The following is a 72089-nucleotide window of genomic DNA, read 5'->3' on the forward strand; positions in this document are numbered from 1 at the left end:
TATATAATTTCCCGTCACTTAAAATTACATACTCATAAATGCTTGGCAATCCTTTGCTTACATAAACAGAATGATTAAACCAGTTCCAACACATTTTGCTGTACTTTGGATAGAGGATTAATGGATTTTTTTTTCTTAGACATTCTTTCAAAAGAATTAACCTGGTTAGGAAGAAGAAAGCTTATAACATGGCAACCCTAAATACCTGAAATGTTTCAAATATTAATATATAACCCCAGTAGCCTAGTACAGTGCCTGGTATATCATAGGTATTCAAGAAATAGTTCTTGAATAATTGAGAGGATGAAAAGCAGCCTTCTTCAATTTTACTGTATGTGAATATGCTAATTAGTTAGACAATATACAAGTAATAAACATATTTTAAATGTTTAAATAAACATATTTCCCTTTGGCTTTATTTTGAAAAGAAAAAATATCTTCCTCAAAATTTCAAATTCTGCCCCAAGTGACTAGATTTAGGCAAAAGCTAGAACAAATGACCAATAACCATAGAGAGAAATTCTCCTTTAAATTTAACAAAGGGCAGCCAGTTGGCTCAGTTGGTTAGAGTGCAGTGCTCATAACACCAAGGTCGCCAGTTGGATTCCCACATGGACCAGGGACCTGCACCCTCCACAACTAGATTGAAAACGACTTGACTTGGAGCTGAGATGCGCCCTCTACAACTAGATTGAAAACGACGACTTAACATGGAGCTGATGGGTCCTGGAAAAACACACTGTTCCCGAATAAAAAAAAAAATTTAACAAAAGATTTTGTGTTGATGAAGAATGTTATTACTGGGACTACATGAATTTCTCTGAAGAGTATGTGAGACTTTAATTAATGGATTACGTTGGCTGGATAGAGTGTTTAAAGGGGTCTAAGACTAAATGTATCAAAGTATGGTAAACAATGGTAATTTTCTAAAACTATTTTTGATGGTGTAGCTATTCCTAAATCTTTTGATTCAACTATGTCCTCAGAAAGTGAAAAGAAACAAAAACCAACAACTGATGAAGCTTAGGTAAAAAAGCAACCCCTAAATTTCATTCTCAGGCAGAGACTTAATCACATAAAATTGAGGGATGAACAATCAGGTTGTACACATAAGTGATTTTGATTTAAGAATTATGGTGGCATCTCAATTCAACAAACCAGCTAAAGACATTTGTGAGCCAACTTGAAAAATTTGGTTATGAACCAGATGTAAGACAATACCAAATAATTATTGTTCATTTTTTTTAGATGTGACAATGGCATCATGTCCATTTTTTTAACATGTACAGTCATGGGCCACTTAACAACAGAGATACATTCTGAAAAATGTGCGGTTAGATGATTTTGTGGATGTGCGAACATCACAGAGTGCATTTACACAAACATAGATGGAATAGCCTGCTACAAACCTAGGCTGTATAGTTTAGCCTATTGCTCTTAGGTTACAAACCTATAAAGCATCTTACTGTACAAAAAACATGAGATTAAATCAAGCACAAGAGAAAATGATGCAATCAAGAGATGCAGTACACATGAGATGTATGACGCTGCTGCCAGCATAACACGGCATACTGTTTTACAGTAAACTTGTTTTTTTTAATAAGTAGAAAATGCCAGGAATGTTCATCACAAGATGTACAAAAACTTTTTGGTAAAAAAGTCTGTACATACATTAATTCAATAAATATTTATTGAGGGCTTTCATGTATCAATATAAATTTCCAGTAAGTGACACTTATAGAATCCAGGTTTTATGGATAATTTGTCAGACTTAAATAACTACACAATTTCTTAAGTGATTATTACCATTTGTACCTTATGTGGACGAGATCCAGTACATTTTTAGTCCATTTTCAATTATTTTTTACCAGTCAAAATAAAACAAGTTCAAATTTTATTTTAAAATAAAATTTATTGAATACCATAGTGAATTCAATACATTAAAATTTGTTTTTTTGTCAGTATTGGCACATGTAAAGAGTTTCAAAGCACTGCTAAATTAACACTTCAAAAAATTTTAAATCATGTCCCATAAAAAAAATAAAGCCTAATAGTGTTATAAAGTATTAATTTACACTTACATATCAAAGTATTAAAAAAAGAATTCCACACTCAAACCAATCATCTAAGAAGTAAAAATTCAATCATGTAGTTTTAAAAAGGATCTCATTTAAACAAAATATAACAGAATGTATGAATAGGCAAAAACTACCAAATTTACATTGACATGTTTTACTGAAAAATCCTGCAGGTTAACCAGATAAACTTTGGAGATACATATATTTAAATCCATATTCCAAAGGAAGAGAAGTGGTTTACAATATTTTTTATGCCTAATCAAAGAAACCAAAGATGGCATTCTCCACTTTTTTCTTTCAGTTGCCCCTTAATTGGCAATAACATGGGACTGTTTCAAAATTCTAGTTTAAGAAATAACTGCTCCCCCAATAACATTTTCATAGATACAAAGGCTGTCCTTAAGCACAGAAACATTAAACAAGGAAGTTCATATACCTGGTCTTCACTATAACGTGCCCTGTATTCTCTCAAGCACTTTGTTAACTCTGAAAATTCAGTAATCCAAATCATTAATACTACACAATTTCTTTCAAATTCCAAAAGGTTGAGTAATTTGATTCAGATCTCTTAAAGTTACATAGTATCTTCCTCCCAGGAGCATAAAGTGATTTATATTCAGTATTTTGATTTCGTTTGCATTACTCTCCCAACCTGTTTAGAATTATCCTCTGAGGTAATAGATAACTGAAAATATGTTTTTAAACTGTAGAATTGGTTATTTGGCATCACCTTCAATAAACTGAATTCTTTTCCTTGTTAATGGAAAAATAAAGACTTTCAGACTAGTACACTAGTACGTTCCACCAGCCTGAAATGCAATTACTGTGTTTTCAAAATCTCATTGGTTGAGATCAGGATGAAATTTTAGACACCAGACTTAAATAAATTAGTTCAAATATTTTTTGGTCAAATGTAAAAATGTTTGCTTACACCTAAGGCAAAAATTGAAAGAGCAAAAGAAAACTAGAAAGTTCATTTGTATTTACTATAAATGTACCATTTCACCAAAATCTTTATGGATATTTAACTAATATCTATGAATACCAACAGCAGATGGGTTAAGTTTTTCTCCTTTGAAAAGAGAAATAAACTTCAGATTCTATTAATAAGGTACTGTTAATCTAAAGAAACATACAAGCTAGAAGAATATAAAATGTATTAGGATAGCAAGGTCTTTCTTTCCCCACAAATCTATTTATCTTTGCTAAACTAAACTGAAGGGAAAAAAATCACCTATATTACAATTTGAGATATTTAGTTTGATAAGCTACAAAAATGTTCATAGAGAATTTCTAAGTAATAATTTTTTTCAATAAGTAGTAATAAAATATCTTATTGTTTTAAAGACATGTTTAGATAAAAAACAACTTCTCTTCACCTCAAAGTTATTGGTGGTAGGAGGCAAGAGAGGAAGAAATGATGTTGCCTTTTAAAGCCAAATTTCCATCTCTTTCCATCTTTGGTTCATTTTGATTACCAAAATAAAGTATTTCTGTACTTTATTGTAATTTTTCCTAAATATTTTCAGCTGGGTTCGTAGAAGGATTGCTTAAGTAAAATGAAAAGTTGGCATTAAGGATGGAAAAACTTAAAGAATTTCACTTTTTATTTCTTATTTCTATTTAGTCAATAAAATTCTAATGGCAAACTAGAACAAGGTTTTACCTCCTTGATAACAATGGTTGGATAAAGAATTTGTATCAAAGTACAAAAATTTCAGATTTCTGCATGTAAAATTTTCTTAAACATTCATCTTATAACATGGTTGAGACTTTTGAGTATCAGAAAGCTGGGATGAGAATGCAGATAATTTTACTAAAAAAGCTGTATTTTGGCAAACATTTTATTGATATTACAAATAAAAATATAGTTGAAGCTTTAAAATGGCACTTAATCTGTTCTTCTTCAGAGCCTTCCAAATAAATTATATTCTTTGGAAAAAATTCAAACTTGATATTATGGGGGCAAAATTAAGATTAACCCTTACTTGTCAGATACTTGTCATTTACCAAAAGACCCAGAAGTGTATTAAGTGGAAAAAGGGCTGTCAAGGAGCTTCGTTTTCTTTAACTTAATCAGCAAGTTAGCAATTAATCAAAAGCATCTTATTCCCTCAACCGCTAAATTTAGTTCAAACATTAAAGCTCTGATCCATTTTAAAAGGCATCAATTTTACCTTTTAATCAGTGGAACTGGCTTTAGAATAAAAGATCACGATTTGTTCACATATCTCATACATTATTTACAGAAAAATGCAAATTTCTGCTGCCTTTGTAATTCATGTGTCAGTTGGAAATTTCTTAAGAGAAAATAAAATTGAAATATAATTTGATTATATTTCCAGCAGAATGTTCGAGGTTACATCTGTGATTTAGCAAAGAACGAGAAAGATTTTTTCAAGCTGGAAGGTACAAGAGTGACTAATTGGTCTAACCTACTCATTCTGCAGATTAGAAAACTGAGATACAAGTGTCTTGAGCTAAGACAATTTACTCAAAATCTTGTAATGTAATTACATTGAGACTAACACCCAGTCTCCTGTCTTTTGTCTCCAATTCTTTCCTCTGAAGCACACTTTATATATTTGTAAACCACCAAAATATTAAAAGGTTAAGAGGTTTCCTTTGGGGAAAGGAGTAGGAATCAGGAAAAAAACATGTTGGGGCAGGGAGGAATTGTTAGGGATATTACACTCAAACAATGAGCCATATGTTAATATATAATTTGATAAAAAAATAATTTATACAAAATATCAAGCCTTAGCATCAACCAAACTTCAGAGATCAGAAATACCACAGTGAAATTGAATATTAATGTAGAAATTTAAGCTACATCTTCAAGGAAACATCAGACCACAGAAAACTGTGGATTTCAGTTATTGTGTCCTTTCAATGATTAGTTCTATATATTATGTTTCTCTATACCTGGAAAAATATTCTAATATAATACATATGCAATTTGAAGCAATTTAGGTTCTCAAGTTTAAAAAAGGACTGGGAATTTTTTTAAACGTATGCTATAAAAATATGCATCTATACATTCCCAAATTATATTTTTCTAAGCTTTGCAGTGATAAAGTCCAAAATTTCATTGTTGAACTGCTTTCTTGCATGGTCTTAAATAGTTATTTCTATAGAGCATAAAATCTGCATAATTCTTTACAGTAAAATCTGTTCAGAAACTCACTTAGGATAGAAATACTTTTATCTATCATTAGAGTTGAAACAGATTTCAGTAAGAAAAGTACAGGGGTGGATCAAGACATTTTTTAGAAAAATATACTGTATATAACACATATTGAAAACTACACATATCATATCCTTTTATTTAATATGAAGGCACAACTTTAACATAGGTTAAAAGCAAGTGTATTTTGATTATTTATGATGTAACTGTCAGTACCAGCTCTTAAAAATATGTATTTGCAAGCATATCATTGAAGATTCTTTCAGATTGTCGATTCAAAAGTCAATTTAAAAAGTTGAACTCTATTTGTCGAAAATCAATTGACACGTTATGGCAAGTCCACATAATATTACTGTTGGACAACCTGTTCACCAGCAGTCACAGGGTTTTCTTCATTTGTTGCATAGTCCGGCTGGTCCATCATCTAGGCATAAATAAAGATGTTAGGAAATGCACATTTTCAACTTGCTCTCAACATTCACTAATTTGGCAAAAGGATCCCCAATTTTTCAAAATGACACAGAGTGCTCTATGGAACTGAGCACTCCTTTTGGTTCGACATCCATGCTCCTAAAGACATGGTAAAGGTGACACTGAACCATTCAGGAAGCCTAATCATTGGATTCAAGGTCAATTTGATAAATGCTTTCTCTGGATCTTCCACTACTTCCATTTCTCTATATGAATACTGTCCTTCATGGCAGTGGGAACTCCACTACAAAAAGGAAGATACTCCTGATGCTTATTCCAGGAAACCATTCTAGGCAGTGTCCACTCCTAGAAGTAGAAAAACTAAAAATGGCCCTACAACTCACTGTGAGAATACCTGCTGGTTTGGGGACAGTATAATCTGGTTGACACCTTGAACAGACCTTAAGGTAATTTGAAAATGATACATGAAATTTTGGAAATATTGCATGACAAAAATTTCTACTAAAACCAAATAATTTGAAGGTATTTAAAGGTCAAATGATATCTAAAAACAAAATCACAAACACATTTGCTATAGACTATTTTAGAAGAATTAATTACCAGTTAAACTTTTCTCAAATGATCACTTTAGCTCTGCCCAAATTCCCATAAAAATCTTTCCATATTTGGGAAGGAAGGAAGAAGAAAGTGCTTAAACGTTCTGTGTTTTTACCCTGTTCAGATAAAATTCCTTACGAATAGAAAAAAGTACTTGATGTCTTTGTGAATACTGTCAAACATTTTAAGATCAGTGATTAAATTTCAGTATTGTGATACACTTTTTTTCCTCCTCCGTTATGAAGACTTAGAAGAAAAGACCAGCAAGACAAATGTTCCTATCTTTGTAAACTGATTCTAAAAGCTTTAGTGTTTCTTGGAAGAGGAAGGAGAGAGAGGAATCGTTTCCAAACGGGGTCTCGGGACTTGCCAGACAAGAATACAACATAAACTGAGGCTTTCAGTTGACAACTGTCTCAAGTAATGGAGACAGCTTATACAACCCAAACCTCCTGATACTCTATGAATCATCTCAAGTTCCCAAACAATCAGTTTTGAGGCCCTTTATTTGCCAAAGCTATCCCCTATATGAAGGTAGTTACAAGTTCGTAGCATTTCAAGGACAGAAAAAAAGCCAAGTCAAGATAGATAACATATTAAGCATTTTACCACATGAAACTTAAGGTGAAATTGTTGAAAGTTGATTTTAGGTACAATTTAAATGAAGGAGGGAAAGGACAAGCATGTAAGGTATATTTAGTCCCCTTTCTTCCAACAATTTAGAAGCCCTGGGTATAAGAGGTTGGAACTGTGGGGAGAGAAAACCGAAGCAGCCTCAGCAGAATGGATGGTGGGGAAATCCTCTTTCTTCCCCAAAACTTGTTTACCCTGGCAACTGTAGCCTAATGAAATAATATCCTACATACCCTAAATATAACATGTCTCTTCTTTCCTAACGTTGAGGTACCTCACTGGCAATGTAATCTAATTCCTGAATATAGAAATGTATTAGTGTTTTAAAAGAACACTTTCAAAATCATCTTATTGAGGGCATCTCTACTCTGTGTGTACTTTTTTTTTTTTACTGACTTTTCAATAAAAACAATATAGAAACATCATTTACTGAAAGCTGTGCTTATTTATAATTGAACCAATCTCCAGAAACATTCTAATAAAACCCTTATTAATGTGGTGTAACTAGAGAGTTGTCGATACTAAAGCAGAGTTGTTCTAAGTATCTCTACTCTGACTTGTCAGTGACAGCTTGTGACTTCTAAAAATAATTAGAAGTAGTAGTGACATTTAACAGAGACAAAACCACTGTGTACTGGATATCAACAATTGAAAACTTACTTCTCACCCAGAGTAAAACTGCCCATTGGAGGTGGCTGCATAAATCTAACTCCACTGATTTTGGATTAGAAACAAACAAATAAAAATCCCCTAAAATGATTTCTTTTAATTGTTCTATATGCCAAAGTAATTATGCTAGTGCCTGATTTTTCTCCTTTGAGAAAATACACTTTTATTTACTCTATACTAATTAGAACTAATTTTCAGTAAAATCAAATATATGGAACCAAACACTACTCTTGAAGCATTCTAGAAAAAAAAATTCATAGAAAATATAGTGTTGAGTAGCTTTGAGCTATAACAAAGAATATACAATTAAGATTTCCAAATTAGTGTTATTTTAGTGAAATCTCATAGAAACACTACTTCTTTTGAACACAGAAATTCATGGAAAGAGCTGAAAGCAAAATACTAGTAAAATCCAGTAAAATACTAAATACTATACTATATGTGAAGTCTCTTAAGTGTCAGCAACAAATGAGGTATAATTTGCTCTTTGAAAACAACATAGAAAGGCTGTTGGGACTACCCATGACATTTAGAAGTCTCCATGGAAAGTCCTGCTTTCTACCACTACTATTCTACACTGCACTCTGTCGGGCATCAGAATGAACCAAATGATTAACAGCATAAACGAACATTCCATCACCTTAAATTCTGACTTTTCTTTTATATTACTTGCTTTATACTTGATTATTTTAAAACAGTCGCAAAAACTTTTGGTACCTGCAAAAAATGATTATATATAAAGATTACAGACATAGAGGTCTAGTTTAATGTTTTAAAAGTGCCTTACTTTTCAATACCTTGTAACAATTTTGTTAATTTTATGAGGGCTGCTAAAACACAATCAGGAAGCTTATACACACACAAAAGTGACTAAAGGTCAGTGGATTAAGGACTGAACATTATAGCTACTTTGCATGAAGAATTTTAATAACACTGAGAATTTACATTGTATAAAACACTGTTATCAGCACGTAGGAGCTAGTATCTTAATGAGGGAGGCATACATATGAGACAACGAGGCAGATGTTAATAAGTATTTAAAGTACAAAGTCTACAAAAAATATGGGGAAAGGTGAACCTAATTTCAATTAGAGAACTCTTGAATATCTGCTTCGAGAAGGCGGATTTTGAGTTGAGAGTGACATAAGGGATATTCTGGAAACAGAGACTGGCAACGCTATAAAGATAATGGAGGGAGAGGGAGAGGAGGGAAAAGATTATTATACTGTTAATTTAAGAGATGAACCAGTAACTGCCCGAAGGTTGTCTGCAGGGCTGATCCTCAGGCTTATCCTTATCTAGTGCATACTCTGGGTCCATACCTAGTCTCCCTCCATTTTATCAGGTTTGTTGAGGTTCCCTGTTCTACTTTCCAAGCATCTGCCTAGCCTTATCTGACGTCACATCCACCTGCCTCACCAAGTCTTAGGCTAACTCACCACTATGGATTACACATTTCTTACCTGCCTGTAGATCCAACCTCATTTTTAGGACGAGGAAATTTAAGAGATTAACTGATTTGTCAAAACCGATGCCAAAGCCAATAATATACTCTCTATATATAACCTATAATATAATACAAGTGACAACATTCAAGCTAAATTAATTTTGACTTTAAAGGTTGGACAAAAGCAATGAGAGATTTTTCTTTTTCACATTAACGGGAATAATTTTATGAAGGTATTACATTCTGTAACTTTCAAAAAGGCCTGTTTTCTGGAAAAACAGATCCTCTCTTAGCAGCAGTTTATAAGGTTCTGCAACTAGCTTGCCTAAAATTTCAGCAAATATCCATTCTTCATATTTTACAATCTAGTGCCCAGTAGGAAAATGATTGCATTTGACAGAATTTTTTCTCTGAGGCTTGTGATGGCTGTCAATCCTTGCACAAATAAGTTAAAGGAACTAGTTTTAACAAAGACCCAAAGTTTTAATTACAAAACCAGGAAAATGGAAATCTAGTTAATGAATTGAAAAATAACAGCCAAACCAACAAATAAACCAAAACATAAAATCCCAATTCCTACAAATAATAATAGCAAATACATTTATAGTGCTTTTGTTGTGCCAGGCACTAATCTAAGCATTTTACATACATAACAACCCTCTTAAGTAGGATAATTATTATCATATTGGAAGAAACTGAGACACTAAGAAACTAAGTAACTTGTCTAAGGTCACACGGCTAATAATTAACAAAATTGGAGTTCAATTAACAAACTTGGAGTTCAAACGTAGTCTAGCAGCAGATTCCATGCTTCTTATTATTATGTGTTGTTTTATATTCTGAATGTCTTTACCTTATAAAAGTGAGAAGTGTATAACCAAAGTTCTATCTTTTCAGACATTTTTAAATGGATTTTCCTACCAACAGTTGCCTTATTTAGCTACTATGTCATGGGACAGAAAGCCCTGAAGTCGTCACTTCTGGGGCCATTCAAGACTGCTTTGTGTCCAGCTGCAATGGTCTTTCCCTTTATAGTTAGCTGCTGTGGAGTAGATCATAATTTTGTTTAAGATAACAATTTTTAAGAATGAAACTTGGATGGTCCAGGGCACAGCATTTGTTCATAGGGAATAAAAATGCATCCCATGGTTGAATTCCTTCTTTACCTATCATCCCCTTTCTCCTCAATAAACATGGAGAGAGAAAAGAGGAAAGGTGCTACGATAAACCCAAGAAAAAAATGAGCTGTACGATATTTTCAGAGACACAATGTTATTACATCTACATATATAAGATCTCTAATATTCAACTATTTTTAGTATGAGTTGGCATAAAAAAGATCTGGAAATGCTACACAAACTGTTCAAAGTAGCTGCCCCTTCCAGGTAGAGGTGGGGATAGAGAAAAGTCAGAAAAGGGCCTTCTATGTTTAGACACTTTTGTATTGCTTGTTTAAAAAAATGCAAACATGCATTACTTTGTAATTAAAATACCAAAGGAAAAATAAAGAAAAAGCAGGGTTAGGGTTTATGTAAAAATTTTAGTTCATTAACTGCCAATAACATTAGCCTGTAAGTTGTTATAATACAAAAATGACCAGAAATAGTCTACTGAACATCTTTTCACATCAATTTTGCCCAAATTTTTAATTATTTTTTGGATAATTCTCTGGAGAGAAAGTACTGTGTCAATGGAAATGGTAAAATAAAGTATGGTACATACATATGAGAGAATGTTATACAGCCATTAAAATGATTTTTTACAAGGAATTTAAAATGAAATAACACAAACATGCTGTGGAGAAACAAGATAGAGAACTATTTAGAGTGTAGTACCATTTACTCATCTATCCATTTACCTCAAAAAGCATACAAGGAAACTAACTCACTTAAACCTTAAGAGTGGCTCTCTCCAGGTGGTGGGATTATGGGTGGACTTAATTTTCTTATATTTTTCTACATTTTCAAAACTTTGTGTAACAAACACATATTTTTATAATAAAATACTTTAAAAGTTATATTAAAAAGGAAGGAAAATTTCATAAATAAAAATAAAATGCTGGTGATGAAAATAACAAGAAATACTGTATTTAATTCTGTAAGATAGCACATGTGCTCTCACAAACAGTCCCAAATTTAAATTCTAACCTAAGTCAAGACAATGCCAACCCTGAACAAAATTTCCCCGTTGCTCATCTTCTCGTCCTTACATCATAATGTTAATCAGGTAAGTGCCCCAACAGTAGAAATCTGCTCACAGTTCTTCTGAGTCTTCTCTTCTCCCTCTACGTTCTCACTCACTCTCCGAATATGCTGACACTCCCAAATTTCTATCTCTAGTTAGGTCTGTTTCCTGCATATCAGGAGACATGTATTTTTATCTCTCTCTTCCTGGTGGTCCTATAGGTACTTTGAAAAGCCTAAAATTGAGTTCATATCTGATATTCAACATGTCCAACACTGAATTCATCATCTTCCTCCTCAAACCTGCTGCCCTTCTTTATCTCAGTGAACAGGGTCACCATCCACCCACTCAATAACCCAAGCCAGAAACCTTGGACTCCACGTTCTTCTTTTCTCCCTACACGGAATCTATTACATCTCATTAATAAAGTCTCTAAATTTCTCTTAACTTTGTCCACTTGTCTCAGTCTCACTATCTTCCTAATTCTGGCTACTATAAATTCTCATTGTAATAGCTGCTTCTAGTTCTGTTCCCTCCTTCAATCTATTTTCTAAATTTCTTAAAACCTTTAAAGGGTACCCAATGCTCTTAGTATAGAATCCAAACTCTTTCACATAGCTTGCAAGGCCCTACAGGCTTTTATCTGTGCTTCCTTCTCCAGTTTTCATTTCCCACAACTCCCTTACTCTTATTCAGCATGATAGCCATCCTTCACTTCTTTCAGTTCCTAGAATATGCCATACTGTCTTCCAGCTGAGCCTTTGAAGACATCGTTCCCTCAATATAGAACACATGGCTCAGTTAAAGTCTCAACATAAATTCAATGTTCTTTAAAAAGCCTTCCCCAAATCACCTCTGACTCTGTCATGAAACCATAAGCACTGGGTGTCCCAACTCTAGGAACCCTACCCTTGTACATTTCATGTCACTCTACCCTAATACGTTTATCACACATTATTGTTAGTGACTCTATCTGCCTCCCTCATTACACTCTAACTTTCAAGAGGCTATGAGAGGAGGCCTATTTCTAACTTGTTCATCTTTTATCACCAGCACCAAAAATAGTACCTGGGTCATAGAATTGTTCAATAAACCTTTGCTAAATGAAGAAATAAGAAACTTTTTTTTTTAAATGATGATGAAAAGCATTTTTTGGGATATGGCTTTCAAAGGTTAGTAGTAGAGTGTGTGTTGTAGGACATACTTTATTTTTTAAAATCTATAAAAATAAAAAAACTCTATGTGGGTGTCCTCTTAATGGAAAAGTTATAAACTATCTTACTATTTTAGTCAAGGACCTTGTGATCATAAACTAGTTATATGTGTATAAATATATGTTGAGACAATGGCATTGTGAAGTAGGCAAGGCAGGTATTGTTATTTTAACCAAGTCTCAGAGAAATGACAAGATTTACACAAAAGAATTCTATACCAGTGCTTTTTTGAATTACAGTAGTCTAACGATGTGTTAATCACCTCTTGTTTAATAAAGTTGATACTACAGACCAAGCACAAGATGGATATGAACTTTGAACTGTTTACCTAACAGAATTGCAGGCTTCCACCCAAAGTATCTCTATTTCGTTCAAGTCACCACTGACACGCATGCATGAGAGTGGATGGAGGGCAGTTTGTTGTAATAGGGCAAAGCAGAGCTAACTGTCACATGAAGGAATCAATGCCATGACCCTGAACTCAAAGGCTAGGGTTTCCCAACCCTCTTTAATTTCAATACAAACAAACTTTACTGGAATACCAAGAATATTCATGAAAAGAAGAAAGGGGTTTAACTTCAATGAAGAAACAACTCAAACAATAGATTCTGGTATCAAGATTTTCTCTGTCCTGGAATTTTACAGAAAGGTCAATCTTGATCTATTTAAATCTGAAGTGAGTGCCCTATTTCATATAGAGGCTCATTTAGATGCTGAAGAGAGTACACTTTTTACCTTCAAAACCTTAGAACTCTTACTATAAATAGCTAATGTCAGTCTCAAAATTCAGTATTTAACATAGAGTGTTATCTTTCATGAAGCCTTCTTTTGTGTGGATTTTGAAAACTCATGTTGAAATGCTGTTTGGGTTTTCCTTGATGCTCTCCTCCTACTCCTTCTTGGTTGTTTTATCTTGAGTCACCAGGATTTTGGCATCAGATTGAGTGGGGACGAGAACTGATGATGTAGTAGGAGGAAAGGAAGGGGGCAGCAGTGGAAAAAACTCAGGATATCCTGAGAGATCCAAGATAACTTCTTGGCATATAAAAGCTTTGATATGTATATGCAGTTCCTAGCCAAAGTTAGTCAGTGAATTATGTCATAACTTGGTAACCAAAATATACGTAACATACCTGATAGCCGCTACCTTTCCAGAACTTTTTCATTTCCTTACGTCTCCAAGCAACAACTGAGGCAGTAATAAGTGTGCAAGGTACTAAATAGAGGAGAGCAGGTTGCCCCTTTTTCATCAGCACCAGAACAACAAACGTAAGTATCATGCCAACAGCATAGGCTGCAAGAAAAATACCGAGGATCAGTCATTTGTATGTGCTGCCAAAGGTGGATTTTAATTCCCTCACTGAACTACTAGTTTTCAAGTATGGAGGACATTTTAACCCTGTTGAGGTCTTTTCATAATTTCATTATTTTCCTAGACAGTAATTAGGAAAGACACTCTACAGAGATTTGAAAATTTAGAAACTGGTTAGTATTTCAAGTATAATTACTATAATCATCAATCATAGATAAAGATAAAGATTCAGTGAAGTCTCGATATTCTGTCACTATTAAGGATTTTGAGTTGTTCCACATTTTAGATAACTAAAATCTGTACCTATAGGTACTAACGGTTGCTTTGAAACATCTTCCTCGTATTAATTATAGTTCCTGGACTTCTTCAACAAGAGCATACCAAATATCATTTGATCTTTTCTTAATGATTCAGGGTCTCATTATGAACGCAGAACCTCAGAATTTTGGAGCTCAAAGGGCCTTTACATACAATTTAATCTACCTCCTCATTTTACAGATGAGGCAATGGAGGACCAGGGAAGTTAAGTAAATCATCCAAAGTTGCACAGCAGAATTGACAGTCCTATTATATGCCTTTTTCATTGAATGTTCTTTTATTGTAGTACACTAACTGGTGCTAGACTCTAATATGTTAACGCCCTTAGAGAGTACCACACTTAATGGCCTCAGACTGCTTTTTCTTATTTCTTTATAGTTTTTTTCTTTTCTTCATCTTTTCACTGGATGGAAGAAACTTAACTGCTCTTTCTTGTTGTCAGGTTGCATTGCTAGCAACAGTCTTCTCTACTACTAATGTATGCTTTTAATTTACTGGATTTAATTCTACTGTAGAATTGAAAACCTTGCTAGAACAGAATCTAATTGGCTCTGGTGCAGGCCATTTACCTAAGCATAAAGAACTTTGGAGTATGGACTTTGAGACATTTATTTGATATATTCAGAAATATTAAAAGTATTTTTTTGGCTTCCTTCCTGTTCTTATCTGTTTTCAATAATAGAAACAGAGGGATAAGTAACAACTATCTCTGCTGTTCTAGGCAAGATATTTGCCATAAATTCATTTATACCGTATACATAGTTATCCATACAGTACTTTCTAAAAATCTAGTATTATGCAATTCATTGACTACTTACGTGTCAAGTGCTCTAATAAGCATTTTATATATGGAAACTAATGTATTTCTTTCACATATAATTTTCTTTTTAAACCTCAAAAACTTGGTGATATAGGTAGTATAATTATCCCTTTAGGATGAAAAAAATTTATCAGTTAATGATGAAGAATTAGAATTCAGGACTCCTTATTTTTAGACTTCTACCTTTTCCTATAGATAATACAATTCAACATAATAAAAAAACAAAAAATTTACCAATTGTGGAGGAGATATAATATATAGAAGAAGAACCAGTCTGCTCATCAAATCTTCTACAGTATGCAATCAACAAGCCTTAAAAAACAAAGAAACGTTCCATGTTATTTTCTTAAAACAACTACAACACAAATTCAATTGTTAACTATGGCAACAGTGTACAATGTATTGTATTTAACCTTCATTTTTGCATCATGAGAACATTAAATACCTCAAATTCTAGATAAAATTTTATATGCTAATTATTTGTATTTAATGCCATTAAACATTTCCCCAAGACATTAAACAGTCTTTATAAACATGATTTTTTATTAGCTGCTTACTATCCCGTATCATGGAGAAAATTTTTGTATTTCTGTTATAATACTTCCTCTCTCATTTATAATTTTATTGATTTGGGTCTGCTTTTTTCTTAGTCTAGCTAACAGTCTGTCAACTGTGTTTATCTTTTTAAAGAACCAACTCTTAGTTTCATTAATCTTCTCTATTGCCTTTCTCTTCTCTATTTGATTTATTTCTGCTCTAATCTTTACTATTTCCTTCCTTCTGCTAACTTTGGGTTTAGTTTGTTCTTTTTTTTCTGGTTCTATATGCATAAAGTTAGGTTGTTTATTTGTGACCTTTCTATTTTCTTGATGTACGTATGTGCTTATTGCAATCAACTTCCCTTTTAGAACTGCTTTTGCTATATCCCACAAGTTTTGGAATGTTGTGGTTCTCTTTTGTTTGTCTCAAGATACTTTTTCATTGCCCTTTAAAATTTTTGTTTGATCCACTGGTTGTTTAATCTCCACATGTTCAGAATTTTCTAGTTTTCCCCTTGTTATTTATTACTAGTTTCATACCACTGTGGTCAGAAAATATTCTTGGCATGATTTCATTCTTCATAAGTTTGCTAAAAAATAATCTGTGTGCACTTCAGAAATTTGTTTTGTGGTCTAACACATATCCTAGAAAATAATATGTATTCCGCTGTCGTTGAATGGAACGTTCTGTATATGTTTGTGAGAGTCATTTGGTATATAGCGTTAAGAAAAATTTTTAAATGCAGCATTTAAAAAAAAAGTATTGGAAGAACATCAAGGAAGACAACTTCAAATTGTGATCATGGTCTCTCTTCCCAGTAGAATAAAATGATTTGGAGTTTTAATACAAAGAGTTCAAAGAAAAATGAAATATAAGCTCTCATTTGTAAACATGAAATGTACAGAAATAACCATTTTACTACCTATTTCTTTTCTCTCTCTCTTTTTTTTAAATTTTACTGGGAAACAGTGTATTTTTTCTAGGATCCATCAGCTCAAAGTCAAGTCGTCGTCCTTCAATCTAGTTGTGGAGAGCGCAGCTCAGCTCCAAGTCCAGTGGCTGTTTTCAATCAAGTTGCAGAGGGTGCAGCCCACCATCCCATGTGGGAGTTGAACTGGCAACTGGGAACCTTGTTGTTAAGAGCACGCGCTCTAACCAACTGAGCCTTCTGGGCAACCACCGGCAGCTTAGCTCAAATTGTTGTCTTCAATCTAGTTGTGGAGGGTGCAGCTCAAGGTCCATGTGGGAATCAAACCGACAACCTTGTTGTTAAGAGCATGCCCTATAACCAACTGAGCTAACCGGCTGCCCCATACCTCTTTCTTTTAAGAAATTTGTTGACCCTCTCTGAAGAAGTTTCAGATTGTGTTTACTACTTTCCCCGAAAATAAGACCTAGCCAGACAATCAGTTCTAATGCATCTTTTGGAGCAAAAATTAATATAAGACCTGGTCTTATATTATATTATATGAGATTGAGTCTTATAGTAAAATAAGACCGGGTCTTACATTAATTTGTGCTCCAAAAGACGCATTAGAGCTGATTGTCCGGCTAGGTCTTATTTTTTGGGGAAACACAGTAGCTTTACTATGTAAATGAAAGATTTTTTTCAGAAGAGCCAGTACTCTTTACCCATTCATGGGCAGTTAGTACACAGGGAGACTGTAAGAAAAGTGAGGAAGAACAAACTCTCAACTGACTGAGAATATTAATTACTTCTAGGCTATTTTATTATTGGGCTGGGAATAAGTTTATTCTGCAGATAGCCCAGTAAGGAAAGTAATGCAGAACTGCAATCACTGTCTGGGAAGACAAGCTAAGAGAGGTGACGGAGTCCACCACATGCTGTATTTTTTAGTAGTAAAGTGCCCTACAAGCTGGTGTTCCAGTAACTTTTTCCTCTTGATCATGACCTTGCCTAGTATTCCTAAATAACTTTTCCTAAAACATAATTATTATTATTTTAAAATAGAATAGAAAGTATAATACGTTTGATATTATTAAGTTCAACTTTTAATATATATTATACTTTTTTGAGAAAGAAAGTCAAAATGATCCCAGTTGCTTCCCTAAGACACTTTTTGAGCCATGGAAGATATATTTTGGTTGTTACCAATTAGGCTTTATTTTCCACCCCTTATAATGCTTTTATTCTTTCTATGTCACTGATCCCAACGCTAGTGATAAGCAGAAATACTTAATACAGAGTAGGTAACTTTTAACAGATACTATGCATTTAAGAATTTTAAACCATCAGTATATTTTTACTAAAATTGATACAAACAATTGCTTACCTGGTACAATAATGTCTCCAAAACCCAATATTGAAACTGGCATGACGCACACACTCATTACTGAGAAATAGGCCAGCTTTGGTACCCTGATGACTACTGGTAACTGTAATTATTAAAAAAAAAAAAAAAAAAAAAAAGAAAGAAAGAAAGAAGAAAAAAAGGCCACCAATAAACCTCTCAGGAATCTTTATATCTTTTAGAAAGGGAAGAATTAACATTAGAATAATTGTTGTAACATTTTAAAATTGACATTTAGAAGAACTTGAGAACATAAACCAGACACATGTACACTCTGAATGTACAGTAAGCTTGAAAGAAATTGATACGTAGTTTTGGAAAAATGAAACCCAACACACATATAAGGTTAAAAGTATTAAGCCAGTATCCCCATATCTAAGCTTTTTTTTTTTCCTTTTTACCAAAAATAGGACTCAGGCCTTGAAACAGATTTGTTTTTTTGGCAATCTGGAATTTTTCCCCAAAGAAGAGTCTTTTCTCAGAGGGTATGATTTAAAGTCTAATGAACATATCTGAAATACAATCCTTACTTTCTCATGGGGAGCTGAGGGTTGAGCAGTGGCTTCCACCAAGTTTCCATCATTCTAGGATGAAACCCAAGTCAATAGGTATTTAATAATTTAGAATAACTAAGAAAAGGGCTATATTTTGTGAGAAATAAAGTTTTACAATACCTTGGCATGCACTACATGACCAATGAATTACACAGGAAGGCAAAATTATTAACAGGACACACATACATACACTGGTAGCCATTTCTGTTTAATTGCCATCGCTACCTTTTCATTATTTCCAAAAGGTCCAGCTGCAAGTTCAACCATGATACTCTCGCCGTTCTAAAATTGAGAAGGAAGATGAAAGAAACTGTCCAATCATTTAAAGAGAACAATCTGCCACTATTCAAAAATGATTTTTGATCCCATGGCTTATGGCCTACTGTAAATTGTGAAAAAGTGAGTTGTAGACTTCTTTTTTCCTACAACAGTCTCTGTAGATAGCAAAAATTGGAGTCATCTAAAACAAATTCACCTAACATACTCTTCCACTTTCTCAGAGCTCAACAATTATTAAAAAACTGACATATACCACAAACAGCTTATTCAAGTGAAGTTTTGAGCACTGATTTGCTTTGACAACTAATACCTAGCATTTCTAATAGGCTATAAATTTTAAGTGCTTTTAGTTATATTTTGTCATATACTATGTGTCCTTATTCTTTATTAGCAATAACAATTAATAGAGACACAAGAAATACTAAAATTTTTAATATTTCGATTTGTAATAAATACCAGTAACTGTATTTGAACAAATATACATTTAACCTCTGGCTACTCACTATGATAACAAAATAACGAAGTCAAACTTGAAGAGGCCCAACCATAAAGACCTTGAGAAGCTTCTGTAGCCTGACTCCTGTCCAATTTCTGCCCTGTCTGCTCTTTATGTGCTAATCAAAACATTAACCTTAGCTGAATTTCCTCCGTTGTGTCTAGCTAAGGTCTTTTTATGTGGGCTGTCTGAGGAGTTCACTAAAAAGTTCTTTCCTGACTGCCACGTGTGTTGTAGAGGGGGGAAACACACGTGGCAGTCACACGGGGGAAACATTTTGAGGTAGCAAGCTAAGATGGTATGAGCTCCCATCGTGTGCTTCACACTATGATAAATATCACCAAAACAGGTTGTGGGAAGATAAATAAATGTTGAATTTTAGAAAAATTTGACTTACTAACTATAATATTTTCCATGTGGGTGGGGTGCACAGGAGAAACCACTGGAGTGTATTTAAGAGGACTTCACTGATACTTGAGCCGAGTCGAAAGGATAAAATCCCTAGCGACAGAAATCTTTTCCTCATGTTAAGTTTCGGGGTACAGAAGGATTAAGTTACAGGAGTTTAGGAAAATAAACTAATATTAAATACAGTTCCTTATAGTAAACTCCCATCATGTGATTCAATTTCCAGATAAAGAGTTCATTTTGGTTTGCTTTCTAATTGTTATTTAAAACATTCACCCAAAGACCATCACTGACATCCTCTCATACATTTAAAGATATCTGAGGAACTATTTGCAAGATGTTATGTTTAGCAAGGTGGTGGATGAAAAAAAGTGAAGACAGGTTCTTACTGCCTGTACTCATGGCCACGCCCTGCTAACTCATTAAAAGTTTACAAATACAAGGGTCAAGAACATGTTTAGAATATTCAATATTTAATTCCTGAAGTTTTCAGTCAAAACCACAAAAATCAGAAATTACATATCTGATTCTCATTTTGAGTTATCTACTAAAGTAAGGTCGATAGCCTTAATAAAAATAAACAAACCAGACTGAGAAGGTGTTAAAGTAAATCTGTAACAGTGAACAGCAAAGAACACTTCAATCTTTTCCACTGGATCGGATTACTAGTAATCACATTCCTAGTCAGTGGGAACTAAGATGGAAAAAAGGATAAAAAATTCCCTAAGCACAGAAGGAAGAAAGAGGGCTCAAAGTCACCTTTATCATGACACTATACCTTTAAAATCCTAAAACTTTTTATGTGTAGGGAATAGTTTGCTGGCATACGCATTTGGTATTTAAAAAGCGATACTATCGTTAAAATAGAATGGAAGAAATATTTTAAAAAAGAATTTGACTATAGTTTATAGCTATAGCCACTGTAAAATATATGAGTCATATGCTACAACTATATGTTGACCAATGCCAATGGCTTTGTAGAGAGAATGCTTTACTTTCATTATGAGATCTCTGATAGAGTGACTTACAGAGACATTTTACTGAACAAAATAAATTGACACAAGCTAGGACAACTTTAGATAGAAATTTTAAAAATTTCTAAATCAACAATTTTTCTTATAATATATAATACCACTTCTATGTTTTCATAGATGACTACCACATGTAAAGCCCATGAGTTGAACGGCTCATCATCAAGGTGTGGAAAGGTGCTAGTAAAACAGTTTGGGAAGCCGTGATTTGGGGCAGTTAACTACATTTGTTGCCTAGTTGCAATTTTAGCTTCCCAATGGGGCATATACTCGTCTTCTGCCATCATAGCAAACATCAGAAGTGTAGAATTTTACAGTGAATTTTACAGATGGTAGAAGTTAAAGAATGGATAAAGAATAGGAAAAAAAGTGATTATCATATCCAATACTAACTATATGAGAGTGACAAAGGATAAAGAGATGATATAAATTTACAAAGCAAGATTCAAAATAAAATGTGGAAAGTGGGAGAACTGAGCAATAATTAATAATATATTCATGAGACAGGAATAGGGACATGGTGGAAAAACTGGGCAAATAATGAAAAAAACTACCACTCACTCAACACCTCTCCCTTATTCTGGGAACAGCTGCGAAGAGATGACCTAAGAGCTTCAAGTTGCTATGATTCTACTAACCTCATGGAAAGAACGAGTCTGAGGCAATGAACAAATGGACAGAAGCAAAAAAGGAGAGAGCATGTGGCTCTGTGTCTAGTTTCTCCTAAGGCCAGCCCCATCCTAGTCTCTACACACAGCCTGGATAATGGGACCTTTTTGGCATGTGGCTCTGTGTCTAGTTTCTCCTAAGGCCAGCCCCATCCTAGTCTCTACACACAGCCTGGATAATGGGACCTTTTTGGCATGTGGCTCTGTGTCTAGTTTCTCCTAAGGCCAGCCCCATCCTAGTCTCTACACACAGCCTGGATAATGGGACCTTTTTGGTATAGAAAGGGTAGGTTGGGTTCTGTCAATTTCAAATAAAAGATTTTTACTGATGGAAGAGGTAGGATGGAATGCTAGCAATACTCCTTCACATAATGGATTAGGAAACTGAAGCACTAAGAGCTAAATGACTTGTCCAGGGTTACAAGTTTACAAGAGCTACACTTTAGGTCTTCAGATTTTCTAGAGTGGTACTCTTGCTTAGTCTCAAATGAGGGCTACAGAAATGAAAGTAGCAATAACATATTTTCATTATCTTTGCTGTCTACATTGTCTATAGTTAACATTATTATTTTATAATAAGGAGAAAAGTTACTTTAAAAAGGGTAAGTAGCAAATTTATAGACATTTTCATGTTCACATCAATCAGGAGACTTTTTTTTTATTTAGCAGAATAAAGACTTGAAAAGACTCTATTAAAAGAGCAATTTCAAAAAAAAAAAAAGAGCAATTTCAATGACAATTTTTCTTTAGAGAACTAGATTGCACTCCATGTTAAACATCTGCAAAATCAATAATCTAAGAGCAGATTTAAGATTCTTATCTTTCAGCATGTTTTTTTGGGTTTAAAAAATATCATACCTTTGTGATGAATGGTGTTATGAAAACAAAAAATACATCATAGAGGAGGAGAAGACCTAGAAGTATCACACATGACTGTTGAAGAAAGAAACAAATTTAAAGGTCAAACTGTCCATATTTATACTAAGAGATTATTTTTCAAATTACAAATAAATTGTGAACATACATTTGAACACTATTTTTTTAAAAAAGCATTTAATGGTTATTCTATTTGTAGTTTTATTCTACAAAACACATTAAAATTTTTATCTTCTATCCCAGTCTTCAAAATAAACGAATGAATCAAAGAAATGTTATTCCCTGATATTTAATCCTGTAAGGATTTATGAATTTGGCATATTATATGAATAATTAAAAATATTTTAGCTAGCAAATCAACGTTTACTTGGGTCTGGGTATTAGGACTGATTGCAAAAGGGCATGATAGAACTTTTAAAGAGATGAAAAATGTTCTCTGATTTGACTGAGATGATGGTTACAAAGTTACACATTTGTAAAATTTCAATAAAATGTACACTTCAAATGGTTGCCTTTTATTATATATAAATTATATCTTAATAAAGTTGTTTTAATAAGAAAAAAATTATTTTAGCTAGCAAAGTAGTATACTTTACCTTGAAGTTGGGTAACTTCAGTGTTTTAATTAAATTCAGACAGAAAGCAATCCCCAAGATATCTTGTAAAATCCAAGCCCACCTAAAATCAAAAGAAGTAACTCTGCTGTTTTATCCAGTTATTTTTAGATGGAACTTTTCAAAAGAGATCACTAAAGTAATATAGCTCAGTTACTATGATTTGACTATTCAATAATTAAGCAGCAATTATAAAACAAAAAACCCTCTCATATTCTCCATATTTTAGTAATTCACTTACCTAGATTAATGAATACTACTCTACTAAAAAAAAGTTGAAAGGCTAAATCAGAAGAATGTATATCTGACATAAATGTGTATTTATCTTTAACCTTTGGATTTATACATGTCTCCTTCTAGACAAGTAGCTCATAACAAAGGATGTTGGTGTTAATATACGTCCAGATATTACTAGCTAGAACATAAAAGAAATAAGAGCTATGCAACATACTCTATCAGAAACTGATTATGAATAATTATCAATTGATTTATCATACTGAAGCTGCCTAAAAGTGTATGACCTTTGCTCCTAGATTTTAGGCCATTAAATCCTTTGGGCTTCAATAATTTTATTAATAAACCATTAAATAACCTTAACTATATATTTTTTTCTGGCTATCCTTCATGCAAATGGTAGAGATTTATTATATCTCCGTCTTTATAATATGAAAGGTAGCATACTCTAAGTAATCTTTTGCATTTTGCTTTTTTCACTTAAAAATATATTCTGGAAACCACGCATATCAATTCATAGAGATCTTCTTCATTCTTTATAGTTGAACTCCATTGTGTGGCTATACCATAATTAAGTACATTTTGAAGTCTCTTTCAGCTTAAATGTTTAAATTACGATTCATATTGCCTTCTCTATATGACATCAAATCCATTAGCACAAGATTGGCTTAAAAACTTTTTTCAAGACTATGGTGTTCTGAGATAAAAGCAAAAATATTTCCATAACAATCATAATAAATAATTACAGAAAGATATAATTGATCCTTAATCTAAAAGCAAATAAACCAAGTAACCATACCTATCTTCATTTCGAAACACAGCCCAAACAACAGATATTGCAATGCACAGTCCAGAGAGAAAAATAAGTCTCACTTCAATGCTTTTGCCAAAACACACAATCCTAAAAAACAGATTTAAATAGCTTAGTTTTATCCTGCAGATGAAATAAAATGTTCATTTAATATGAGAAATGACAAATAAATGTTAACCAGTCGCAAGAAAGCTATTGAAATACCAATTTAAAAGTCTTGATTTTAGATAAGACAAATGATATATAACAAAATAAAATTAAATGTTTATCAGTTCAATAGAGGTTTCTGTGATGATGGAAATGTTTCATATCTGTGCTGTCCATTACAGTAGCCACTAGCCATATGTGGCTATTCAGCACTTGAAATGTGGCTAATGAGACTAAGGAACTGAATTTTTATTTTATTAAATTTTAATTAATTTAAATTTAAATAGCCACATGTGTATTGAAATGCACAGGCTTAAATAAGACTTTACTTTTTCTTGTATTGTTTTAAATTAAACACCAACGTTATAGGCTTCCTTATTAGAGATACATACGTGCATTGTCCATATGGTATCTTACGAAGTAGTGCAGCAAGACAGTTGTACATACTCATTGCTGAGGCTATGCAGAAAATTGCTATCATAACATAAACTAGAAAAAAACAAGACAGTAAATTATATGAGGACAGGAAAAAATGTGACAGGAAAATATCTATACAAGCAATATTAATTCTTTAGCTTCCTCATTGGCTAATGATACTTTCAAAGCAGTGACCATACTATACTCTGAATTGGTTACTTAAACCGAAAATATTTAGATCTTGAGTATAAGAGTGTGTATATTATGTGTCGTTTGTTTTATTTAGTTCCATTATACATTGGTAGGATTGCTTAAGGCACTGAAGCTAGCTCTACATTTTCTATAATTCAATGATGCAACTGGAAATGTTTGTTAAAGATTTCTATGAAGTGAGCTCCAGACATTTATGTATATTTAATTTTAATGTAAGAAATGGAAGAATTAAAAAACTGTAAACAATTTTTAAATGTAGCTTAGGCGTGAGAACTGATACCTTAGACATTAACCATACTATCTATATTTTCCTATGATGGAATTTAGCTATAATAACTTGATCAGTGGTAAAACCAAATCCACTTAAACAAACCTCTTTGTTATGATACAATACTAAAGTAGTTAAAATTGACAAGTGTTTTTTCTATAGTAGCTATACTTATTTGAGAATTCTTTAAAATTAAAAACATTTTATCTTTTGTTAAAATGAAGGGAGAAATCACTGTATTTTAAATATAAAAATAATCCATTTTCTGAACTTTATCAAAATTTCACATTGGAAATACAATTTTAACCTGAATTTTTCAAATTCTACTAAATTTCAGAAAACTATAACTTTTCCATAGGTGAGAAAAAGAGAACAATCTAGAGACAGTGTATCAGGGATAGCCACTTTCTAAATGGTGATTCTGGACAAATTACTTTTTTAGTCCCTTGAGTCTTATCCTTAAAATATAAAATGTAGTAGTAATACCATGTCCGGGTTATTATGAGGATTAGGTAAGTTAATATACGTAAATGCTTAGAACAGGATCTGGCACATAACAAGCTTTATGCAACTGTTCTTGTTATTTTTTTAAATATTGGTTATATATGGTAAAAGTAAGACAGTCAAAGATTGCCAAGTCAAGTTTGGCAAGTCGTCCACCAAAAGTCTCCAATGTAAGTTTTAAAACACTGGTGGAAATAATGCTTTTGAGGCACTAACAGAATTTTAGGTGTCTCAATCAGTGTCATACTATATGAAAATGATTAGGCATGAAAAATAATTTGGTTAATATGACTGTCTTTATTTAATTCCTTGAGCATGACAATCATAAAATGGTACGGGGACTCTCAGCAACTTAGTAGAGTCCCATTATTTAATTTATTAAGAAAAGGCAGCAATTTTAGCCATAAGAAACCACTTGGAGGTAAATTAAATCTTGCAATATCACACAATACATTCTCGGAATCACAATTAAATCCTGTCCTGGGATAACCATGAGGATTAATGATTTTTCTCCTCTGTTAAAGATTACATTTATAAACAGGGTCCAATTATTAAATAGCAATCAGTTTAAGGAAATTTCTCATCAAAAATTAAAACATACTTTAGGGTAGGATACAGGAATCTCTTTTTGCTATCAAAAATCACTAATATACTGACTTAGGATCAGACCAAACAATTGAAGTCTATTAAAATAGAAAAATTAGCTGCTCAATGACAATATAATACAAATATCATTCGAACACCCACTCTCAGCAACAGATGGAAACCTGATATTCAAAGAATGATTTTTTTCTAATTGGAAATATGTGTCACAGGTCATATTTTTAAATTGGAGGACAGCAGAAACTGAATAAGCAGAAACAACTTTAGGGCGTAGTTTTCTAGTCCAGAAAATTATAATAATGTTCTCCTAATAAGCATTGCTGCCTTTGGTGATTTTACATAGGGTTTTGCTAGTTCTCATCAGACACACTCCCTTTTTCCCTGATCTTATCACCTCGGTCTTTGTGCTATATATTAGCCAGGGATGGCAAATTTCCATCCAATAGGACCATGAAGACTATCCAGGGGTTGAACAAGTCATTACAGTTCCTACCCTTACTTTTTACAGGAAAAAAGTATTAATTACTCTCTAGACCACAGGCAAGTACCTGTGTGTCTTTAGATATGGTATGATCCTGTTTACATAAGTAAAACAAAATTCAAGCAATACAACCTCTTGATTTGCAAACTGACAAAGGAATAGAGTACACTTTGGGAGTAAGCACAGGTAACAAATCAGTAATTTGAATAGCTACCAAAAAGTCCTTAGTCTGCTCCTTAGATACTACGCTATCATGCTTTATCTGCAGAGAGGGAAACTTAGAGACCATAGCAATTCTTTCAAATCATCCAACAAGAAGTGTTCCTATGTCAAGACACAGTATATTTTTAATCTGAATATTTTTCATCTCAAAGTAATGGAGACCTAACACTTTTGACAATTTAAGAAGTTAACATCACTTTTTTAATTATTCACTTAACTTTTCCAGGTAGAATGCTTCAAAGGAAAAGGTAAATCTGGCACAGTAAATGAAAAGATTGTATGCTAAAAGTAGTAAATATGACTTCTTACCCAACCATTTGTAGAAGAAATAAAGTAAGACCATCATAACACAGCAGATGACCACAAATATTACAACTGTTAGAGGACTAAAAGTTAAATAGTCTTCCTTCTTTTTCCTCATTTCTCTATCTTCGGGGTTTGCCATTGCCTTCATGTTTTCCCTGCATAAACAGACACAGTAACTTAAAAAAAAAATCTCTGACAAGTACAGTTATTTTTAAAAATCTATCTTTAACACCAACTTAAATTTGTTATTGATCATAAAGTAATATACTTTAAAAAAAAAACCCACACACCAAAAAGAAATATTTAATCCAGAAAGTAAAAACTCCCTACAATTCTCCCCTCCAGAGATAATCTGTTATTAACTACTAACTTTTGAAACAGAATTTTTCTCTGGAGGCAAAATTGTTGAAACATGACATTTATTATATAAATAAATTGTGTGTGGATGTTTATATCATTTAATTTACAAACTATAGCAATGTAATAAATTTCAGAAAATTACCAATTTTCCTTATACTTATTAGCAATTTATACATAGTAAAGCACTTCTAAAATTAGCTTCTTTTAAAACTATCCATCTACTTACTATTTACTACATGCCTATTCAGTGCTCATCAATGTATTATGAAAGATTCAAAAGAAGTTCAAGACATAGCTTTGTCCTACCTTGATTTAAGATAGCTAAATATTGTTCCTAATCCCTGCAACAACCCTTGCTAAGTCACACAGCTAATAACAGAGAGACAGAAGTTGAAGAGGAAAGAGCCAGTGTCTTTTGTTGAGCAGTCTCTGTTCTATCACCTACTATCTTCTCCCAGTTATCTCCTCCTACCATCTTCTCCTACCTGTTCCAGCACCAATCCCATCAACTCTGGTTATTAAACTGTTATGTTCTCATCGGGTCTGGGCTCAATAAAAACTTCAATAGTTTATTTCTATCAAATCGCAAATTTGCCAAACTGCTTATTTACCAATATGCCACTTTTATATTAGAAAATTGTTGATTGGGATAGCCACCACATTAAGCATCTGTGATTTTAGGGAGGCTGCCCGGAATAAAAGAAGGGAGAGACACAACAGGACTTCCCTGAAATTGTAGAGCTGGATGGCAGGGTTATTAACGTAAGTTTCAATAAAACTGATACCTAAGTAGGAAAGCATGCCAACTTCTGGTATCTATCATTACAAATAGACACATTTAAAGACACTTTTATGTAATGTAAGCCATAATAATGTAAGCCATAATAATGTAAGATTTATATATTTTTATTCAGTGTACTAAAAAGCACAAGGCAATTTCTTGAACGGAAAATGCACACTAGATTTATATCACATTAAAATACTACAATTTAACTTAAAAAAATTGTACTCTTAAATCTCTCAAGAGACACACGTAATGGGAGGGAAGTTAAGCTTTCTTCCATGTCATCTTGAGTTTGTGAAGCATGATGACCAGTGATCTCATTATAAGATTTTAAGTCTCTACTGAAAAGTCTTTATACGGAACCAAGGTATCTTTCCCTTCTGTGCAAGGTGCACCTTTCATTTGGCAGGGTAATTCTGGGTAATTCTCATTGGAGATGAAATGAAAAAAAAAGCAAGAAAAACCACAGAGATTTTCTCTGTGGAGATTAAGAAACATGCTACTAAAGAATGACTGAGTCAAAGAAGAAATAAAAGGAGATAACAAAATATACTTAGAAACAAATGAGAATGAAAATACGACATATCAAAATTTGGGGGATGCAGCCAAAGCTGTAATAAGAACAACATTTATATCAGTACAGGCCTATCTCAAGAAAGGAGAAAAATCTCAAACAACGTAATGTTCCACCTTAAAAAACTAGAATAAGAAGAACGAATGGAAACCAAAGTCAGTAGAAAAAGGAAATAATAAAAATTAGAGCAGAATTAAATGAAATAGAGAACAAAAAGATATTAGAAAACACTACTGCAACGAAGAGCTGGTTCTTTGAAAAAATTAATAAAATTGACGAACCCCTAACTAGACTCACAAAGGAAAAAAGAGAAAAAATACAAATAAACAAAATCAGAAATGAAAGAGGGGAAGTTATGAAAGATACCACAGAAATACAAAGGATCATACAACAATACTATGAAGGACTATATGCCACCAAATTCAATAACCTAGAAGAAATGGGAAGTTCTTAGAAATATATAACCTTCCTAGACTGAATCAGGAAGAACTGAAAAATCTAAATAGACCAATCAAACAGCAAGGAAATTGAAACAATCATCAAAAATCTCCCAAAGAGTCAAAGTCCAGTACCAGATGGCTTCACTAGTAGTGAAAGCTACCAAACGTTCAAAAACGATTTAATATCAACCCTTCCCAAACTCTTCCAAAAAATTTAAGAAGAGATAATACTTCCTAACTCATTTTATGAGATCAACTTTATCCTGATACCAAAACCTGGTAAGGAAAACACAAAAAAGAAAACTACAGACAAATATCTGTAATGAAAACAGATGCAAAAATTCTAAACAAAATACTAGCAAATAGAATACAACAATACATTAAAAAGATTATACATCACAGCCAAGTAGAGTTCATTCCAGAAGCACATGGATGGTGTGACATACGTGAATCAATCAATGTAATATACCACATAATAACAAAATAAAGGATAAAAATCATATGATCATATCAATAGATGCAGAAAAAAGCATTTGACAAGATACAACATGCATTTATGATTAAAACACTAAATAAAATGGGTATAGAAGGAAAGTACCTCAACATAATACAGGCCTTATATAACAAACCCTCAGCAAATACCATACTTAATGGTGAAAAACTAAAGCCTTTTGCTCTGTGTTCAGAACAAGACAGGGTTGTCCTCTATCACCACTGTTATTCAACATAGTATTGAAGTCCTAGCCAAAGCAGTCAGGCAAGAGAAAGAAATAAAAGGCATCTGAATTGGGAATGAAGAAGTTAAATTGTCACTTTTTACAGATAACATGATTCTTTATATAGAAAACCCCAAAGACTCCACCAAAAAAAACTATTATAAACAAATACAGTCAAGTTGCAGGATACAAAATATAAAAATCCATTGTGTTCCTATATGCTGACAATGACATTTCAGAAAAAGAAATGAAAAATCAATTCCTTTTGCAATTGCAACAACAAAAATAAAACACCGAGGAATAAACTTAACAAAGGATGTGAAGGACCTATACACTGAAAACTGTAAGACGTTTTTAAAAGAAATTGAAGAAGACACAAAGAAATGGAAACATATTCTGTGTTCACGGATTGGAAGAACCAACATAATTAAAATAGCCATGTTACCCTAAGCAACATACAGATTTAATGCAATCCCCATCAAAATCCCAATGACATTTTTTAAAAAAAGAAACAGAACAAAAAATATCATCAGATTTGTATGGAATCACAAAAGACCCCAAAGTCAAAGCAATCCTGAGAAAAAAAGAACGAGGCCTTCAAATTATACGACAAGGTGACAATAATCAAAACAGCATGGTATTGGCAGAAAAACAGACACAAGGACCAATGTAACAGAACTCAGAACCCAGAAATAAACCCACATATATACGGGCAAATAATTTTCAACAAAGCACCCAAAAGCACACAGCAGAGGAAAGAAAGCTTCTTCAATAAATGGTGCTGGGAAAACTGGAAAGCCAAGCGCAAAAAAATGAACATAGACTGCTATATCTGTCACCACATACCACTATTAACTCAAAATAGATCAAAGACCTAAACATAAGACCAGAAACAATAAACTGCATAGAAGAAAGCATAGGACCTTGGGTTCAAAGAGGATTTTATGAATTTGACCTCAAAGGCAAGAGAAGTAAAAGCAAAATTAAATGAATGGGACTATATCAAATGAAAAAGCTTCTGCACAGCAAAAGACACCATTAACAAAACAAAGAGGCAACCAACTAAATGGACAAAGATACATGCAAACAACACTTCCAATAAGGGGCTAATATCCAAAATACATCGAGAACTCAACAACAACAAAAAATCCAAAATGGGCAGAGGACCTAAACAGACACTTCTTCCAAGAGGACATACAAATGGCCAACAGATATATGAAAAGATGCTCAACTTCATTAGCCATTAGGAAAACGTAAATCAAAACCACAAAGAGATACCACCTCACACCTATTAGAATAGATATTATCAACAAGACAAGTAATAACAAGTGTTGGAGAGGTTATGGAGAAAAAGGAACCCTCGTACACTGTTGCTGGGAATGTAAATTGGTACAGCCACTTTGGAAACCAGTATGAAGTTCCTCAAAAATTAAGAATAATATTACCATATGACCCAGCTATCCCTCTTCTGAGTGTTTACCCAAAAAATATGAAAATGTTTATCTGTAAAGATATATATACCCCTATGGTCACTGTAGCATTATTCACAGTAGCCAAGACACAGAAACAACTGAAGTATCCTTCAATAGATGATTGGATAAAAAAGATGTGGTGCATATTTACAATGAAATATTACTTGGCCATAAAAAAAGATGAAATACTGCCATTTGTGACAACATAGATGGATCCTGAGATTATCATGCTAAGTGAAATAAGTCAGAAAAAGTCAAGAACCATATGATTTCACTCATATGTGGAATATAAAACTGAAAGCAACAAATGAACATGACAAACAAAGCAAAAACTCATAGACAGACAACAGTTTAGTGGTGACCAAAGGATGGGGGGAGGGGACAGGTAGAAGAGGATAAAAGGGCTCAAATATATGGTAATGGAAGGAGATTTGACTTTGGGTGGTGACACACAACGCAATATGTAGATGATGCATTAAAGAACTACACATTTGAAACCTATATAATTTTATTAACCAATGTCACCCCAATAAACTTAATTTAAAAAATAAATAAAAATAAATTACAAATAAGATTAGCTTCATTTCATTGCAGATAAGCCCTTTCTAATGAAACCTACAAATCAATTCACAAGGTGAATATATTGTCCTTTATGAATGAAATAATAAGCTCTGAGCACATATTTTTGTTCAAAGCTCTAATTATAACCTGATCCTTCTATATTATATTGCCTGTTTTAATCTAGAGCCAAAGGTACATAACTGTAAGATTTGGTTTAGGTTGTTATTAAATAGGGAAATTCAAATTTTATGCACATTTGGAATTTCTGTATTTAAATTAAAATATGGACATGCTTAATAGTCTTAGAATTCCTAAAGCATTGAAAAGAATGATGGCTCAAATCAGGAGCTGAAAAACTCCCCATCTTCTCTTGCTTATTTTCTTCCAATGGAAATAAATAGGCATGTTAGGATACTAAGTATCTTCACCTTTCCTGGAAGAGATAATTAAGCATCTTAATTTAAAGGAGTCTTCAATGGAATTTCAATGTTTCCCTGCCAGCAGAAGAGTTCAGAGGAACCTATGACTCCCTTCTCCTCAGTGAAAACTTAAATGACTTTTATGAGGACAAACTCCAATATGATCTTAACAACACTATATTCTGGGGTCAGGTAGAATTTTAAATGTCACATGATTAAAATGATTGTCAAACAATAATTTGTAACCATTTATGACAAAAACATTGAAGTTTAATTAAACTCACAATTCAATTAGTCCACTCCAGTACCCTCCTAATGCCACAGTGAACACAGCAATTACAAAAATAACCACCATCGTGTAGTCAAAGTTAGGCCATGATGGAGAATACATTTTCACAGTAATATTATCTCCAAGAGTCTGAGAGGCAAAAAAGGAGAGTTAAAATTGGGATTAGTTTTCTTTCCATTACAGCATATGGCAGCAATACTCCAATTTTACCCTGGAATACCATACATTAGACCGTCAAGAATATACTAGACGGTCTATACTAATACTAAAATCATACCACTTTAACAATATGATATATTCTCTTGTCAAACTTATGAGGCTATACTTTGGTTTATTAAATCTTGAAAGTGCAGTGCTCCACAGAATCACAGATTTTTAAAGAGGTCAAAACAAATATCCTTTCTAAAGTCAGGGCTCAGAAATACCTTGTGCTAAATGAGAGGTGAGTATTTCCTAAGTAAAGACTTGATAGGCCTTTATAGCTTCTTTTTTTTTTCTTACACTGAGGAAAAAAAAAGCATTAGTTTACTTAAAGTCATAAGACATTGTATGTACTATTATTTAGATGGAGCCTGACAGGATGTCAGTATTACAACTGAACACCTGAAAAGATCTCTACCTGTGAATTTATTAGTCCGTCTTTTTTTTACCTACTCTGCCATCTTGACCAGAATTCTCCTTTACTTCTTGATAGCAAGTGGAGTATATATAATAATTTAAATTAGGTGCCGGCCCGGTGGCTCAGGTGGTTGGAGCGTTGTGCTCCTGTGGGCTGCCACGGGCTACTGTGAGCTGCCAGGAGCAGCTGTGTGAGTGGCCGGCGGCCAGCGTGAGTGGCCAGCAGCCAGCGTGAGCGGACGGCAGCCGGTGAGAGCTTCCATGAGTTGCTGTGAGCGGCTGACCAGAGCACAAGGCTCATAATACCAATATGGGCCAGGGAGCTGTGTCCTACACAACTAGACAGAAACAATGACTTGAACCAGAGTGGGGGGGGAGGCAGAAGAAGGGGAAAAATAAATTAATTATTAAATATAATTGGTTAAAAGTAAAGAGTTGTACTATTTGCAAACTTTGTCTAATATGTAACTACGAATTTACCTGCTTCATATCTTTAAAGTCTTTGTAGTTCATAAATGCAATCAGTATTTTCACATCATGAAATTCAGATTTGTTCCCTAAGGGAGGAAACTAAAAGGAAAAGCATTATGAAAACATATGAACTACTATATATTTACAGAATAAAATACAAATTATTCCATTAAATGTAAATATTACATCTTTTTTAAAGTTATAAAACAAAGTTTCCTGTGTTCTTTCTTAATATTTTTTATACTTAAAATGGTCTAGATTATTATATATAAATTATATTTCAATGAAGTTGATTAAAATAAAATCAATTAAGACTAACATACACATGCCATATTCGTATCAAGTGTTGATATTTAGCATCATCTACTATCTCCACATTATATATGGTAATCAGGCATGTACTAGTATGTCAACTACTCATGCCAATGAAGGAGAAAAAAAGTACTTGTACAATTGTCATTGAAACAGTTTTAAGTTAGCAGAAGCCTACAGATAGTGTTGCTATTATAATTAACATATCATGCAAATGTAATTCATCTACTTCAGTATCTCTAATCCCTTACCTTTTGATTCTGCGTTATATATTCAGCTTTTCATCAGTCAAATATAGCAGGTACTCAAATAACATCATTTCATTGTAACGATAAGATACCATGTCCTTTCTTAACATTACAGTAAGAGTTCTCAAACAGATATATCATATATAACACACACACACACACACACACACACACACATATAAATATACATATTTGTTCCTAACAAAGTCATATTTACTTTAGGAATAGAAAATAAACTACAAAATTTTCCAATTAAATGCCTAACATAACCAGAATGTATATTTAAAAAGAGTCCTACCATTAGAGTCAAAACTTAGCCCCTAAACCACACACAAAGAAGACAGTTCAACCTGTGAAATTTGATACCATGAGCTCAAAAGAAGTTTTTATAATTTTATAACTTACTAGGACACTGTTATTGGCAACCAACAATGCTTCAGCACCTCCAATTTGTGCAATTCTGGCTTTTTGAAGAAAATGGCAGGTTCCCCACTGTACTACAACTGCTTTGTTCTTTATTCCGTCAGGAGGAATATCAGAAATGTTGCACAGTGGTGTGGAAGTCAGATTCATCAAACTAATGGAAGTCTGAAAAGAAGAAATGTCTTTAACATGATAAATACTGCATTTCTCCCTAAATGCATTCAGTGACAAAGTATCTATTGGTTTAAGGCAAGGTTCTTTAAAATTAGAAATATTTTATGACAATCAGGCTTTGAGGTATTTTAAAATTCCCTAACTTGTTTTTCCCACAGAAAAAAATATTAAAGTAAAGCAATAAAATTTAGTGTCAAAACATATAATCACTCATTTTCACCTTTCAATATTTTTATGTTTACAAATAAATAGTAACTGTGATTTACTTACTGCATTTTCTAAGGTACTTGGAAGAGCTGTCCAATGAGGGTTATATAACATACAGTAGTCCTTAGATGGTGAAGGTGTGCCATTTCCAGATGCATGCAGGATTGCTTCCTGAGCAGCTGTCTAGGACACAAACAATAATTTTCACACTGGCGATAATTTGGCTTGCCAACAACTAAGGATTTTAATAAAGCTATTTACATACAGGTTTGACCACATTTCCTAAAGAGGGAAAGTTCTTCCAGTGAATTTCATTTTTCTTTTTTGAGGAAATGCTTAAAGTATATACATTTGCCCAGAACACATTCTTTGAGGATGATAAGTCACTTTGTTATGCAGATACAATTATGGCCCTTGTTATAAGGACCGTATCCCAGGGAGGATATGATGTGATAACTTCAGTACTCCCTTCAGAGCCTGAAACTCTCCTTCCCAATCTCTTAGGTGTTATTATTTCATTGTTTATGTTCTATATAAGAAAATCCACTTGAAATCCCCCAATCTGTCATACCTTCCACACTCTAAGTGTAACAATGGTTAAAAAGAAAGGTACATTATTATTTCTAAGTGCTATCTTTAGAAAAGAACAGAGAGTAATCCTGTAGATAAGTAAGAGGATTGATTAGGTTTAAACATTTTTGAAATGCATACTCTAAGTGAAATGGATACTTCTTACTGCATGCAATAAAATGGCACATGCTCAGTTGGTTAGAGCGTGAGCTCTGAACAGGGTTACTGGTTCAATTCCCACATGGGCCAGTGAGCTGTGCCCTCTGCAACTAGAGTGAAGACAACAAGCTGCCACTGAGCTTCCAGAGGGGCGGATGGATGGCTCAGTTGGTTAAGCGGGAGCTCTCAACAACAAGGGTGCCGGTTCCATTCCCACATGGGATGGTGGGCTACGCCCCCTGCAACTGAAGATTGAAAATGGAACTGGACTTGTTGCTGAGCTGTGCCCTCCACAACTAGATAGAAGGACAACGACTTGGAGCTGATGGGCCCTGGACCAACACAATATTCCCCAATTAAAAAAAAAAGGCACATAATGTCACAATGTCCCCCTATTAATGATGCCAAGTTTGATTAGTTGATTAACTTAGTAACTGCAAAATTTCTCCAGTGTCAAGTTATATTTTTCCCCCTTTGTGATTAGTAAGTAATCTGTAGTATTCAATGAACACTTCCACAACCTCTCACCTAGTTTTTTAAGACTCCCTGATGGTCCATGCCTGAATTTCATTTTACATATTATATTGGGGGCTGCAAATGGTGAACTTTTTTTTAATACTGTCATTCCTTCTACATTTGTTAGCTAGTATTCTTTAAAAAAGAGTTCTATACTCTTTCCTCTCCCACCTTTTGTTTAGTATCACTAGAGACTCATTGATTTTTAAAAATTCACTGTAGTGTGACTGCAATTATTCACTTGATGTTCAAATTGTCCCAAATTTAGCCAGTAGAACCTCTTCCAGCTGGCTCTTTGTATCCTTTTGACAAGACTCCATTAATCTTGGAGGACATCCTTGTTTTATTGGCACAAGATGTCCTAGGCTGACTTTATCCTTTACCTGCCACAGATCTGGAATCAGCCATTCTACTAAGCCCCTTTTGGAAAGGCATGATATTTTTTAGATCGGGATTTGAGTTCTCATTGTGCACAATGCTACTGAAGTGCTATAACCTTTACAATAGACAACTGGCAATGTCAATCAAAAACTTTTAATACATAGAATCTTCTCATTCATATCCTACAGATGCTATTACACAAATGCACAAAGGTAAATGTATAAGGATATTCACTGCAGTATTGTTATAGCAAAAAAAATAAAAAATCAACAACTTCCACCAATAAGGAGCCCATTACATTCTGGTATGCATAGTGCACAGCTATTAAAAAGAAAGAACTAGGCAAGATGGAGGCGGAGAGATTTTTAAAAATAATAAAATATCTGGATTTAAAAAAGAAAGAACTAGCTAGATCTACCTGTAGAAACAGATGTCCATAGTGAGAACAGCAAGCTCCGGGAAGGTTTTTATAGTGTAATCCTATTTTTATAAATAAAATGACTCCTACAGCTCCTTATATGTACCAGTACATTTGTGTACCTGCATATTTATGTAAGTTTGAAAGAGAATGTGGAGAGAGACACAAGAGGCTATTAAAAAAGAGAGAGAGAGGTAGACAAAGGCAGAGGTGAGGGTGTGAAAAGACTGGAGAAACTTAAAAATGGAAAAAATATTCAAACAAAACAGAAAGGTATAAAGTCCCTCTCCTCTTATCCTGGTTGTCATAGTCACACTCTTAGGGGTTTCTTTGCTATCTTTCCAGACACTATCAATGAATTTTTAGGATATACATATCAAATATATATAGGTTGTTTTAAACATGAGATGTATGAGATCATATGATATATACTGCTCTGTAGCTTTTCTAAAATTTAAATTTTATATATTAGATTTTCCATATTGATACAGACACATTATCTCCTTTTACATAACTGTATTATATTACAAAAACTAAGAGATTTTTAAAAAGCTTAAACGTCCACGGAAGTAGATGTCCAAACGAGTAAGATTTATTGCAATAAAGGGATTATAATCTTCCCTACAAATAGCAGAAAATTCATCACTGGTAAAATAAAAGCAAAACTCATTGACATAGGAATTATTAAAGCAAAACATAAATTTTAATGGAAAATTAGTACAAAAGAGGAAAGTATAGCTATACATATTGTAGAATAGTTTGATTGAATGTGGAACATGTGGCAAACTTCACAAGCAAGCTAACAGAACTAAGTAACTTCAGCATTTCCACTACATTTTAAAATATCCTAGTAAAATTTCTCATAGAGATTGTATATCATCCTAGTAAAATTTCTCATAGAGATTGTATATCATCATAGTAAAATTTCTCATAGAGATTGTGTATCTTCAAAAATTCAGTTTATTAGCAAGAGATGTCATGAGTTTCGGAATTAGAGACCTGGGCTAGAACAGCAGTTCGACTATTTACTGCCTACGAGTATGTTACAAGTCATTTAACCTGTCTTAAGGTTCAACATGCCCAGTTTTGAGATGACAATAAATGTCAATCTGATAGAACTGTCATGAAGATTACGTTAGATGATGTAATTGTTTGCACACATTTAAGCTCTCAATAAATTGCAACTACTATTATTAATAATTCATCTAGCACCTTGCCAAGTACTTGTACCATGCAAAAGAAATACAAAGTAATTAGTGGTTGCTTAGTATTTGGTGGGATGTGGGAATGGGGGTAATAGCTAAAGGTTATGGGGTTTCTTTTTTTAAATAATTGACTTTATTTTTTAGATCAGCTTTAGGGTAACAGCAAAACTGAGCAGGAATTATGGAGTTTCCATATACCCCCTTACCACACACATGCACAGCCTCCCCCATTGTCAATACTGCACCAAAGTGGCATATTTGTTACAATCAATGAACTTACATTGACACATCATTACCACCCAAAGTTCATAGTTTACTTTAGGGTTCACTCTTCGTGGCGTACAGTCCATAGGTTTTGAGAAATGTACGACAGGTCTCCACCATTACAGTATCATATAGAATACGGAATACCATGTTTCCCCGAAATCAGCTCTAATGCGTCATTTGGAGAAAAAATTAATATAAGACCTGGTCTTATTTTACTACTATAATATAAGACCAGGTCTAAAATAAAATAATATAATATAATATAATATAATACTGGGTCTTATATTAATTTTTGCTCCAAAAGACACATTAGAGCTGATTGTCCAGCTAGGTCTTATTTTCAGGAAAACACGGTAGTTTCACTGCCCCCAAAATCATCTGTGCTCTACCTATTTGGCTTCTTTCTGAGGTGATGTGAATATTTAAAAACTGACTGTGGTACATATCTATGAACATACTAAAAACCACTAAATTGTGCATTTTAAATTGGCGAATTGTATGGTATTTGAATTATATCTCAATAAAGCTGCCCCTCGCCTCCCCCCCACACACACAAGAGAAACTCTAAACAAGAAATTATAGTTTTACTGGGAAGGTTAAAAACAAATCTGAAGGTGAAACGGATTAAGAAGTACAAATAGCCGGTAATAAAAACAGTCACAGGGATGTAAAATAAAGCATAGGGAATATAGTCAATAATATTGTAATAACTATACATGGTGCCAGATGGGTTAGACTTATCGAGGTCATCACTTCATAAGTTATATAAAAATCACTATGTTGTACACCTGAAACTAATAGAAGATTGCATGTCAAATGTAATTGAAAATAAATTTAAAAACACACAAACAAAAAAAAAACCTTAAACTGATAACCACAAACAGAATGTGATTAAAGAGTTTCTAGTAAAAGCTTCAGTGGTTATGAGGGTGTGAAAAATGCAAATTCTTGGCCTCTATTTCAGACCTACTGAATCAGAAACTTTGGGCAGTTTATTTTTAACAAGTCCTTCTGGAAATTCTGCTTGTTAAAGTTTGAGAACCACAGCTGCAGGAGCAGTGCTTCTCAAGATTTAATGTGCATACATATCACCTAGTGATCATATTAAAAATCAGATTTTGATTCAGTAGGTCAGCACGAGTGTGAGATTCCACAGCTCTAACAAGCTCACAGGTGGTGCTGACACTGCTGGTCTCTGAACCACACCTGGAGAGCCAGGCTGTAGGACAACAAAGTAATGGCCACCACATTGCTGCGAGTGAATTCAGTTTGGAAGCATAGAGAAAAAGGCTTGAAATGCAGTGTCCCTTCAAAGGTTATAAGCACAAAATTAGGTGAGATTCGTCCCGCGCTATGAGATCATCTGACAAGGACCCTGTGGTGGTGGAAGGGCAGGAAACCTTCCTTCACATCCTCCAAGTTAGAGGCATGCTGTAAAACATCTGAATTTCCCTCTGTAATCAACTGTAGTCTGGTCTTCTATGGCTACTCAACTTCTAAAAGACATTTGTTTATATTTTCAATCAGTAATGACATCTCTTAGTAAAAAGCTCAGTATGGAGAGTTTGAAGAGATTTAGGGATAACAATTGAATCTCTTCATTTTATAGCTCAAACAGGTCCAAAATGAGCAAAATGAAGTGGCCTATGAGGGCAGGATGAGAACGGAGCTCTCCAAAACCCAGAGCAGCAGCCTTTCAACTCTGGTATCACTTTGTTCCTTCACGCAGCCAGATCCCCAAGCACCTACCATGTAGCCAACCATCATGCTCCAGTTTAAATACTGGTCACATATATCTCTGCATTAGTCAACTCCCTCTTCCATGACACTGGCATGGGTCTCCTACCACCATTCAAATTCTTCGAATACCCAATTAGCTCCTCCCACATCTTAAATATCCCAAACTCGAAGTCCTTTCCTTGTAGTCATCAAAATACCCACAACTCTAGGATTCCAGAGTTTCATGGAATTCCTTTCCTTATGACAACTGCTCCTTACCGCTTGCCCCAAATCCTCCCTATTCATGCCGGTTCCAACAACCACTGGTCGGGGAATCAAGTGCCCTTCAGGGTCATCAAACCATCAATCTCATACCAGCACCTTTACATAACGCATTTTACTTGATGCTCACATTCAAGGAAAGCAAGTTTACTAGCCCCGAATGTGAAGCAGTACTTCCTTTCTTGACTCAAATTTACCTCACCTAAAACTTCACGGGACGCCTGTTGTTCATGAACAATTCCTAATTTACTTCATCCAGATAACTTGATTTCAGTCATATTCCATCATCTTCTTTCCAAGCCAAAGGACACTGATGGCTAAGTCTAACTTAATGTTATAGTTGCCTATTCTTTTGATCATTTTTCTCCTAAATAACTTTTGGTAGGACAAGTGTCAAATGATTACCAAAAAAAGTCTAAAGACCTATAACAGTGCATACTATACTCACATCCTTGCAGGTGTACTATCTCCCCATTTCCCAGCCCAATCAGACCTTACACAGAGGAACACGTGTAAGGGCCTTTATTTCATCAATGTACTTACACAGAGTCTTGCTCTGAGTTTTAAGTCCCTGCCGCTTGGGCCTACATCCATGCTTTACTCTCCAGTCTCCTGGTAGTTTCAACCATGGGCATCTGAATTCTTGGCCTCTGTGTCCACAGTCTCCTAATGCTGACTCACCAGCCCAGTATGAAACTACTGTAAACAGGCCTGTTCTGCTCCTGTCCAAGCCAACAGCACAGCTCGAGGATTCTTCTTTGACCTTGGCTCACAAGTTTGGTCAATTTGTCTTCTACCCTTTTTACTCTTTCAGAAGGTATCTTCCAGCACTGGATCTATTTTCCACATTTAAGTCTTCACACATTCCTTTTGAAAATAACGTTTCTCCAGCTAAAAATTTATCTAACATATTACCCCCTAACCTGATATCCATGCCATCCATTGGGTCTGCCAGGACTCTCTGTCTTGGCCCATTTTCACCAAGATTAAGCTCCAAACAATGCAATGTTAACCTTTATCCACGTATATATTTAATTCCCTCAAAAACACATTAACAGATTAGTCACGCGTGGTTCTTCTCTTTTCCTGGAGACGAGTAATCTACACAGCAATTTCTTACTTTTCATTACAGATCAGTGCTTCTTGAACTTTAATGTTCTTGTTGAAATGCAGATTCTGATCCAGCAGGTCTTAGGTAGGGCCTATGACTGTGCATTTCTAACAAGCTTCCAGCTGATACTTTGATGTTGGTCCACAGAACACATGGTTATAGAACACAGTCGCTTTGTCATGAATAACAGTGAAAACTCGCCAATCTTCTAGACTTTACTGAGGTCCTTCTAGGAATTTTCTCAAGAGATGACAGTCATATCTGTACCCGCAGTCTGCTGGTATAGCCAATGTTCATGTTTTGGCCAGTAGTTCCCCCCTTTCACCCATAAATTCCTTCAAAACTTTTCAGCATATGTATCACTGGGTCCCAGCTTCCCCATATCCCTCTACGTCAATTAAGTCTGGTTTATGTTATTTGTATCATCATCCATTAGATATACTTAAGCCTTCAGTTTCAAGGGGCAGTATGTGAATGTGACAGTAACTCTCCAATTAACCCCCTGCAACATTTCTTCAAAAAATCTACAAATTAAACTGTTCCTCTATTTTTAAGACACCAAATATGAGGGCTGTGGCTTTTCTTTACAAACCTACAGTCCCTGAAACAGAAGATATTGTTGCAGTGTAATCCCTGAATGATACATGCCCAGGAGCTATAGTCACCTGCATTACCTTTACACTGTGGCAATGCAGGAAGTGTCCCTTTCTTTACGATCATCTTTCTCTTTATGTAGGAATGATTTTTAAGTCAATAGTAATACAGTAAGAGTTGAAAGAGTTGGGGTTGTGTGTCTGAATGACATATGTTTCCAAGTCAGGCCTAAATAACTTTCTGATCATTCACTATTATATATTTTCTATGTCTCTTTCCTCCCTAATAACTTACATAATCAAGACAATCTATATTGTTTCTACTTCTGCTTCCAGTATTTACGGAAAGCTTATGGAAATGATGCACTAAAAGTGACTACACCCAGACACAGAGAGATTAAGTATAATCTTATTACTTAATCAGTGGCTCAGTGGGAGCTAGGGCATCAAACAGGAATCAGAGTAGTCTGTGGGTCATAGGAATAAAGTAGAGCCAGAATCAGTCCTCCTACTTGGAGAATCTGGGGACATGTAATGTACAGGCTAAGAGGTACTAGGTTGTAGAGAAGAAACAAAGTAACCATGCTTTCATTCAACACTCTGTAGTCTACTAGGTGCTAGGGGGTATTGTAGACAATGAGTCAGATAGGGTTTCTCCTTCATGGGACTTATATTCTACTTGCTACCTAGATCCAGCCTTTTTACTGGTTGTCCATAAATAATCTTACTACTTAATGACATATCTCAGCTGTTAGAGAATTTATGATTTCCACTAGAATTCACAAACGCAAATGCTTATGAGGTCAGGCAGGTAATATAAATTCACAAATCAGAGCTGACTTAAGACCAAAGAGCATGCTAAAGTTTGGCAAATTCTGGCTTAAGGCAATCAAATTTTTTAAAAAAACATTAGTATTTTGGGGTAAATGGCTATACCCGGAGGTGTTATGGTCTAGATTTTTGTAAACAGACTCAATTTCAGGTGATTTTGAACAAAAAACTTATCAAATACATAATAAACATGAAACCTATCAAATATATAATAAACATGACTTCTATCTTTAAACCAGTGGCCCCAATGATCTCTGAATTGCCTTTAGGGCCATTTCTCCCTCTTGGAGAATAATGCATCTTCAAAAGCCATGTAGTTCTATCATCCCATCCTGTCAAATCCAAGAAGTTCAACAACCTTTCTTCATTTTGCCCCATCTCTGTCCCCTTTAGTTCAAACTGGCAGTGTTTTGTCTCACATAATCCCATTGAGACAGGTTACTTAGCATGTTGTTAGGTCAACAGGGAGATCCCTGGTGAAATAAAAGGCAGCCATATCCTGAAACTCCAGGTTCTGGAATGTCTCCTTCACTCCAGGACAAAGATACCAGAACACGCTTTGAGGTTAATAAATTATCTCATAAATACCTTTTGACTGGACAAAGGAACAGATCTGATAGATAGGAATGCGTTGGTTCGTTAACCCCTTTAGGGTTGGCAAACAGGACAAACCTGCTAAAGAATTCCATTAGAAAGCACCAGCCCCCTTTCCCAAGCAGGCAAGGGAAGGTATAAAAGAACTCAGTCACTGGACACTCCCATGCGGAACCCTCTCTCATTCCGAGAGCTGTGATTCTTTACTTTTAATAAACTGTCCTCTTTTACAACCCCTTGCCTCTCCTTGGTCTGTGCTTCCATTCTTCAGTTTCACGAGACACAATCCCAGGAAATATCCTATATCACCATAAATTTGTTATCAAATGCTTATTCAGCCACATCCTTACTGTTCTTTTCAGAACACGCTTTCTCATTTTGTGCAGTATGGATAGCCTGAGAATTTTCCAGGTCTTCAAATTCTGGTTCTTATGAATAAATAAATTCAGAAATTTACCGAATCAGTTTTGTGATATATTTTTGGTTCACAAAAGAAAATCATTAGCACACAACTTAGTGAAAAAATATCAATATATGTCAAGAATCCCTGGGTTCTAGACCTCTTTTTCATGACTTCATATGTGATCTAGGATAAGTCATAATCTTCCTGAACCTTCTCAGGATTATTTTGAGTTTCAAAGGAGATATATATGTAGGAGTTGCATTTGGGGAAGGAGAAAACACTGCCATCAGTGACTTAGAAAGCAGACAATAGGATGCAGAATCTACAGACAGATCAGAGGAGAAAAGATAAAAGAAAAATTGTGAAGAATCTCAAAGTTAAAGAAAGGAATGTGACAAAACCAGCATGTGTGAGCTCAGGCTGCCGTAACAAAATACCACAGACTTATGGCTCAATCGATATTTTCCCAAAGTCTAGAGCCTAGAAGTCCAAGATCAAGATGCTGGCATGGTTGATTTCTGGAAAGGGGTCTCTTCCTGGCTTGTAGAGATGGCTGCCTTCTCAATGTGTCCTCACATGATAAGGACGGAAGGAAGGAGGGCATGCTGGGCAACAATCCCATCATAAGGGGCCCACCCTGATGACCTCATTCTAAACCGAATTATCTCCCAAAGGCCCAATCTCCAAATATCACATTGGGGGGTAGGGCTTCAACATAAGAATTTGGGAAACACACAATTCAGTCCACAGCATTCTGCCCCTGGCCCACGAAAGTCACCTTTCTCATGCAAAATACATTTATTCCATCCCAAGAGTCCCAAAAGTCTTAATTCATTCCATGATCAACTCTAAAGTCCAAAGTCTCATCTAAATATCATCTAAATCAGATATGGATGAGACTGGAGATACAATTCGTCTTGAGGCAAAACTCTCTGGCTGTGAACCTGCAAAACCAGGTTAGTTATGAGCTTTCAAAATATAATGGTGGGATAGGCATAGGATAGACATTCCCATTCCAAAAGGGAGAAATCAGAAATGACAAAGGGATATTGGGACTAAATGACGTCCAAAATCTAGCAACACAAATTCCATTAGATCTCAAGGCTCAAGAATAAACTTTTTTGGCTCAATGTCCCACCTTCCAGGCCCACTATGGTGGCATCACCCACATGGCTCTGTGGGGTGGTCCCCCTCCTTTGGCTCTGCGGAATTCCACACCTTAAGATTCCCAGCAAATGCCCAAGGCTTGTTGAAACTGAGGCAGTGGCCCTGATGCTCTCAATAATCGCCTTTGGGACCATTTCTCCATCTTCCTGAAGGATAATGGATATTCACATCATCCCATCCTGTCAAATCCAAGAAGTCCAACAACCTTTCTTCATTTTGCCCCATTTCTGTCCCCTTCAGTCCAAAATGGTAGTGTTTCATCTCATATAATCCCATAAATTTGTTATCATATGGTTGTTCAGCTACACCCTTAGTGTTCTTTTCAGAATAAGCTTTCTCATTTTTTTGCAATATGGATAGCCTGAGAATTTTCCAAATCTTCAAATTCTGGGTCCTTTTTGCTTAACAATTCCTTCTTCATTTCTTCTTTCTTCTTTTGCAGTCAGGAGGAACCAAGCTACTCCATCAGCAATTTCCTTAGAAATCCCCTCAGCTAATATCCAATTTCATTGCTCACAATTCTTTCTTCCACAAAACACTAGAACACAGTTCAGCAAAATTCTTTGCCATTTTATAACAAGGACTGACTTTCCTTCATTTTACAATGACATGTTACTCATTTCTGTCTGATACCTCACCAAAATCACCCTTAATGTCTATATTTCTAGCATGCACCTCAAACCTCTTCTAGCCTCTACCCATTACTCAGTTATAAAGCTGCTTCCACATGTTTAAGTATTTGTTACAGCCGCACCCCACTACAGGTACCAAAATCTGTCTTAGCTTGGGCTGCCATAAGAAAAATAACCATAGAGTGGGTAGCTTAAACAGAAATTTATTTTCTCACAGAACTAGAGACTATAAATCTAAGATAAAGGTGCCAGCATGGTTGGTTTCTATTGAGAGCTTTCTTTCTGGTCTGTAGATTGATACCTTCTCACTGTGTCTTCACATGGAGGTGGGGAAGGAGAGACAACAAGCTCTCTGGTGTCTTTTCTTATAAGGCCACCAATCCTACATATCACAAGTGACCTACCCTCTGACCTACATTACTTCCCAAAGGCCCCATCTCCAAATATCATCACTTTTGGGGTTAGGGTGTCAACATATGAGTGGGTGGGGCCACAATTCAGTCCAGAGCACAGCTGCTCAGCCTGTCTCTCTGATAGCTTGGGTAGCAGAACACACCTAGTTTACCATGGATGTTAAGAGGAGGGTAGAAGAGAAGGAATTAAAGAAGATTCTTTGAATTGATATATGATACCAAAGGAATACAGATTTCTGCAAGAGATTTTTCTGCCGGGGGTCCTGATGATCACTTCATTGCAGTAACAGAGAAGTCTATATAACACTTCACATTTTTTGACATTATGAAAAATTGAACAGGAATTTTGTAAAAACATTATGAAAAATATTTTGGATTCTTCAGTGAATTTGGAAGAAATTTAGAAAACAGATCCAGGCTAAACCTCTCATTGTCTTTGAAACAGAACTCTGTGACCGTGACCAAATAACACCGTGAAATAAAGGTCTAAGAGTGGGGCTAGGGGTTGGGTGCACTAGGGAAGCGTTAATGTGAAATGGAATTATGACAAGGCCAAGAGAGAATGAACTACCTGCCAGGCACACTTTTAAATTCTAGACTTCATGTTCAATGGGTTTAGAATTTATTAAAATAGCCAGATGTGTAGTAGCTTGAGTTCCATATACACAGTATGGTCACCGATGCGAAAAGGAGAAGGTGAGGAGGGTAGGCCACATGATGATGTTGAAGGGTCTTTCCAATATTAAACCCTCTGCCTCTTCTACAAGAATGTGACAGTGGTTTCTGGAGATGACGTGTTGCCTCTAGATGAGTGTGTTGGCCCCATTCTTACATGACTAAGGGGAAAGAGGTCCAGCAGTGCCAGCTTCAAAGCCCAGGAAGGAAAAATTAAATGATTAAGCTGACATTATTAATTCAAATGAACTCAGGGAGGTCACCTAGAACTGTAAGATTATTGAAGAGGCATAAACAAGGACTTCAGGGAGAAAAGGGTAACAAAACAAACAAAACCCACCAGAGTTGTAGGAAAGAAAGTAGGTATTCAAAAGTAAGCAGAAGGAATGAGAGAGAGCTTTTGCTGAGGAAAAGGATACCAGATTTATTTGAGTTCCTAAAAAAAGGAAAGTAATGAGAAAGAGATCATTTCAGAAAATTAAAGGGTCAAGAGGAAAACCAACTGTTGAGAAATCAACAAAAAATAGAAAATCAATATTACTAGTTGACACTGAAAACGATGTTTACAAATGAAAAAGATCTTGTTGGTTTTATTCAGTCACCAGCGCAGTACGTGGCATATAACAACAGATGTACACTAAATAAATATGTGTGGAGTGAAAGAATGTTACTGAGTCCTGTGGGACTTCAGGGCTTGTTGCCCTAAGATGTGCCTTTGTGGTATGTGAATTATTTTGAGCTAAGGGCAATTTTAGTTGTGGGCCCAGAAAAGCTTCTGCCCCGCCTTGACTACCTGGAAGAACTTGAATTAGGGGCCTTGGAAGATTATCACAGATAACCAACCTCTTTTTTATCACAGATAACCAACCTGTCTGTACAGCAGGGCAAACTTCTGTTTGCTAAACATCTGCTTTTTCTTATCACCATCTTTAAATGACCTTTGAAGTCCCAGAGTCATCTTACCTCATTCCTAGCTCAGAACGTCTTATATATCCATTTTTCCCTTTCTGTCTTCGAATCTTTTGTGCATGTTGGGGTCGCTGACTCTCCTGTATGCAGGGATTTTCTCCCTATTTTCTCCTGCTAATCTGTCTGATGTTTATTTGATTATTAGACCAGCCAGAAAAACCTTGAGGGTAGAGGAAAGATTCCTCCTCTCTCACAGTCCCCACAACCCTGGGACTGAGGAGTACAGAACACAATCAATCAACCCAGTAAGATCAATCCAGTAAGGTAACAACAAAACATATACATGCAATATAAAAATAAAATCTAGAATGTGGGAGCGATAGGCTAGCTACAATTTAAAACAAGGACAACTTTTAGATTTGTGAAGCCCTTGAAATTATGTGAAAATTCTGCTTACATTTTCTAGTGAAAGGGTTCAGAGCTTTCACAAGAATTTCAATGCGAGTTTATGAATAACTGATATATTATTAGGTTGATTATTAGTGCTGAGAAAGGTTTAATGGGAATATGATAGAGAAGATATATTCCCTACAATTAGCTTAAGACATTGAAATGAAAATGAGTGCAAAAGCACTAGAAACAAGTTTTATATCTAGGTTATAGTTTTTTGTGTATTTACATACTATCTGAATTGTTATTTTTTGGACATATCCGATTACACGATAAACAGTGCCTCAAAGATTCAGTCTAACACTGCTACTTTGTTATTCTCTTTATATTTACTCCCCCAAGCAATTTTTAGATACTTTATCTCATTCATGTTACTAATGTTGCCTAGCAAATTCTCAATACACCAAAGGCACTAATACATTTTAGGCTTTGATTTTTGGTTTCTTAAAAAATATTAAAGACACTGTCATATTGAATATATTTACTAACAGTAATCCTTTAAACTGGAGAGTACCTAAAATATACTCTTTCAGAGAAGTACACATTCTAATAGAAAGAACTAGACAGGCATACACCCTACAAATTCTGTGTAAATAAAGCTCATAAAAGTTTCCAACCTGAAATTCCCTAAGTGAAAGTTACACGAAACAAAAACGGAACCACTGAACTCTGGTTCCTGACCACCCACTGAAGCTTCAGTTGTTTTGATGTTGAATTTTAAAACACTACTTTTCTGTAAGTAGGCAAACAAACTCGTGGACACATATTTGTTACTCTTATCTAACCTACCCCTCTCTCCTTTTAAAGTAAGCAGAGAACTAAAAACCACGAAAGCCATTACACTTTGGTGTGTTCTTTTAAAAGTTATTTTAAATTATTACTATTAGCAAAGTCCACCAAAACGGAATCAAACAAACCCTCCTACGTATTCAGGAGGAAGAAAAAAAATCTGGATTAGAGGAATTAAAAGTGCCGTCCTTGAACTGCTGACCTTCCTGAGGTCACGTACATTTGTTTCTTCTACAGCCCAAGAAGGAAAGAGGTCACACAGCTGTTGGACAGACTAGACGAGAAATCTCAGAGGTCATTTTTAAATGCCCGGAACAGTGAAACACCATAGAGAAGTGCCAAGGTCAAGGTAGCAGGAGGGGTGCCGCAGGGAGCTCTCTCGAGGGCAGGTACTTTGGGGGTTTCAAAGGACAGGACTGGTGGGGGGGTTGGAAGGCTGGTGGGAAGAGTGAAAAAGGCTGGAAGGACAGGGAGGAGGGGAGGGGAGGGGAGCGAGGGAAGCCGGCAGCAGGCCGCGGAGCCGCCCGCAGAGCTCGCGCGGGAGCCGGGGGGGGGGGGGGGTGGGGTGGGTGGGGGTGGGGAGGAGAAGCCGACCGAGCCCCAGCCCAGCCCCGCCCCGCCCCGCGGAGGCCGGAGCGCCCGCCCGCCCGCCCGCCCCTCTCACCAGCCGGAGCAGGAAGCCCCAGACCAGGGCGGCCGCGGCGCAGGGCAGCCGCCGCTGCGGCCCCATTGGACGGCTGGACGCCTGGCGGCGCGGCGCTGCTCGGCCGGCGCGGGCTCCGGGTCCCGCCGCGGCGCTGCCAAGGGGACCCCGCCGGACACGGGCGCGGAGCGGGATGGGGCCGGTGCCGCCGCTGTCGCTGGCGCGGCCACTGCTGCGCCGACTTCCTTTTCCGGCCACGCCCGTAGGACGCGGAAAGCCCCGCGCCGAGCCCTTGGCGGCCGGAGTCCGCGCGCGCCGTGCCGCCCGCCGGCTCCCTGTGCGTCCCTGCGCGGCCTGGCCTCGGGTGGCCGGCCTGGGCGGGGCTCCTTTGGGCGGCCTGACCCGAGCTCTCCCGGGAGCTCCGAGCCTAATGCATCTGCTCACCGGCAGGTCCTGGCCACTCTCCCACATATACCCCAAGTCCGTCCACCTCCAAAATCGCTGCAACCACCCTATCCAAGCCACCACTCTGTCCCCTCCAAACTAGGCTCTGTTTCCACTCCTGACAGTCTGTTATCCACAGAGCAGTCCGAGAAAGACCTTTTTAAAAATATAAATCACATTCAGAACAAAATCAAAACTCTAGCCTACAAAGTTTGCATCATATGGTTCCTGCCTTCTTCTCTGACGCCATCCTCACTGCTTTCCCGCAGGGAGATGACTTTAAGTTTGCTTTAAGTCACAGGATTTTGCCTTTGGTTCTTTGGCCTTTGAACTGGTGGAAGGTTCCTTTCTGCTGGAATGTTCTCTCCAAATACCTGGCACTTGGCATTCACTCATCAGCTTAAATCTTCACTTCCCCAAAGGGAACTTCCTGACATAACCCAATCTAAAGTAGCCACTCACTCACTTTCATATGTCATGATTTAATTTCTCTACATAGCCCTTTCACTCTCATACGCTCTTGCTGATTTATCTGTTCATTTATTATGTCACCTCCCACTCGCTAGCAAGGAGTGCCTTTGCTTTCTTCACTGCTATATCCTTTATACCTATAATTTTTGGCATAAAGTAAGTCCTCAAATATTTGTTCAATGAATATTCAATACCAAACACTGAACAGAATGCTGTCCCTGCCATCCCACAGCTCAGAGTTTAGTATGGGACACAGATGTGTGAGTAAACACAGTTCAGCATGAATAGTGACTCTTTTATTTGCATAAGATGCTATGGGAGTATGAAAGGGACACATAAAAGGAGTGCCAGGAAAAATTCCAACTTAAGCAGTCTAGAACAGTGAGCTAATTTTAGCCAGGCAATGGGCAGGGGAACGGAAAGACTTCCAGGGAGAGTGAACCATTAGTACCAAAGCCAAAGATGACAGTGGAGGAACTGCAAAACTCGGGCTTGGTTGAAGTTATGAGTAGTGAAAGATGAAATGAGAGAAGGCAGAGACCAAATCACAAATAGATTGGGACAGCCTATTGGGACTTAAGCCTTCATGCAGTTGGTGTTGGAGAGCAAATGAATAATAAGTAGAGCATGCCAGATAATGACAGTTTTACAAAGCTCTCTGTGGTAGCAGGTGGGGTGGCAGATGTATTGAAACATGGCAAAGTGGAAGGAAGCCAGGAGATCTGTTAGGCAACTGTAGTAAACAAATTCAGGCCAGGCACTGTGAGAGCCTGAAATAAGACAGTGGCAGAAGAAATGGGGAAGAGGAGATGGATCTGAAAGATTTGTAGCAGAATTTGGTAACTGAGATGACATGGGCATGGAAGAGAGCAGGAATCCCAGGATCCTGCCATAGACCATTTATTGAGATGAGCATCACAGGAGACGAAGGTGGTGGTTGAATGTGTAAGGAAGGGAGAAATACTTTCGGCTATAAATTTGAAAAGCTTGTGGGACACCCAAATGTGAATGTTTGTATGTGAATGAAGGTTAATGGCTAAGTGGGTTGGTCCAAAGCTTACCCTGCACAATGAGGCCAGAACTCAGGTCTCCTGGCAGTCAATCCTAGACTCTTCTCACACTTTCTAGCTCCCTAGGGCAAGCCAGGTTCCCTGTTTGTAAAATGGATGTAATAGACTAGATGACTTCATCTCTACATATTTCCTTCTGCCCATCATGGCCCATTGCCTAGTGAATCTCCAAAGTGGCTACTGAGGCTGTCTGAAGACCTCTGGTTTTTCTGTCTGTGTTTATGGTCATTTTTCCTTTCTATCAGTGGAGAAAATTACTACCTGCAGCCAAAGAACCTGCATTACAGACTGGTTCCTTGTGCAAGTTCTTTTCTTGCTTTTCGTTTTCTCAGCTGAAAAATGGGGACAGCACTATTTGTTCTGCCTGTCTCATGATTATCGTAAAAATTACATAATTTATAGTTTGGGTAAAATTACTCTGAAAATTAAAAAAAAGAAGAACAGGAGGAGGGGGGGAAGAAAAGGAGAAGGAGAAGAAAAATAGAAGTTTCTGTCATTGTGTAGTCCAAAGTGTCAGCACTATTTGTCATAATTCTTCTGCCAGAATGGTTTCTCCTTGGTCAAAGTCTCTGTGCAGGATGAAGTGAAGGAAAGTAAGAGGGTTAATGGAAGATTAAAAGATTCTTGTTTAATGACTTTACTACTGGAACAGCTGTTAAAGTTTATTTGGAGTATACCTCTGTTACACATGAATTTCCCTGTATTAGGTAGGATAAAGGGTACCTGGATAATTTTAGTCAATATTTTTCATCTCTAAATAAACTATATATAACAACTCAATTACGGAAAATAAGTATAATGGATTAAAGATTGTTTTAATTTCTAAATATATGTAGTTAATGGAATCTTTTCCAGTGTTGAAAGATGGATTGTTATTGTTTGTCAGAACCTTTGTATATTCTAGAAAGTGGCCAGGAAATATTGGCTCCATTTTACAAAAGAGAAAACTGCTAGATTGACAGCAGAGGAGGAAGAGCTAAAATCCAATTCCCTGCCCCAACACACTAGATAATTCACATAGCCTGTGGTGTGCGGGTACCGCACAGTGTTTTTTACATAGGGGACACAGATGAAGTGTTGGTAATGAGCCCCAAATACTTTCTTGGACAATGCGGAGAATTACTTTAGTATGGAGCAGTGATTCTCCATCTTGACTATTTATTACAATCACATAAGAGAGTTTTAAAGGATACCAATGCCTGGTCTCACTACTCCCCCTTTCCCCATGTATGTCTTAAGTTTAACTAGTCTGGTTGTAGCCTGTGTGTTATAATTTTTAACTCTCCTCGGGTAATTATAATTTGCAGCCATGGTTGAGTAACTTTGGCTTAGTCAGTGGTTCTTAAAATGTGGCTCCTGAACCAAGCAGTATCAAAATCACCTGGGAACTGTGAGAAATGCAAATTCCTCCAGATCTACTGAATTAGAAACTCTGGGAATAGTGCCCAGCACTCTGGGTTTTAATAAGCCCCCTACGCAATTCTGATGCATGCTAAAGTTTGAGAATGATTGGTTTAGAGCCATGTTCCTTAACTCTTGCTGCAAATTAGAAGCATCTGCAAAGTTAAAATAAAACACAAACCCTATGCTCCAATATTAATCAAACTGAAAGGAAAAATAGACAAACCCATACTTCGAGTTAAAGATTTGAACACTTCTCTCTCAATATTGGAAAGAACAAGTAGGCAAAAAATCAGTCATGATACAGAAGTCTTCATAAACACCATCTAATTGGCATTCATAGAACACTCTACCCAACACAACTGCATAATACTTATTATAATATCTTCAAGTTTACACAGGACCTTTGCCAAAATAAACCATGTGGCCATAAACCAAGTCTCAAAAATGTAAAGTTTTCAAATCATACAAAGTATGTTTTTTGATCACAACAGAATTAAATTAGAAATCAATAACAGAAAGGTATCTTGAAGATCCTCAAATAATCAGAAACTGAACACACATTTCCAAATAACCCACGGGCCAAAGAAGGAATAACAAGAAATTAAGAAAATATTTTGAACTGAATGAAAATGCAAACATGACATATCAAACTTCTTGGGATGCTTAAAAGGAAATTTGTAGCACTTAGAAGAGAAAGGTATGACCGTTTTAAAATCAATGACCTAAGCTTCTACCTTAAGAAACCAGAAAAGAGAGAAGATTAAATCCAAAGATGAGCAGAAGAAAGGAAATGAAAATATCTGAGCAGAAAGCAACAAAATAGAAAACAAAAGGCAATAAAGAAAATCAGTGAGACCAAAAGACTGACTTTTTGAGATTGATACAATTGGGAAAACTCTAGCCAAACCGATTAAAGGAAAAGAGAATATAAATTACCAATACCAGGAACAAGAGAGGGAATACTATCTTCAAGTCATTGAAAGGAAGAAGTAAATATTATAAACAATTTTATGCCAATACATAAAATTGACTACTTAAATGAAATGGAGAAATTCCTTAAAAGACAAACTACTCAAACAGAAATAGATATTGATCAGATTAGTTATTTTAAAAATTGAATTTGTTATCAAAACCTTCCCACAAAGAAAACTTCAGGCTCACATGGCTTTAATGGTGAATTTTACCACATATTTAAGGAAGAACTAATACCAATTCTGCACAATTTTAAAAACTTGAAGAGGAGTGACATCTCCCAACTCATATGAATACAGCATATCTTTTTTTTTTAAGACTTTTTTTTTTTTTAACAAGACTTTATTGGGGAACAGTGTGTCCTTCCAGAACTTTTTCCAAGTCACGTTGTTGTCCCTTCAATATTAGTTGTGGAGGGTGCAGCTCAGCTCTAGGTCCAGTTACCGTTGTTAGTTGAGCAGCCTACCATCTCTTGCAGGCGTCGAGGAGTCGAACTGGCAACCTTGTGGTTGAGAGGATGCGCTCCAATCAACTGAGCCATCAGGGAGCTCAGCGGCGAGCTCAGCTCAAGGTGCTGTGTTCAATCTTAGTTGCAGGGGGCGCTGCCCACCATCCCTTGCGGGACTCGAGGAGTTAAACCGGCAACCTTGTGGTTGAGAGCCCACTGGCCCATGTGAGAATCGAATTGGCATCCTTTGGCGTTAGGAGCACGGAGCTCCAACCGCTTGAGCCACTGGGCCGGCCCGGATCCAGCATATCTTGATATACAAAACCAGACAGATGACATAAGAAAACCACAGACCACAGTGAAGGAAATCATCAACAAAATGAAAAGACAACCTACTGATTGGGAAAAGATGTTCATAAGTGATACATCCTGCAAGGGGTAAATATCCAAAATATATAAGGAACTCATACAGCTTAACACCAAAAAAACAAACAAAAAAACAAATAATCTAATTACAATTTGAGCAGAGGACCTGAATAGGCATTTTTCCAAAGAAGACATACAGATGACCAACAGACACATGAAAAGATGCTCAACATTACTAATCAAAACCACAGTGAGATACCACCTCATAACTGTCAAAATGGCTATCATCAAAAAGTCAACAAATAACAAGTACCGGTGAGGATGTGGAGAAAATATCCTTCATACACTGTTGGTGGGATTGGAAATTGATGCAGCCACTATGGAAAACAGTATAGAGATTCCTCAAAAACATTAAAAATAGAGCGTCCATACTACTTCTGGATATTTATCTGAAGAAAACAAAACACTAATTTGAAAAGATATATGCACCCCTATGTTTATCACAGCATTGTTTACATTAGCCAAGATATGTAAACAAGTTAGGTGTCCATCAATAGATGAATAGGTAAAGAAGATGTGGTATATATACATACAATGGAATATTATTCATCAATAAAAAAGAATGAACTCTCGCCATTGGCAAAACCATGGATGGACCTAGAGGGTATTATGCTAAGCGAAATAAGTCAGACAAAGACAAACAGCATATGATTTCACTTATATGTGGAATCTAAAAAACAAAACAAATGAACAAACAAACAAAACAGAAACAGACCCATAGATACAGAGAATAAGCTGCTGGTTGCCAAAGAAGAGGGGATGGGGGGAAAAAAGAAAAACAAGAAAACTACAGACCAATATCCTTCATGAACACAAATGCAACAATCCTTAACGTCACGCACGCAGGACGGCCTGCATGGTCTCTTCTCCTGCTCCCCACAGAAGAACGCAGGATGTGGCTAGGCCAAAAAGGAACACCCACGGATCCATAGGTAGGGGAGTCATACCACTACAGTCTCACTGGAAGCTGGATTCACACGACAATGACGTGCGACCTGCTGTCCGCTTTTCTGCCAACCGACCGGACTCTCTCCTCTACTCCCCTCGACGACTCTCCAATGTAGCCGTGGCAGTTATATTAATGGCCAATGGCTCACTGGTTACAGCTGACGGCCATCTACTACCCAAGCCAGCACCTTTCCATGTGAGGCCGAGAGCCTGGAAACTGCTCTCTGGGACTCTGTCCGCACAGTCTTCTTTGGAGAAATGTCATCTGTTCAAGTTCTTTGCTCATTTTAAAATTGGGTTATCATTTTTTTTTACTGTTGAGTTGTAGAAATTCCTTACATATTTTGAAAATTAACCCTTTATTAGATATATGGTTTGCAAATATTCTCTCCCATCGGTAGGTTGCTTTGTACCTGGTTGATTGTTTCTTTTGTTGTGCAGAAGCTTTTTAGTTTGATGTAGTCCCACTTGTTTATTTGCTTTTGTTACCTGTGCTTTTCATGTCCTATCTGTGAAATCAATACCAAGGCTAATGTCATGAAGCTTTTCTTCTGTTTTCTTCTGAGAGTTTTATAGTTTCTGGTCTTATATTTAAGATTTAATCCCTTTTGAGTTGATTTTTGTGCTTATCCCACTTTAAATGAGAATAATCAATCTTACCACCTTAGTTTCAGTAATTACTTTATCCACAGATTAGAAAGCTGCTTAGAATGTCTTGGTTTTGTTTTTCTGTAGAGACTACCTTGCTTTGCTTAAATGCTTTCCTCCACTAATACCTGTTTATGAGGTATTTCTGCTTAGTAGAACATGTAACTCAAATGTGTCCTAGTTCCCAAGAGGTGTCTAGGAGCAGACAGGTCAACTGTCAGCTACGGTTCCATCACTAAATCTTCTCTTTACCTGTTCAACATATATTTATTACTGTTCTTGACAGACCTGTCTCCCCATTGGAATTTTGTAAATCAGTGAACTATAATAGATAATTCTTTCTATATGAGAGGTGAATTTAAATATTAAATTGAATCTCAGCATACAGAAGAGTAGTAGAAAATGGAAATACTGGGAGAAAGAATTTCATAAAGCTCACAGTTGTCGGGTACAATGTGACTAAAGGCGATAAACAAGGTTATGATCACCTTCTCAGGAAATATTTGTAAGCTCTCAGCAAGGGAACTTTTTGAATAAAACGCCATGCAAGGTTTAATAATAATGTCTTATAAACTGTTATTATCATTATTATTATTATTAAGTTTGTATTTATACCTGTGTTAAATACTTTGCATACATTAACCAATGTAATTTATTTGAAACAATTTCATGAGATAAATTATTACTTCCATTTACAGATGAGAAAATATAGAGGTCAAATTATGCCTATGAAATCTCCTTGCAAGATATGTAGCAAGAATTAAATGTAATCAGACTTCTGGAAAGATGGCAGAGTAGGAAGCACCAGGAATCTGCCAATTGGATTCTCACTTATTGTAGATGCTCAATAAATATTTCCTAAGTTAAGAAAAATTGACAATAATTAAAAAGCTTGTGTTGTGATTTTTGCATACTTTTGGGTTTGACTAAATTACCTCTAAAGTGTTTTCTAAAGCTGAAACATGTCTAGTTTTTTGAGCAATAGCTGGATATAATTTTTCAAACAAAATCAATTCATTGGATTTTGATTTGCCTAGAAAATCTGAGGGTCTCTTCACTAACTGGTAACAAGAAGGAAGAAATTTAAGTTGCAGATTCAATATTAACATCACTGTTTTTGACCATAAGAATCATTAAACCCCAGAAATATTTTTTAAAGTTATGCAACTTTTTGAAGAGTTTAAACTGACCAAGTGATTCCCTGATAAGAGCTTGGATTTTTTTTCCTTCCAAGACATATTTCTATACTGAAAATGAATAAGGATAACCTGAAACATACATATATGATAACCTTAAAGATAGATTATCTATGTCTTCTTTTGTATGAATGAATTATTAAATTGGTGCAAAAGTAATTGCGTTTTTTGCAATTATTTTTCTCTTAAACCGCAATTACTTTTGCACCAACCTAATATTTTATAATAAAATCTCTAAAAGAGAGAACCTGTTGTAACCTAGAGTTACATTGTTCCTGGTGTTGAGGCATAACAAGTGGTGCTATTGTCTGTATAAATCAGTGTGACTGCAAGGAGCAGTGGTTGATTTCAGATGTTGCTGGGAAAAGCAAAGCCTAGCCCATTGCCAAGCTTCCCAGGCAGAGCAGATTGGCTCACATGTTTCTAAAATACCCCTCTGGCTCCAGATGAATTAATTAACTGACATGGTTTTCTTGCCTGAGCAATACAGTATTATCTATTGGCATGTTGAAACTACTCTGGGCTTTTAAACCAAAGTTGCTTATTTATAGGAGCCTCCAAATTAATAAACTATCACCCACAGCAGGTAAATGCAACCTGAAGCTTTCTCATGCATAAGGATGCTTTCAAGCCTCTAAGGTGCCATTAGTTATACAACAGAGGACTTTCCACATGACCTTTCTGGCTTTGTTTTAGTAGAATTCTATGAACTATTAACTGCTCAGCAGAAAACAGACCCAGAATTTTTGACTAATAATGCAATTTGACAAAACTATATTGAATACCCTATATGTGCAAGATGAATAAGGGATATTTTTGGTCATTAATCAGCACCTGTACTTCCCCCAGATCAATCGTCATCACTTCACAACAAGAAATTAACATCTAAGTCAGTATTTTCTCAACTGTCTGATTTGGCAGGAATGTCACATTCATACCAATGTGTGTAGACTGACCCCCTTGAGTTCTTTCCAGAAAATACAACGTATATAATTATATTTTCTTACTAACAAGCCTTGACAGTATTTATCCCTCTTCCTTGTTTTTCATTAACCTACACCTGGCATTCTGTGTCAGGTGTACATACCAGAGATGGAGGTGATAGGGCCACATGATGTCTCATACTCAGTCTAGGCATTAGTGTGTGACCCAGTCAGCGAGTGCAGCCAGTCATTTCCAGCCACTTGGATCAGCTGAGATGAGAACATCAATTTAAATGAAAGTGTATTTAAAGTGGTGACCCCCTGTCACAAGATACAGACCATAAGACCATGAGTTAAAAAACTCAATAATGAAAGGGTGGAGCACAGGAAATGGCTAAGGGAGTATTTTACAATTTATGCAGATAAAAGAGTATTATATATCTTTTAATTTTTTCTTAAAGTATAATATACAGACAGAAAAGTGTACATATTTTAAGCATATACTTCAATCCCACACATCTGTGTATCCAGCACCCAATTGAGAAATGAACATTACTACTTCCTCAGAAGTCCCTGTTGTGTTTCCTTCTAGCTAGTATTCGCTCCCAAGAGTAACTACTTTCTGACTTCTTTTTTCACCAGGGTTATTGAGATATAATTGCCTTACAACATTGTGAATTTAAGGTGTACAATGTGATGACTTGATATACATATATATTCTAAAATGATTACCACAATAAGGTTAGTTAATACAGACATTGGATCCTATGGTTACTCCTGAAAGAGCTGGTCGTTAAACATTTATGAGCACACCACTGACTACATAAGTGAACAAATGAAAATCCTTGCCTTCATGGAGCTCACATTCTAACTGGGGAGGTAGACAAAATAAGTAAGTGAATTATGTTAGAAGTGTATTAGAAGGGGATAAACACTAAAGAAACAAAGTTGGGGAAAGAGATAAGGAGTATGGGTGGTGGTGGTGGTGGGCATTGCAATTCTAAGTGAAGTGGTCGGTAACTTCCTCACTGAGAACATATTTGAGTGTTAATTTGAAGCAGAGGAGGGAGCATACCATCCATATAGCTAAGCGGAGAGTTTCCAGGCTGAGCCAACAGCAAATGGAAAGGCCCTGGGATGGGAATGTGGCAAGAGGGCACTAGAACTGGAGGTAAGTGAGGAGGGGGTAGAGTAGTAGGAGCTGAGGTCCTAGAGGTAATGGGCGAAGTGGGTGAAGGGTGAGTGGCTAGATTATGAAGGGTGAATGGCTAGATCACTGCGAAGACTTGTGAGAATTTAATAGCAGCAATTGCTTTTTTTTTGTTACAGAGTTAAAATACAAGTTATTAAATGTTAACTTGTCAGATTCCCTGCTGAATTCAAAGGTGACTTCCGAATTACTTTCTTTAGGCTGATTTAACTACTAGACTTACAGTTGTAGCTATTAGCCACAGGTGGTTATTTAAATTTAAGTTAATTGAAACGTAAATTAGGAATGTAAATTTATAAATTTAAATTATATCAAGTTAGTTCAAACAAAATTAAGAATTCAGTTCCTCAGTCTTGATGGCCATATTTCAAGTGCTTACCAGGCACATGTGGCTAAAAGCTACTATGATGGACAGCACCCATACAGAACGCACCCATGGTTGCGGAAGGTTCTATTGCATAGAACTTCTCTAGGCAGCAAACGCCACTGGAGTTAACTATAGGCTGGGCCCTGAGCCTTTTTAATGGATAGTGCATTTGTCCCTGCAGACCTTTGGCAAGGACACCTTGGTACAGGCATCCTGGAGCCATTTGATTTCGGCTCAGATTGTAAGTTTCTATTTCAGGACCTTTTTTCTGAAAGTAGCTTTACATAAAACCTGTAATCTTCTCCAGAGACATCCTCCAGTTCATTTATATATTCATAAAAAATGACTGGTCACTGACTATTACCTTGCCTGTATAACCTGTTGTTGTGAAAAGAAAGGATGGGGTTGATGCAAATTACTGGTCAAAATGGCCCAAATTCTAGCCTAGAGACTTTAATTTATTCATTCATTTATTTTGTGGTTGTTTTCATACTAAGGATTCACATTAAATAGTGATTAAATCTGAGATATAAATTGCTTGGAGTCAGGAAATGCAAAACAGTACCTTAGTCTTTTATGTAAGAAAGGATGCTTTGTAGGGTTAGTTCAGGGTTCTTTACCCCATACTTCCCCAGTGTTCCCACTCTGAGTGAGGTGTGGGAACATCAAAACTTGGTCTGACCAGGAACTTTTCTTTAACTGGTTCTTTGCAGTGAAGGGAAAACAATCGCTGAACTTCATAGAAATGGCCGTTATCCTGGGAGCTTCTAAGCTGGCTTACTTAAGGCAGGATGACTGATGAGCAATTGGGAGCTCATTCTTTCTACTTAGTAGAGAAGGCATTTGGAGGGGAACATGTGTCCCCTAGACCTACGGGAGCATCGATCCTTTGTGATAAGGAGTCTTGGCTGGCACCTGTGGCTCCTCGTGGATATTTCTCTGGGTTGAGGCTCGTCTTATGGCCAGAGTAATCTTCAGACCTCTCCAGCCTCCCTTATGCAGGGTTCTTTTCCCTCTTCCCTCAGTCAAACACAGTCTGGAATTCTACAGTCTTTTCCTCTTTCATCAAACTTGCCCCCTGGAGAGAATCTGAAAAGTTTACTCAGGTTAAAATATAAATCACTTCTCCTAGGAGTAATTTTATGAAAACGGAGCCAATCACCTTGTTGGCTTACGACAAAGGAATAAAGCTCTAATTGTGGAATTTCACGTATCAGCTAAGCAGCTAAGTCCCTTTCAAATAACAATAATCACAGCTGGGGAAGCTATGCATCCAGTTTGCCAGTTTGCCATGTTTATACCTATTGTACTTGCGTATTTATTAACAATGTTCCTTTTTACTCTCAAAGTAACTGGACGATAAAGACACCTTGTTTATAGCCCCTTTTCTGTCTAAAGTCTGGAGAATAGATGCAGGGCAGAATGTTCTCAAAATTACTTCCTAGAGTTGGTTTCCTCTAATAATCTCTATGCCTTTCCCTCCTTTTTCAAATTTCCTTCTCAAATTGGAAAGCACCAGGAGACAAATGACAGTGTGTGGAGTATTATTTCTTTCAGTACTTGGTTAAATAATGTAATAAATCTTGGTCCTTGAACAAAATCCCAAAGAAGTGCATTTTTCATGGGCTACTCCTTATCAACTGAGTGATCCTGACTTCAAATATTTCTCTTTCAGTGTGTCTAGGAAAACATGCTTCTTCTGCTAACTCCCTTTATTGAATTATTTCCTCATTTGGCCTTTTGATTGGATTGATTCCACTTCCTATTTCTAGAACTGCAGTGACTGTTCAGATTTGTGTCCATAGGGCATGCAATTGGAATTTGTTATGGTCTTGCCTTGGGCCCTACATCTTATCTGAAATAAGAGCCTGGAGTACCTGGCATCTGCAAAGTTCATTCCCAGCTAGACTAGCCTTGAGGCAAACTGGAACACTAGGCATTCATGAAGCGGCAAGCTACACCTGCACGCATATAAATGGCATTTTAAGGTGAGAAAGCATAAAGCCACAAAGTCATAATGTTACCTTAGAGCAGGACTGGAACTATAAAAAGCATACAGGCACTTACATTTTCAGCTGTTCTAAATTCTCTATTGGTTATTATGAAAGTATAATGTATATATTCATTTGGATTTTTATATCAAAGAAATATTTTAACAGTTCTCTTGTGCAGCTATTTTCCTTAAATATATTGATTATACATCTTACAACTTACCTTTTTAAATAGCCAAGCCAAAGAAGAATTTGTCTTGACATTTTACTTAGCATTTTAGATTATAGAATTTACAAAATCAAGCATGACCTGAGAATTTTCATAATTTTGCCCCTGTGACCCTTTGACTCTAGTTGGTTAGAAATTAACCTTTTTAATTTCCTTGGGAGCAAAGGGTTAAATCCTATCATCAAGGTTAATTTAAAACAACAGTTGGCCTGCTGCGCAGACATTCTCTTCCACTTAAGGACACACTCCATTTTTTTTTTCCATTTGCTTTCCATGCCAGTTTACAATTTAGTGAGCTAGTTCTCTATTTATAGTGTCTTCACTTTAAATGTCATCCCTCAAATATCAGGCGTTCTTTCTAAAACAAAAGAAAGGATATCTATCTGCATGCCAAAAAATCTACATTGACCAAGAAAATTATCTATCGTAGTAATAGCAGTGACAATATGAAAACTATTAGTGCAAATGAGACGATATTAACAGTCTAACTCTTTTCATTAAGTGAAGAACTTAATTAGACAAAGAAACAGTAGCTGAGTAGAAATGAAAATGAGCATGTAACACCTCCTGTCCGAAGGAAAAGAAGGATGCATTCCAACTAGACAGAAAGATGACATCCATCTTCAATTAAAATCTCCCAAACTTACAGATGAGCTAGAGAGAGACAGGCGGATTGTGGACTGGGAAGATGAATTATTCAGGGGAGCTGGCTTTGGTGGGTCTTCAGGCCTGGGCTCTAACTCAGCTTAGTAGGCCCTGAGAATCACTTTTGTTAGGACATCTACTAGAAATCACAAGAAAACTAATGAATAAACAAGAATATTCATGTATTTGTTTTTAACTTTAAAAAAAGTGTGTGTGTGTATATGTGTGTGTGTGTATATATGTGTGTGTGTGTATATGTGTGTGTGTGTGTGTATCTGTGTGTGTGTGTATCTGTATAAGTGCTTTCCTGCATGTGCTAATTGATTTCTTTGGATCTTAGGTGCAGAAGTTTGAGTTAATGACATTCTTCAGTTACTGGCACTTTATCATTGGTCCCACCAAGATCCATTTGTCCTATTTACATATCTGTCCATCAGTGCATCTTTTTTGCTCATCATATTTTACTCCTATTCCCTATCCCAATAGGTAATTTAACATATTTAATATGTATCTTTTTATTTGAATGTGTTACGCAATCTGTGTAGTATTTTATGTGCTTGTATTTTTAGCTTACATGGGTAGTATTGAACTCTCTATCTTTTGTCACTAAATAGTATGTTTTGAACATCTATTCTCATTGTTATGTGCTACATCTAATCCATTACATCCAACCTATTCAATCTCTCAGTGATAGCCACCCCGTTTATCTCCAACTCCCCAGCACCATAAACGGTGCTCCAGTGAACACCCTCTTATATGTTCCCTGAGAGATCAGTCTAATCAATGGAAACTGATACCTCACTGTCGTTTTGAAAGTTTGTTTAAAATTCTCCTCCTACATGCAGAGCCAGTTTTTCCAACATGTTCTAAACAATTTGTTCCTTTTACAGTGATTTGCGGTTCCACTCTTATTGCATAATAAGTTTCAATTTGGACATGGGCATGTCTCTGAGTTCCTCTCTCTGTCCAAGTATTTATTTGCAATGGGAACTATGTACTCTCAGAGAAACAATACCTTGTGTAGACTCACCAGGGGAGCCCTCCCCCTGCCCCTTCATGGTGCCTGATTACTTGGCAGATTAAATGTAGAATAAGAAATTTTCTGGGGAGCATAGAGTCAAAATAAATCATTTTAAGTGATATTTTCCTGTGTACATCTAATTCAGCTGAATATTATCTGCCCCACAAAAGAACAGTTCTCTGTGGAGCAGAATCTTTGTAACTACACAGTGCTTATTTAGCGTTTCACCTCCAGGCTCTAAATAGATCCATTCCCTTTTTTTAATAGCACATTCATTCTTCAGGTTGGCATGATACGAGTCATCAGAGTTGAGCATGTTTAGAACAATCATATTCCAGGCTTGCCTTCTGAGATGACTCCATGTCACCTCAGCTACAGTTAATTCAACAGATGGGTGATAGTATAGCTTTGGACACAGATGGGTTCGAATCCTGGCTATACAATTTCTTGGTTGGGCAGACAACTGTTTATTGCCTACCTATCAGATGTTTTACCCTCCATTTTCCCCACCTCCATCCCCACCCATATCTTCCTCGTTAGATTTTTTTGAGCTGGCAGTGTGGCCAGTCCCAGGGAATGAACTGTGTTTCTAGCCACATGTGGATGTGACACTTGGAACAGTGATGGCCATCTTGCGACTATGAGGAAATAACCTGAGATCAAAACGTCAGCTTATTTATGATTGCACATCAGCAAAATGGAAAGAGTCTGTATTCTGAACGACATGTTAGCCCTGCTGAATCTATCCTGAACGGCCGAGCTCCAAAATTCTCATTAAGTAAACAGTAAGTGTTTTTGTGGTTAAACACTTGCTACTCAAAGTATGATCTGCAGACCAGTAGGGGCATCACTTCGTTGCTTATTAAAAATGCAAAATCCCACCCTCCTCCACCCACAACCTGCTGAATTAGAATCTGCAGTTTAACAAGATCCCAGATGATTCTTACTCCCATTAAAGCTTGAGAAGCACTGGTCTAAGCCACCCTTTATATGTTTTTATTTCTTGCAGCTGAATTCATCCTAATGGATGTGCTGTGACATTGGCTAAGTTACTTAAAGCATCTAAACCTCTCTTCTCTGTAAAATAGGAGCAATAATAATAGTACATACCTTGTAAAAATGCTGTAATGAGTAAATGAGCACATTAAATGTGCAGCACAGTGTCTGACACATATCAATGCTCAATATTAGCTATCTTTACTTGACTCTGCAAACATCCTTAATATAGATAATAAAATTGGAATGCAAATGCAATGCTCTTCCCTTCCAGGATGGAAACTGGGTGTTTCCAAGACATCTGTGGGGTGAGGCTTCTATTGTCATTGTTGCTGCCAGGAGTGTAGGACAGACTACTTCTAGCAGCTGCTTTCTTGAGAATTGACAATTGACAACTTGTATCCAGAAGCAGCAGGTTTGATTTTATTTTTTAACTTCCTTATGCTCAATAGAAGTCATTGTTTAGAAATGAGTAGGTCTATTTAACTGGACAGTAAAGATACAGGCCAGCTAATGAAAACAAAGCACATTAAGAAGGACTATAAGACAAAAGTGAGATTACAGAAGGAAGACACTTTAGAAACTTGAGTACGTGGTGACTGAGCAATAGGACAATAGGCTGGGACTTTTATAAACGTGCACGAAGTCAACAAATGTTAAGCGGGGTCCCAGTAGCCTTGATTTAGCATAATAAAATAATGTGTGCTTGCAAGCATACAGTAAGTGCAGCATATCCATATCTCATAAAAACATAAGGCCTTAAAAACCATTAACATATTTGTGAAACTCTACAATTAAAACACACTTATCACAATAAAAAGCATTCGTTAAAATATTAAATGCCAGTGAAGAAATACCCTGATAATTCTGAGCTGTGCTATCTCAGAACTCTTCTGTGAGGCCCCACTGTTTCCTCTAGACTAGAGTGGAAAGTCGGGAGAATACCTGGGTCAGACCCATCCATCCTAGGTGGTAAAAGGTAGGTATGGGCCCAGCTGAAAGTAAATGCTCTGGCAGCACAGCAGGGCAAAGGAGCCTCAGAGAAGAGCAGGGGAGATGGGCATAGTTGAAGTAAATGTCTGGTCTGCCAACTAGGGCACTGGGATACAGCAGTTTCCCAACATGGCTGGGAAAGGCAGGGTATGAAGAGGTAGTCAAGAGTCAAAACTCCAAATAGGCAGAAAGCTGGTTTACCATGCTTGCCCAGGTTAAGTAGTGTAGAATGGCCTGTGGAGAAGGGGATATAGCTCTGGTGCAAGATCCTGCAAAAGCAAAGTAAGGTTTCATTCCTCCCAACTTCTGAGATATTAGGGTAAAAGTTTCAAATGCAGGACTAAGCTGAAACTCTGGCTCAGAGAGTAGTGCCCATGACCAGAACAGGGCACCTCATGAGCAGAAGGAACTGCAACTCCTGTTCTCCCATGGGCACCACTGGCCAAGTCCCAGGTTAGGTCTGTGTGAGAGAAGAAGGGGTGGACAATGCAGGAGCCAGTGGTCAGCATTAATGAAAGAACCTGCTCCTTCCAAACCCTTGGGGGTGATGACTGGGGTGTACCAAGCTGCCTAAGTGCTTTTTATCCCAACTCTGGATGGATGAATGTAAAGCTTTGAGTGTAATTGACAACCCCAAATCCCAATGGCTGAACACAATAATTACTTCTTATTAATATCATAGTCCAATTTGATTGGTTGGGGTGAGGTGAGTGGAAGTTTACTCCACCCCTTCATGCAAGGACTCAAGCTCCAAGCATTTTCCATCTGGTGTCTCCAGCATCTTTGTGGACCTTGGAATCCTCCACTGGTTCCTCTGATAAAGGGTGAGGGAGAATCTCAAGTCAGGTATTTCACGGGCTAGGCTTGGAGGTAGGTACACCATTTCTGCTTACAGCTCATTGGTGAGAAACAGTCACAAAGTCCTTCCTAGTTGCAAGGGGACTGATCAGTGTTTTCCAGAACTATGCTAAGGAAGAGAACACAAATATTCATGAACAGGTTGCCAGTCTGCCATGAAAGAAGGACACAGAAGCGGCAGCAAGAATGAGATGAGATTTATAGTAAGTAGGTTAAACCAGTTTCCTTTTTTAAAAGGTTAATTTATTCATGGGGACCGGCAGAATATAATCATTTACTCATTATGATTTGTTCATTGCTCTGTCCATCCAATCAATAAGGAGTTTATTGAGGATCAACTGTGCTGGGCGCATGAAGAAGAATTTATTTAACAAACATTAGTGGAGCACTTACTATTGCCAAACAGTGTTCTAGGTGCTGGGGCTAGAATTGTGAACACAATCAGATTTCTAGTTACTCAAAGAACAGTGAGTGATATAGACTTGGATTAAAAAAAATATGTATAATGGAATAGTATTATAATAGAGATGCTATGGGAAGCCAGAGGAAAATGCATCTGAATTTAGCTGCATTTGAAATTAGGGTGGTGGCAACCTGGGAATAATAAGTAATACAGCTAGAATTTTTTTCTACGTGCCAAACACTGTGCTAAGCTATTTACATACCCTGTGTTATTTACTCTCACAACTACCCAAGGCAGGTATTTTCTTCACTTTGTAGAAGAGAAAACTAGAGCAGAGACAGGTTGAATCACTTTCCCAAAGTTGCTTAGTCTTAAGAGATGGAACCCTCAGGTTTGAACCTGAGTCTAGCAAATTCTGAAACCCATCCTCTTCCCTCTACATGCCATGCGCCTTTCATTAGGCAGGAGAAGATATCGGGGGTTGAATCTTGAAATATTAATAGGAATTGTATTGATGAATAAGATGCAAGGATATTTTAGGTACTGTGAACAGTGTGTGCAAAAGCATGGGGAATGAAAGAACAGGTTACATTTAGGGAACTTTTGTGAATTTGGACAGACTAAATTTAGTTGTTGTGACAAACAAACACCAAATCTCAGTGGCTTACCACAACAAAAATTCATTTCTCACTTACAAACTGTTCCAGGCAGATAGGCAGTGGGTTTTGTCTCACATTGTCATTCAGGGACCCAGGAGGCCACTCGAGCCAGAGTAAAAAAAAAGAAAGAAAATCTAGAAAATCATGGACTGGCTTTTTTCTGTCTCAGCCTGAAAGTGACACACATCAGTTCCCCTCACAGCCCATTGACCAGAACTAGTCACATGGCTCCAACTATCTTGGCTTACATGAAGTATAGTGTGAGTACCGTGTTTCCCAAAAATAAGACGGAGTCTTATATTAAGGTTTGCTCCAAAAAACACATTGGGGTTTATGTTCAGGGAGTGTCATCCTGAAAAATCATGCTAGAGCTTATTTTCCTGTTAGGTCTTATTTTCAGGGAAGCACGGTATTACTATCTGCTGCATCTTGCATTTACTTTAATTTTTTTAAATAATGAAGGTAGACTGCATCAAAGTAAAAAAATCCTGATCTGGCATAGACTTTGGTGACTGGTGTGATTTGAACTTGTCTCAAGTAAATTCTCACTGAAGGATTTCTGCAGGGATAGGTCAGTTCTAGGCCAAATCAAGGTTCTGAATATTTCTCAGCTGGTAAAGTGGACCAAACTTTTAGATCAAACTTTCCTTAGGTCTAGAACTAAATCACTATGCTCTGTGGAACACATTAACCTGGACCAGGCCAAACCTCTTGGCACTTAGGTTAGATAAAAAACGTATTAAGTTATAACTTCAGGGTACTTTATATAATTTTATTGAAAGTTTTTCTCATAATATGACTGTGTGATAAATTAGTTTTAAAATGAAAATAGAAATGATTTTTTTTTATTTTCACATGTTTACAAATCTCTCAATAGGCTATATTTAATAGTAAACAGAGAAAAAATGCAAGCAGTTTTAAAATTATAGTTCCTTAATAACTGGAGTATATTTTATTATGCATATATTTACTTAATACTATAGATTATTTACTTTATATATTTACCATAGCATATTTTACTTAATAACGTTACTATATTCTGATAAAATACTCCACATTCCAAAACAGTGTGTATAACTTTTAGTGTTAGAAGGGTGAAGGGATTAGCAAGAGGTTGGGGATTAATAAATGGATTATTTGTATTAGAATCTCCTCTTACCAGTCTTGTGATTGATTCCTCAAGAGTTTTTTAAAGTGGTGTGCTTTCTTTATTCCAAAATTTTATTTTAACAACAGCAAACCAACAAAACTGTTTCTAGGGACTTATATTTGGCTGTGCTATTATAGTCCTGTTTTACAGAAAAGGAAAACAAATATCTGAAAAGTTAAATAACCTGGCCAAGCCATCAAGCTGGAATTTGAATCCAGGCTGACTGGTTTCAGAGCCCTTAGCTTTATCCTGGTTTACCTGTTCAGTAGACAAGGTACACGCAAGCAGCAGGATAATGGACAAGAAGGAGAATGAAAAGTATTCTTTGTCCTATAGTGTATATTTAAATCTGCACCATCAAGTAAAATTTTCAAAGAAATGTGCTTTATTTTCTGTTCGTGTGAGAAATGTTCTTGTTGCATACACTTGGGATTCCTTTTCTGATACTCCTGAACCACCGCAAGTGTGAGTGTGGGCTGGAAACATTAACAAGCCATAACATGCAATCAGCCATGACAGGCCTTTCTGTGTCCTGGCAGAAAGACGTGGCTCACTCTGTCCTTGCAGTTTATGTTGCCACCAACAAGAGGAAAAAAATAAAAAAGTACTGGGAATACACTGTGCCCATCAGTTAAAGATAAAACTATCTTAATTTCTTTTTAATAACATACTTATCCCATTAGGAAACATTTTGCAATGGGAAGTTCAATTCAGTAGTTCAATTCAGCATAGAATTTTTAATAGACTATTTTTTAGAGCAGTTTTAGATTCACAGCAAACCTGAGTGAAAGTAGAGTTGCCGTATATACCCTGCCTCCCCACACACACATCTTCCCCCATTGTCAACATCCGGTACCACAGGTATTACACATTTGTTGCAATTGATGAAACTACATCAACGCATCATTACCACCCCCAAAATAGAATTTTTTCACTTGAAAGATTTAGTTCTCTGATTCCAAATGTCCTGACCACACAATTGATGAACTCATTGTGAACATGCAGACTGAGTGTTATCAAATATAACCTTTAGTTGGAAATACATATTCCTAGTATGATATTCAGAAACTTTCAGAAGATTTTGATAGTGTTTTTTATTTTTTCAAATGGAAATAGCTTTAAAATTTTTACATCTTTTTCCTTCTGGTTATTTCTCATTGAAAATTAAAAATCCACTGGGGCAGGAAAGGATAGATTGGCTGGGTACCCAGAAAACAAGAGCTATGTGCAGACTGACTCTCATTTTGACTAACCCTGAGCCATATTCATTCTCTATGAAAAGTCGGCCGTCCACTTCCCAGGGCGTAATTTGTTCCTTTTAGTCCAAAAGGTAATCAGAGTGAGATTTTCTCCTTTAATACAAGTTGCAAAAACAGAAATTTAAAATTCTGTTTGGAACCAGCAGAAAATGTGTTAGAAATAATAACATGAATAGTTAATACTCATTGATTAAATAGCACTTATACCATGTGCCAGTTCTTTGTATATGTTATCTCATTTAATCTTCACAAGTATCCTATGAGATATGTATTATTATTATTTCCATTTTACAAATGGGTAAACAAGGCCACACCAGACTGGTAAAATGCAGTGCTGAGATTTAATCTCAAGTGTATTCGAGTAGGGTAACTGGTTTAATGATCCCCAAATCACAGTGATATAACACAATAACATTTCTTTCTTGCTGGGGCAAAGTGAAATGTGGATGGTCCTTATCAGGTGGCTCCCTTGGGCACCTCACCTCTAAGTACTGACTGATGTACACAGGCCCTTTCGATCTGTTGGCTTGAGCATGTGATAGCTTCATGATTTCCCCATCATCAACCAGCCTGGAGTGATGGAAAGAGACTACGGAAGACTGAATAGGATGTTTCATGGCTAGACCTGAAAGTAGTAATGACACCACTTATGCCCACCTTCCATTGGCTAGAACTCAGTCATATGGTTCCACCTAAATGCAAGGGAACCTAGGAAATGTAGTTTAGCTCCGTGTTTCAGAGGAAGAGGCAACCTGTACTTTGACGAACTCAAGAAATCTGTCCACGGAGGTTTATCTGACTCAGGACTCTTAACCACGAGACTCTGCTGTAACTCTATTCTTCTCCCCTAATCTATGACCAGAAGGAAACTATCAAGCCTTTCTGAGACTTAACACCACACGACATAAATCTACATGGCAGTTTAAACCACAAGAAGTGGCATTCTGCAACCATTGTGAATCTGAGACCTAACTCTAAACTTGATGACCTATTTATTAATTAGGTGACCTTGGGCAAGTTTCTGAATGTCTACTGTTCCTCAGTTTTCCTTCGAGTGTCTCATAGATTGCTAGGAGAGTCAAAGGAAATAGTTTATGTAAAAACACTTTATAAAAGGTGTTTTACCTTTTATTATTATAAAAGGTAAAGAGATACACAAATGTCAGAGGTTGTTGATATTATTATTGTTACTTCCTAAGTGCCAATAGGACTGATATAGATAATAATCATTATTATTGGAGAAGAAAAAAAAAATCACGGTGAGGTGGACTGGTCAGGGAATGCTTTGTGGGAAGCGGGAATTTGAATCTGACCTGGAAGGGTAAGTAAAGAAAACGCATTCAAAGCAGGGAACGTTGGATCACTAAACAAGTAGAATCTGGAAGGAGCAGTTTGCTCTGAAATCCTGGCAAAACTGCTTGTCCCTAAAGGCTTCTGAGGTTGGGGTGGGCAGGGAAAAGTGAAGTTCAGACGGCTGCCGCCTTTGACTCAGTTCAGCCACCTATTGAGACATTTCTCCACGGGCCACTCACATTTCTACATGTGTTGCAAGTGAGGCCCTGCTTGCACTTTGTTCCAGACGACCTTGTCAAGGATGTTTTGATGGTGATAGTGTGTCCCTCTGGAATAAAGGGTAGGCATGCTGACTGCCAATTATCATAGATTCAGGGGAGGTTGCAGCCATCTCC

At 36.2% G+C, this 72089-nt stretch overlaps 1 protein-coding gene across 3 annotated transcripts; it reads right to left on the reverse strand.

The window, feature by feature from the left end:
- Window positions 1-1901: 1901 nt before the first annotated feature.
- Window positions 1902-52070, reverse strand: SPPL2A (signal peptide peptidase like 2A). Of its 3 annotated transcripts, XM_081049131.1 has the most exons (16): window positions 49692-52070; window positions 35007-35126; window positions 34545-34727; window positions 33589-33678; window positions 32486-32619; window positions 26879-27030; window positions 24254-24350; window positions 23703-23804; window positions 22652-22733; window positions 22038-22112; window positions 18523-18579; window positions 18274-18327; window positions 17726-17828; window positions 15126-15203; window positions 13575-13735; window positions 1902-5689 (listed from the first exon to the last, which is right to left on the reverse strand). In XM_081049131.1, the coding sequence occupies exons 1-16, from the start codon at window positions 50139-50141 to the stop codon at window positions 5615-5617; spliced, it is 2013 nt and encodes a 670-aa protein (XP_080905257.1). In that variant the 5' UTR covers window positions 50142-52070; the 3' UTR covers window positions 1902-5614. The 3 variants fall into 3 exon arrangements, with proteins under 3 accessions (XP_080905257.1, XP_080905258.1, XP_080905259.1); XM_081049132.1 differs by lacking the exon at window positions 18274-18327; XM_081049133.1 differs by lacking the exons at window positions 18274-18327; window positions 22038-22112.
- Window positions 52071-72089: the final 20019 nt, after the last annotated feature.

The sequence above is a fragment of the Rhinolophus hipposideros genome (assembly GCF_964194185.1).
Source record: "Rhinolophus hipposideros genome assembly, chromosome: 5".
Classification (NCBI taxonomy): domain Eukaryota; kingdom Metazoa; phylum Chordata; class Mammalia; order Chiroptera; family Rhinolophidae; genus Rhinolophus; species Rhinolophus hipposideros.

Coding starts and splice junctions, on each gene's coding strand:
- SPPL2A (XM_081049131.1), bottom strand. CDS start 50,141: ATGTGGGAGAGTGGCCAGGACCTGCCGGTGAGCAGATGCATTAGGCTC. Junction 34,728..35,006: donor CAAGTACCTTAGAAAATGCA/GTAAGTAAATCA, acceptor TCTTCTTTTCAG/ACTTCCATTAGTTTGATGAA. Junction 24,351..26,878: donor TTTCTTCTACAAATGGTTGG/GTAAGAAGTCAT, acceptor GTTTTTTTCTAG/TTTATGTTATGATAGCAATT.